Genomic DNA, 72,089 nt, shown 5'->3' with positions numbered 1-72,089 from the left:
GCCTACTTTGTGGTAATATTCATAACATACATTCTTATTATCTGTAGTAATTCAACCATCGTTTGTTTGATCTGTATTCATCCAAATCTCCATGAACCTATGTACATTTTTATTGCGGCTTTGTTGGTGAATTCTGTTCTTTACAGCACTGTGGTCTACCCAAAACTATTGATTGATGTTTTATCTGAAGAGCAGGTCATATCTTATTCAGCCTGTCTGTTTCAGATTTTCATGTTCTATGTTTTAGTGTCATCAGAATTGCTACTTTTAGCTGCTATGGCCTATGACAGATATGTGTCTATATGTAAACCTCTGCAATATCCAACTATTATGAGAAAAACTACTGTTACAGTCCTACTGGTTTTACCTTGGCTGATTCCTGTTTGTGAGTTTTTGTGTGCATGGATACTGATGGTTAAGCAAAGGTTGTGCAAATTTACTTTGCCATCCATTTTTTGTAATAACTCAATCTACAGACTTTACTGTGTAAAATCACGAGCAATAACAATATGTGGTGTTTTTCTTTTGATAAATCTGACATTATGCCCTGTGGTATTCATACTTTTTACATACACCAGAATATTTATAATAACCTATCGAAGCTCTCCAGAAGTCAGGAAAAAAGCTGCACAGACCTGTTTACCCCATCTGCTGGTTTTAGTCTGCTTCTCTTTGTTATTGACATACAATGTGGTGATGATGGAAGCTGATGTGCCAAAAACTGTATTTTTAATCATGACTTTACAGCTTGTTCTGTATCATCCTCTTTTCAACCCCATCATATACGGACTAAAAATGACAGAGATTTATAGACACTTGAAGAACTTGCTGTGTCCACCCAAACTGAATTAATGTCATTAATACCTGTAATGATGGGATGTTTTGTGTTAGGATTTAATTACATTTTTAGTGCAGCAAAAAATGATCAGTAGGATGCAAGTGTATGCTTATCCTACAGTCGTCACTAACATGAGCAACTAACAATATGCATATCCCATGATCATCATGGAAATGTTTCTCTGCAGTGACAGAAGCTTCAATGTCCTTTAAAATGTTTAATTACTAAAATATCTTCTGTCTATAATGTGTCTTTGACAGATTGTCAACAACAAAACATGTAATAAACATAAAAATTTCTTCTTAGTTTGATGTATTTATTGTTTTATTCTTTACAAATTGCAGTATGGTCAGACGACGTACAACAAACTGTTTAGTTCAAAAAGACAATATGAAACAAATATACAGTATAATGACTTATATCAGTGCAACATGTCAAACTGTGAAACTGTTCAACTTTTCTTCATCTTTAATCCTCTACAGGCCTCACTCCTCTGTCTCCACATGCACATACATTTTCTTTGTATTGCCCACATCTCCTCAGTCTCAGTTTAGCTGCTGATGACCTGTAGAGTTATTTATTTATGTATTTTTACTCACTCGTGTTAATGTATTGAGGGAGTGCAACTGTTTTTACTGACCTATTAAATTAGTGGTGTTTAACAGTATGAGTAAAGTACTCTGCAGGGTTGCCAATGATAATGATGTATATAATAATAGAGTAATTTTCTTCGATCTGTAGAAAAGGACAGCAGCTGGAGAAAATGAGACACACTGGTTGTTTAAGTTTTTATAGAGTGTTTCCAGCGTCTCCTCAATAACCCTGTAGAAGCCAATAACGTAATAATGACCCATAATGTAATAAATTTACCAGTTTTTAAAATGTAATAGGCCAAGAACGTAATAACTGCCCAATAATGTAATAAAAGTCCTGAACCAGTAACGTAATAACCTTTGGCCAATAACGTAATAACCTATTACGTTATTAGCTGGTTATTATGTTATTGGTCTGGTAAAAAAATAAATAAATAAATAAAAAAATCTGTAAATGTAATAACTGAGCCAATAACATAATAATATGTTAATATCACTGTACTTAAGTTTAATTTATTAGATATAACTGTGATAAAATCTGTCTCTCTCTCTCTGTCTCTCTTTCTCTCTCTCTCTCTCTCTCTCTCTCTCTCTCTCTCTCTCTCTGTGTGTATTTGTCTATTTAACTTGATGGTTAAAATGATCTCTAGTCCTTTCTGCTGCTCCTTAGCTTTTCAACCTATCTCCAAATGAAGTGGAAGCACACGTTTACAAACATAGGCAATGGTATGACATGAAATATTTATGACATTTATGACATGTAACTCACTCTTGAAGATGGTAACTTGAAGACAGTTCTTCAACACTACTTTTTTTGCCATCTAAAAACACACATGCACACACAAAAACAGGTTATTGTGTATTTTTTCTCTAAATTGGTTAGTTTTTAGTGAAAATCAGTAAGAAAAAGAAGTTACTAGCAATGGTACCATGGCAACACCCACCTTAGTCATCAATCATCATGATACAGCAAGTTGAATATGGGTTCTTCTATGGAACTGGTCCTAAAAACAGGACAGAGGGGCTAAAAATTCAAACCATTTGTAGAACAATGTTATTCGGCATGTTTTTGGTTATTTAATTGTTGTCTGGTTGTTATACCTCAAACCCACACAAAGGATGCAAGTCTAAATTAAACAAACACCCTACAAATTAAATGACAAATAAATCAATAAATAAATCACACATTTAAACCAACTAAAATTCAAAATCATGTATTGAAACAATTAATGCAAAAACACACAAACTCAAATGCACAGGTTCCCACCAAAAGTCCAACTGAAAAAATCCACTAACCAAGCAAAATCAAACTCAAAATTTCCACTTTAGGTTTTGTAGCAGTCTTTTAGAAGAAAATGGAAAAAAAAAAAAAAACAGTTCAATTCATTTCAAATAAAAATTCCACTCTGGGTTTTCCAGAGTTTCTCAGAACAAAAAAGGAAGAAAAGAAAAAAAAAAAAATCAGTAATCTCAGTTATTTAGCAAAATATAAAAAAACAAAAACAAAAACAAGCGCACAGTTCCAATGCAGGGCTTTGAGAGAAAAAAAAAAAAAATTAAGTAACTCATGCCCTGTCTCCACTGTCCTGTCATTTAGTCAGTCAGTCCAGTCCAGTCAGTTTAGAATCCGGTCCGGGTTATGGCTGTTGGAGTTCTGGTATGGGAAAATGACCGGTTTCTGCTGCAGTGGAGAGAATGGATGAGTTGAACCAGCGGGAGAATGGAACAGAGATGAATGCAGTATGGGCGAGTGAGCTAGCGAGCGAAATGGATGTAGTGACGGGGTTTACTGCCGTACTTTTGACGGGACTATGAGCGACGTTTCCTACACTCTCCGTGCTGAGCCGACCGTGGAATGCAAATATGGGGGTATTTAAAAACTGTTGCGAACTAGGAGTGAATGGGATGAGTGAATGACAATTTCCAGGGTGTATATGGAATGTACCAGGCATCTTACGGGGGAGGTGAAACTTAACTAAGTTGGCACAGTGCATTCCCAGAAGCTTGGAGCACTTGTACAGGAAACAGAGCCAGATCTTGGCTATATGAGCTATATTAGGATGGAAAGTTCACCAGCAACCTGTTTTGTCACAAACATAAATCACTAGGAAGTGTAACATTACCAGCTTGGGTCGAGCAAATTGATGCTGTGCAGCGCTCGGGAACCCTCGGGAACAAACATTGCATATTCCGGTACTCTGGAAGCGTGACTGCGGGGGGGATGTCTGAAGAAAGGACTTTGGAATTTTGAATTGTGTATTTTCAAAATGTAGCTTGCTCAAACTGTTTTTCCAAGATCTCCCACCCTACTTTTAAGGGTTGGTGTAGGTTTTATAATAACCTGTTTGATTATGAACTGGAAAGCACAATGCTAGACCAGAGTAACTGAGTTAATGAAACTATAAAGGTCTTGGAGTATTTACTCAGCAATGATGCAGAATGACTTTAAAAGATCAATGCAGATTGTTAGCTTCATTTTTTATCCATCCATCCTCTAAAACTTGTCAAGTTATTTTCTATTTATATACTCCCACTTGGCGAGATTTTTAAGCGTCACAACATTTCCTTTCATTGCTACGCAGATGACACACAGATATACCTGCCCCTGAGACCGGATGACCCGAGAAGCCTAGCTGCTGTGTCTGACTGCCTTAATGATGTAAACCGTTGGATGGCCCAGAACTTCCTGCAATTAAACAATTCTAAATCAGAAGTCATACTGTTCAGTCCACCAAACTCCACCACTGCCATACAAAACTGCCTCGGTCCTCTATCCTCAAATATTACACCAACTGCCAGAAATCTTGGAGTAATATTTGATTCAGACCTCACATTCCAACCTCACATCCATAAAGTTATCCAGTCCTGTTTCTTACATCTGCGAACCATTTCAAAAATCAAACCAATAGTCCCACACTCCGACCTGGAAACAGTTATACATTCATTCATATTCACAAGACTCAACTACTGTAACTCACCTCTGTCCGGCATCAATCAAAAATCACTATCCCACCTCCAACTGGTCCAGAACACAGCAGCTAGGCTTCTGTTTATGCGCTGACTCCTGCTGGTTTAGAAAGGCGACTAGCAAGCCAGCAACCTCCGCGGATGCACTCCCAAGCAAAAGCTTTAACCACATTCACCACAACTCTACCCCCCAATGCAACGACCCAAAGGGGAACGTTGCCAAGCCTAACCAGGTCAGCACCACACCATACGACATGTGGCACAAGATCCCCACAGGTGCCCAACCTGCCAAATGCAACCAGAGCTTTCTCTTATGACCGAACCACACCGTTTATTTTCAAACTTGTTTTTTTCCCTAATACTACCAAGACCACAGCACAAAACAACAAAATAGTGCCGTTAACATTATTTTGTAAATGAAAATGTTCTATATTAAGTAGGGATGTCCGATAATATCGGCCCACCGATATCATCAGCCCGATATTTGCATAAAAATGTAATATCGGTGAATGTCGGTATCGTTTTTTTGCCTATCATTAAAACTGATAAAATAATGCCTTGATTTCACCGGCATTTACGGATGCGTAAATGAAGCATTCTTTGTAGCTGAAAGAAATGTGCAGTTTTCAAAATTGTACAGTAGAGTTGCCACACTGTAATAGACTCATGGAGGGAGGGAGAGAAAATAACTAAATATGGCACGTCACTCCGTGTTTTCACTGTTATACTGTAGTTGAGGCTGTTGCGGATCGTGTGAATTACTTTCCTTAGTCCAAAAACATACAATTAAGCAGCTTTTTCAGAAAAATGAAAAACCGGGTTTAACGTTTTCGCACTGGAGTCTCCGTATCCCATGGCAACGCATCCAGCGTCAGTCACTGAATGAGGAAATGCAGACTGTGCAGGAACTGCGTGCAGTTTCAGAAGACTTTAAAATGATTATGGAGACTGAGTCTGACAATTCAATAAATGATGGAGGTACAGAAGAACCATTTAGAGACAGGAACGGAGAAACAGAAGGTGAGGGAGACGGACACAGAACACGGGAAACACGGAGCGGCTCAGGTCCGACACGAAGTGGGGGGGGGGCATGGAGCGACACGGAGAAAATGAATGGAGGAAGAGAAAAGAGACATTTCTAGTGGACATTCAAGGAGAAGACAGACACACAGACATGGGACAAGACAAAGGACAGCTAGTGTTCATCTGTTAGAGTGAGTTCAGATTCAGACTGAGGACATGGAACAGATTCAGCTGTAGAATGTCAGCGGGGACACAGGTAAGATACTGTTTGATTTGGCTTTAGTATGAAATAAATAAATAAATACATATATTCATACATAGATAAATAACTAGATGTCCATATAATTATTTACAGATCAAACACAGCAGGTGGTCCAACAGGAGGACCTTGTGCAGCCAAAGAAAGGCCAGAAATCTACAGTATTTAGTGAATTTGTTTCTTTTTTTCTTGAAAATGAGGAATATTGAAGTGTTTATATCAAAAAACTAAACTGCTATGTGGAAGACTTATAACTGATGTATGTAAATGTGATTAGTTTAGAAGGAACCTGGTGCTTTAGAAGATGTTTGGTCTAAAGTTTGGTGTAGATTCCTCTAATATTTTGTGGAATGATGGGATATCTTAGAGCTGTTTGTTATTAATATTGTTGTTATTATTATTTTATTTTGTGATTTGGAATACAGTGTTACTGTTGGTAAATGAGAAAGAGTCAAACATGTAAATAGGAAATCAATTTTATCTTGAAAATCAATATCTTTGGGAAAAAATGCAGTTTTCTCAGTTTTTTGCTCAAAATTCAGTTTTTTCCTGAAAATGACCAATATTCAAATGTTCATATCTCACGAACAAATGAAGATAGAATAAAATCGTTCCTTGTGTTTAAAAGTTGAAGTTCTGTTCTTTCTTTTGATGTATTCAGTGTTCACATACTCCTAACATAAAATTTTCAGTCAGCCTCCAAAGATTAGTGAAAATGACCAAAAAGGCTGGCGCTGTCTACCAACTCACTGGAAAATGCTCTGACGGGGAAAGAGTTAAGTTGAAGCATGTATTCTTTGCACAGACAGTGTTTACATTTTAAAAGCCTTGTTGCATTTGAGAATGCATCCAATGGGGCATCACAATAAAATTAGGCATGATGTGTTAATTCCATGACAGGAGATATGTGATGTTACCTAAAATTAGTTTAATATCCCACATATATCGGCAGCGATATCGGTAGATATCGGAATCGGAAATTAAGCGTTGGACAATATCGGCATATCGTTTTTTGGCAAAAAAGCCAATATCAGACATCCCTTATATTAAGTCAACCTCCCTGTTCAACCCTGCCACAAAAGTTTACCACCACAGTAAGTGAAACAAAGGAGCCACGGTGTGCCAAAAGCCGCTCCAAACATTACGCACATAGAGCGCATGACTGAAAGACACACAACAGAAGGTTACACATAAGAGGCAGACTTATCAAGAACATACAAAAGTGCTTTAATGGCAATTTAAAGTATATCAGTGAAATTACCTCCAAAGAAAGCCAGCTATAACCAAAACGCACCTTTTACGCACAAGTAAAAGAAGCAAACAAAGGCGTCCACCAAACAAAATTACCGACCCAAAAACCAGCCAAAGGCCAGCAACAAGCCTGGTTTACCCCAGATGAGCCCCCAGTTTGTCATGGCCCGGCTCTAGGCATGACACAAGGACGCCGACAACAAAGTATGCAATAAAGAATGAAGTGATTTATTTACAATAAAAAAAGAGAAATGTGTAAACAATAGAACGCGTATGTGATGTGGCATCTGTAGCATCAGTAATGGGGGGAGTGTTGAGGTGAGTGAATGTGATAAGTGTGACTGTTGTATGGTGTGAAACAAAAGACAAAGGTAACAAAAGATACGGTGGTCTGGCGCTGGTGTCGGCCTGAGCGGTGAAGGAGAGAGAGCCTGTCCAGCGCTTTATCGCCGGTGTAAATGGACGTGGCGCATCGGGCCCAGACGCATGTGTGCTGGTCCACCCCTAACTCCACCTGCAGACAAACGTTAGGAGAGACCAGCAGCCCACATGACCAGATGGGAGGGGTCATGACACAGTGGACCATCAGATTCTGCTGTCTCACCTGGAGAACTGGGTCAGCATTCAGGGTGTAGGTTTAGAGTGGTTCAGATCCTATTTAATAGAGAAGTTTTTGTGTCCATGTTGGACCTGTTGAGTCTGACGCTGCACCTCTCACATGTGGAGTGCCTCAAAGCTCCATACTTGGCCTTCTTGTCTTCTTCTCTTTTTCACTTCTAGGACCAGTTCTCCATAAACATGGCATCTCATTCCATCTTTACACTGACAATAGTCAAATTTATGTCCCACTGAAACAGGAAGATGCATACTTGGCGAAAAACTACTCCAGTACATTGCAGAAATTGAAACATGGATGTCACTAAATTTCTTACACCTGAATGATGAAAAGACTGAGGTCAGGTTGTTTGGGCCTGGTGATGGCTCCAAAGTTGATGCTGATCTGGGTCCTTTGCGTCAATATTTGACACATACAGAAACAAACCTGGGTCTAAGGCTGGACATTGATCTCAAACTTCATGCACGGATTACATCAGTGGATAAGTCAAGCTTTTTCAACTGAGACAGCTGGTCAAAGTTACATAATTACTTCCTCTTCATCATTTTCAGATTTTATTCCATGCTTTTGTCACAACTGTTCTTAGATTACAGTAATGCACTTTATGTTGGGTTTAGACACAACTCACTCGACTGCAGCTGGTTCAAGACGCAGCTGCTGGACTTTCAACTGGTGCCAAAAAAGTAGACCATATCACCCCTATTTTTACATATATTCACTGCCTTCCGTTTCACTTTCAAATTGATTTTAAAATTCTCTTCTTTGTTTTTAAATGCCTCAATGGCCTGGCCCCCCAGTATCTGTCTGACCTGCTCCAGCTGTACCCTCCTTCACACACTCTCAGATCAGTCATTGTTAGTCATCCTCAGGCAGGGGCGCCTCTACCAGTAATGGGCCCCATGAAAGCATGATTGTTGTGGACCCTACAGAAATTTACTATCTTCTCAATCTGTTTAACCAGGGGGGTGTATTCGTGGGGGTACTGTCCATAAACGTCACTTACGATACCGTGAATACGCAAACGAAACCTAACATTCTTTCAACGTTCTCTCAACCAACTTCTGTACCTCTCTTATACAGTGGATGTTACAAAAAATTTTCTCAACTTCTATGTGAACTGGGCCCCCTCCACTACTCTATGGGCCCCCCACAAATACTGGGCCCTATGTTTACCCCCTCTTATTGGCGCCCCAGTCCCTAGGACACCGAGGATGCTGAGATGAGACAAGGCTTTTCAAGTCGCTGCTTCCAAACTGTGGAATGAACTAGTTTTACACATCAGGCAGGCCGACTGTTTCTGTTTTTAAATCTTTTAAAACATATTTTTTCATCTTTAGCTTTTAACTGAGAGTTTGGCTTTTATTGTTTTAATATATAATTATGTTACTGCTTTTATTACTTCTTTTATGTGTTTGTTTTTATGTCTGTGGACAGCAGTTTGGCCAGTGTGTTGTTTTTGAAGTGCTTTATGAATAAAGTTGAGTAAATAGTTCCATGAGAAAAAAAAATCCATGAGAGGAAAAGTTAGGAAAACACAGAGAATAAACAACACATTTATGACAACATTAAAATGACAAAATATTACTTTATTTTCAAAAGGTAGAAAATAACCTGAGTTGTTACACAATAGCGTTCAGAAAAAAAAACAAAAAAAAAACAATACAAATAAAGTTCAATAAATGTATTTACAGACTGACAAACAACTCCTCTGACTCTTGAGGGAAACGTTAATGAGATCCATGGAGGCTGATGACCTTAATAAAAGCATTTCACTGACTCAAACATTAGTGTCATTTAGTGATGACACATACAATGTGAAATTCCAGGTCAGCTACTACTTTTAATGAATAAGTGGAGATCATATACAGTCTATTATAGCTTTAGCATTCTTCAAGTCTTTCTATATCATAAACCTGTTTTCTTTATTTTAATATTTAAATGGGTGAAAACTTTAATGTCACATATATAACTTTTGGTGGGTATGTGGAAGTAGAGAAATATAAATATGCCTATTTTGTGGTAATATTTATAACATACATTTTTATAATCTGTAGTAATTTGACCATCATTTGTTTGATCTGTATTCATCAAAACCTCCATGAGCCTTTGTACATTTTTATTGCGGCTTTGTTGGTGAATTCTGTTCTTTACAGCACTGTGGTCTACCCAAAACTATTGATTGATGTTTTATCTGAAAAGCAGGTCATATCTTATACGGCCTGTTTGTTTCAGATTTTCATGTTCTATGTTTTAGTCACATCAGAATTGCTACTTTTAGCTTCTATGGCTTATGACAGATATGTGTCTATATGTAAACCTCTGCAATATCCAACTATCATGAGAAAAACTACTGTTACAGTCCTACTGGTTTTACCTTGGCTGATTCCTGTTTGTACGTCTTTATGTGCATGGATACTGATGGTTAAGCAAAGGTTGTGCAAATTTACTTTGCCATCCATTTTTTGTAATAACTCAATCTACAGACTTTACTGTGTAAAATCACGAGCAATAACAATATGTGGTATTGTTGTTTTGATAAATCTGACAGTATGCCCTGTGGTATTCATACTTTTTACATACACCAGAATATTTATAATAGCCTATCGAAGCTCTCCAGAAGTCAGGAAAAAAGCTGCACAGACCTGTTTACCCCATCTGCTGGTTTTAGTCTGCTTCTTTTTTTTATTGACATACAATGTGGTGATGATGGAAGCTGATGTGCCAAAAACTGTATTTTTAATCATGACTTTACAGCTTGTTCTTTATCATCCTCTCTTCAACCCCATCATATACGGACTAAAAATGACAGAGATTTATAGACACTTGAAGAACTTGCTGTGTCCATCCAAACTGAATTAATGTCATTAATTCCTGTAATGATGGGATGTTATGTGTTTGGATTTAATTACATTTTTAGTGCAGCAAAAAATGATCAGTAGGATGCAAGTGTATGCTTATCCTACAGTCGTCACTAACATGAGCAACTAACAATATGCATATCCCATGATCATCATGGAAATGTTTCTCTGCAGTGACAGAAGCTTCAATATCCTTTAAAATGTTTAATTACTAAAATATCTTCTGTCTATAATGTGTCTTTGACAGATTGTCAACTACAAAACATGTAATAAACATAAAAATTTCTTCTTAGTTTGATGTATTTATTGTTTTATTCTTTACAAATTGCAGTATGGTCAGACGACGTACAACAGACTGTTTAGTTAAAAAAAACCAATGTGAAACAAATATACAGTATAATGACTTATATCAGTGCAACATGTCAAACTGTGAAACTGTTCAACTTATCTTCATCTTTAATCCTCTACAGGCCTCACTCCTCTGTCTCCACATGCACATACATTTTCTTTGTATTGCCCACATCTCCTCAGTCTCAGTTTAGCTGCTGATGACCTGTAGAGTTATTTATTTACTTATTTTTACTCACTCGTGTTAATGTATTGAGGGAGTGCACCTTTTTTTACTGACCTATTAAATTAGTGGTGTTTAACAGTATGAGTAAAGTACTCTGCAGGGTTGCCAATGATAATGATGTATATAATAATAGAGTAATGTTCTTCGATCTGTAGAAAAGGACAACAGCTGGAGAAAATGAGACACACTGGTTGTTTAAGTTTTTATAATGTTTCCCGTGTCTCCTCAATAACCCTGTGGAAGCCAATAACGTAATAATGACCCATAATGTGATAAATTTGCCAGTTTTTAAAATGTAATAGGCCAAGAACGTAATAACTGGCCAATAATGTAATAAAAGTCCTGAACCAGTAACATAATAACCTTTGGCCAGTAACGTAATAACCTATTACGCTATTAGCTCGGTATTATGTTATTGGTCTGGTAAAAAAAAAAAAAAAAATGTTTGTAAATGTAATAACTGAGCCAATAGCATAATATGTTAATATCACTGTATTTAAGTTTTTATTTATTAGATATAACTGTGATAAAATCTGTCTCTGTCTCTCTCTCTCTCTCTTTCTCTCTCTCTTTCTCTCTCTGTGTATTTGTCTATTTAACTTGATGGTTAAAATGATCTCTAGTCCTGTCTGCTGCTCCTTAGCCTTTCAAACTATCTCCAAATGAAGTGGAAGCACACGTTTACAAACATAGGCAATGGTATGACATGAAGTATTTATGACATTTATGACATGTAACTCACTCTTGAAGATGGTAACTTGAAGACAGTTCTTCAACACTATTTTTTTGCCATCTAAAAACACACATGCACACACAAAAACAGGTTATTGTGTATTTTTTCTCTAAATTGGTTAGTTTTTAGTGAAAAGCAGTAAGAAAAAGAAGTTGCTAGTAATGGTACCATGGCAACACCCACCTTAGTCATCAATCATCATGATACAGCAAGTTGAGTATTGGGTTCTTCTATGGAACTGGTCCTAAAAACAGGACAGAGGGGCTAAAAATTCAAACCAGATGTAGAACAATGTTATGAAGCATATTTTTGGTTATTTAATTGTTGTCAGGTTGTTATACCTCAAACCCAAACCAAGGATGAAAGTCTAAATTAAACAAACACCCTACAAATTAAATGACAAATAAATAAATAAATAAATCACACATTTAAACCAACTAAAATTCAAAATCATGTATTGAAACAATTAATGCAAAAACACACAAACTCAAATGCACAGATTCCCCCCCGAAAGTCCAACTCAAAAAATCCACCAACCAAGCAAAATCAAACTCAAAATTTCCACTTTAGATTTTGTAGCAGTCTTTTAGAAGACAGTGAAAAAAAAAAATAAAAAATTCAATTCGTTTCAAATAAAAATTCCACTCTGGGTTTTCCAGAGTTTCTCAGAACAAAAAAGGAAGAAAAGAAAAAAAAAAAATTCAGTAATCTCAGTTATTTAGCAAAATATAAAAAACAAAAACAAAAAAACAAGCGCACAGTTCCAATGCAGGGCTTTGAGAAAAAAAAAAAATCAAGTAACTCATGCCCTGTCTCCACTGTCCTGCCATTTAGTCAGTCAGTCCAGTCCAGTCAGTTTAGAATCCGGTCCCGGTTATGGCTGCTGGAGTTCTGGTATGGGGAAATGAGCGGTTTCTGCTGCAGTGGAGAGAATGGATGAGTTGAACCGGCGGGAGAACGGAACAGAGATGAATGCAGTATGGGCGAGTGAGCTAGCGAGCGAAATGGATGTAGTGACGGGGTTTACTGCCGTACTTTTGACGGGACTATGAGCGACGTTTCCTACACTCTCCGTGCTGAGCCGACCGTGGAATGTGGGGGTATTTAAAAACTGCTGCGAACTAGGAGTGAATGGGATGAGTGAATGACAATTTCCGGGGTGTATATGGAATGTACCAGGCATGTTACGGGGGTGTGTGGATGTTTGGTGAAACTTTACTAAGTTGGCACAGTGCATTTCCAGAAGCTTGGAGCACTTGTACAGGAAACAGAGCCAGATCTTGGCTATATGAGCTATATTAGGATGGAAAGTTCACCAGCAAACTGTTTTGTCACAAACATAAATCACTAGGAAGTGTAAAATTACCAGCTTGGATCGAGCGAATTGATGCTGTGCAGCGCTTGGGAACCCTCTGGAACAAACATTGCACGTTCCGGTACTCTGGAAGCGTGACTTCGGGGGGGATGTGTGAAGAAAGGAGTTTGGAATTTTGGATTGTGTATTTTCAAAACGTAGCTTGCTCGAACTGTTTTTCCAAGATCTCCCACCCTACTTTTAAGGGTTGGTGCAGGTTTTATAATAACCTGTTTGATTATGAACTGGAAAGTACAATGCTAGACCAGAGTAACTGAGTTAATGAAACTATAAAGGTCTTGGAGTATTTACTCAGCAATGATGTAGAATGACTTTAAAAGATCAATGCAGATTGTTAGCTTCATTTTTTATCCATCCATCCTCTAAAACTTGTCAAGTTATTTTCTATTTATATACTCCCACTTGGTGAGAATTTTAAGCATCACAACATTTCCTTTCATTGCTACGCGGACGACACACAGATATACCTGCCCCTGAGACCGGATGACCCGAGAAGCCTAGCTGCTGTGTCTGACTGCCTTAATGATGTAAACCGTTGGATGGCCCAGAACTTCCTGCAATTAAACAACTCTAAATCAGAAGTCATACTGTTCAGTCCACCAAACGCCACCGTTGCCATAAAAAACTGCCTCGGTCCTCTATCCTCAAATATTAAACCAACTGCCAGAAATCTTGGAGTAATATTTGATTCAGACCTCACATTCCAACCTCACATCAATAAAGTTATCCAGTCCTGTTTCTTACATCTGCGAACTATTTCAAAAATCAAACCAATAGTCCCACACTCCGACCTGGAAACAGTTATACATTCATTCATATTCACAAGACTGAATTACTGTAACTCCCTTCTGTCCGACATCAATCAAAAATCACTATCCCGCCTCCAACTGGTCCAGAACACAGCAGCTAGGCTTCTCACTGGTTTTAACAGGCGACATCACATAACCCCTATCCTGGCATCCCTCCATTGGCTCCCTGTGTGTTTTAGAATTGATTTTAAGATTTTGCTGATTACTTTTAAAGCCCGAATGGGTCTGACCCCAAGTTATATAGATGAGATGTTAGTTACCTACGAGCCAGCACGCAGCCTTAGATCCTCGGGCAGAGGGCTCCTGGCTGTTCCAAAGTCGAGGCTTAAATCTAACGGTGACCGGGCCTTTTCCATCAGGGCCCCTCGACTTTGGAACGGCCTGCCCGAGGAGATATGGCTTGCAGAATCAGTGTCATCTTTTAAATCACTGCTTAAAACATACTTTTATAGACTTGCTTTTATGTGATGTTTGCCCCTTTTAATTTTAATTTTAAATTTTTAAAAATTTTAATCTTATCCTGTTTGATTGCTGGTTTATATTCTCATACATGATGTTGTTTAATCTCATGCCTTTATTTTTGCATTGATTTGACAGCATCATGTTACGTTGTCCCTGCCCTCTTTATTCCAATTCATTTAATTTATTCGAAGTGTCATGTTTCTGCATTGTTGTACACATCTCTCCTATTGTGTTGCTTCTGTTTTAGTGTTTTTACGTACATCTTGTATCCTGCTGTTGTGCCCTTTACTTGTCTGTCAAAAGCACTTTGTAAACTTTGTTTTTAAAAGGTGCTACATAAATAAAGCTATTATTACTATAATGTAAGTTTGGCTTTATTGAGGGTTCTCAATGACAGTCTTTTAGCCACAGACTCTGGTCACTGTGTAGTTTTGGTTTTGTAGGACCACATTGCTGCCGTTGATACAGTTGTCATGGGCAGAGCTCATCAAATATTGTTACATTTAAAGCCATTAACCAGCATTTAAATTTAGTGGATAAATCTCTAGCAAATTCGACATACGTTTGGCCGTTCTTTTTATCCCAGGATCTAAGACGTTGTCGATAAGCTTCTGGAACCAGCTCGTAAGCTTTGAGCACTGCAGATTTAATTTTAATATAATTAAGACAATCTTGATCATTGAAAGAAGAATATGCCTGTTGCGCGCTTCCCGTCAAAACTGACTGAAGCATTAACGCACATTCCACATCCAACCAATCGTTTGCCTCTGACACACGCTCAAATAAAATGAAAAAAAGTGTCTGGGTCTTTTTCATTAAATGGAGGTAGCCACCGCAGGTTACTCACATCCACCTGGCGTGTACCAGAGCTGCTTCCACTCCTCCCCGACTGCTCGCGTATTCTCTCAATTTCTATTTTGCTCCTCAACTCGGACTCATACTTTAATCTATCAAACTCTAACCGCATTTGCAGCAACTCTTTCTGCTGCTAAAAGATAAACTTTGAGTTTGCAACGAAAATCCATGATGGCCAGGTTGCTCTTCCACAGAAGATAAAAGCCCCAAATCAGCCAATTTAGCCTCCAAAGCATCCTGAATGACTTCCTTATTAGGATTATCTTCTTCCAGATTAACCTCATACAGAGTAACCAATTCCAACAAAAATTCTTTTTTCAGTCTCAACATTTTTTTCCAACTAGGTGTAGCAATAAAGGCATCCACCTCTGATTGTGGCTGTTCAGACATTTTAATTTACACACAACCCAAATAACAAAATAACCAGTTGCACCCAGGCTGAGCCAGACACTGCAAAGAATCCGGTGCACATAGAGGACAGAACCTCAGTGATAGAGCTTCCCTGCTAAACTAACGCAGAAAACACTAAACTAAGCCCCCCCCCCCCCAGTCTTCATGTGGTCACATATGGAGGGTTTTTATGCACTGACTTCCGCTGGTTTAGAAATGCGACTAGCAAGCCAGCAACCTACACAGATGCGCTCCCAAGCAAAAGCTTTAACCACATTCACCACAACTCTACCCCCTAATGCAACGACCCAAAGGGAAATGTTGCCAAGCCTAACCAGGTCAGCACCACACCATACGACATGTGGCACAAGATCCCCGCAGGTGCCCAACCTGCCAAATGCAACCAGAGCTTTCTCTTACGACCAAAACACACTGTTTACAAACTTTTTTTTTTTTCCCCTAATACTACCAAGACCACAGCACAAAACAACAAAATAGTGCCGTTAACATTATTTTGTAAATTAAAATGTTCTATATTAAGTCAACCTCCCTGTTCAAACCTTCCACAAAAGTTTACCACCACAGTAAGTGAAACAAAGGAGCCACGGTGTGCCAAAACCCGCTCCAAACATTACGCACATAGAGCGCATGACTGAAAGACACACAAGAGAAGGTTACACATAAGAGGCAGACTTATCAAGAACATACAAAAGTGGCTTAATGGCAATTTAAAGCACATCAGTGAAATTACCTCCAAAGAAAGCCAACTATAACCAAAACGCACCTTTTACGCACGAGTAAAAGAAGCAAACAAAGGCGTCCACCAAACAAAACTACCGACCCAAAAACCAGCCAAAGACCGGCAACGAGCCCAGTTTATCCCAGATGAGCCCCCAGTTTGTCATGGCCCGGCTCTAGGCATGACAAAAGGACGCCGACAACAAAGTATGCAATAAAGAATGAAGTGGTTTATTTAAAACAAAGAGAAATGTGTAAACAATAGAACTCGTATGTGATGTGGCATCTGTAGCATCAGTAATGGGGGGAGTGTTGAGGTGAGTGAATGTGATAAGTGTGACTGTTGTATGGTGTGAAACAAAAGACAAAGGTAACAAAAGATACGGTGGTCTGGTGCTGGTGTCGGCCTGAGCGGTGAAGGAGGGAGAGCCTGTCCAGCACTTTACCGCCGGTATAAATAGGCGTGGCGCATCGGGCCCATGCATGTGCGCTGGTCCACCCCTAACTCCACCTGCAGACAAACATTAGGAGAGACCAGCAGCCCACATGACCAGATGGGAGGGGTCATGACACAGTGGACCATCAGATTCTGCTGTCTCACCTGGAGAACTGGGTCAGCATTCAGGGTGTAGGTTTAGAGTGGTTCAGATCCTATTTAATACAGAAGTTTTTGTGTCCATGTTGGACCTGTTGAGTCTGACGCTGCACCTCTCACATGTGGAGTGCCTCAAAGCTCCATACTTGGCCTTCTTGTCTTCTCCCCTTATTTACTTTTTCTCGGATCAGTTCTCCACAAACATGACATCTCATTCCATCTTTACACTGACAATAGTCAAATTTATGTCCCACTGAAACAGGAAGATGCATACTTGGCGAAAAACTAGTTCAGTACATTGCAGAAATTGAAACATGGATGTCACTAAACTTCTTACACCTGAATGATGAAAAGACTGAGGTCATGTTGTTTGGGCCAGGTGATGGCTCCAAAGTTGATGTTGATCTGGGTCCTTTGCATCAATATTTGACACACACAGCAACAAACCTGGGTCTAAGGCTGGACAGTGATCTCAAACTTAATGCACAGATTAAATCAGTGGTAAAGTCCAGTATTTTTCAACTGAGACAGCTGGTCAAAGTTACATAATTACTTCCTGTGCATCATTTTCAGATTTTAATCCATGCTTTTGTCACAACTGTCTTAGATTACGGTAATGCACTTTATGTTGGGCTTAGACACAACTCACTTACTCGACTGCAACTGGTTCAAGGCAAGGCAGATTCATTTGTATAGCACAATTCATACACAGGACAATTCAGAGTGCTTTACAAACATGGAAAAGAGACAGGTTTAAAACACAATTACAATTAAAACGTAATCCATAAAACATAAATCATAATCAATTAAAACAAAGTAAAAGAGAAGAGTGCAGATAGAACCCTTTCAGTTGTTCTATGCACAGCTGAAAAGAGCCGTTTTCATCCTGGACTTAAACATTGTCAGAGTAGAGGCCTGTCTGAAAACGCAGCTGCTCAACTTTCAACTGGTGCCTTAAAAGTAGACCGTATCACCCCAATTTTAACATCAATTCACTTGCTTCCAGTTTGCTTCTGGATTGGTTTTAAATGTTTTTTAGTGGTGACAGGGCTTTATCAGTCACTGCCCCTAAACTGTGGAATGAAGTACCTTTCCACATCAGGCAGGCTGGCATGTTTTTTCTCTTTGGCTTTTAACTCAGTGAGAGTTTGGCTGTTACTGTTTTAATATATAATTACTTTTACTGCTTTTATTACTTTTTTATGTGTTTCTTTTTGTCTGTGGACAGCTTTTTGGCCAAATGTGTTGTTTTTGAAGTGCTTTATGAATAAAGTTAAGAGTAAATACTTGCATGAGAAAAAAAAAATCCATGAGAGGAATAGTTAGGAAAACACAGAGAATAAACCACACATTTATGACAAAAATGTAATGACAAAGTATTACTTTATTTTCAAATGGTAAAAAATAACCTGAGTTGTTACACTATAGCGTTAAGGAAAAAAAAAAACAAAAAAAACCCCCAATACAAACAAAGTTTGATAAATGTATTTACAGACTGACAAACAACTCCTCTGACTCTTGAGGGAAACTTTAATGAGATCCATGGAGGCTGATGACCTTAATAAAAGCATTTCACTGACTCAAACATTAGTGTCATTTAGTGATGACACATACAATGTGAAATTCCAGGTCAGCTATTACTTTCAATGAATAAGTGAAGATAATATACAGTCTATTATAGCTTTAGCATTCTTCAAGTCTTTCTATATCATAAACCTGTTTTCTTTATTTTAATATTTAAATTTCTAAATGGGTGAAAACTTTAATGTCACATATATAACTTTTGGTGGGTATGTGGAAGTAGAGAAATATAAATATGCCTATTTTGTGGTAATATTTGTAACATACATTCTTATAATGTGTAGTAATTCAACCATCATTTGTCTGATCTGTATTCATCAAAACCTCCATGAACCTATGTACATTTTTATTGCAGCTTTGTTGGTGAATTCTGTTCTTTACAGCACTGTGGTCTACCCAAAACTATTGATTGATGTTTTATCTGAAAAGCAGGTCATATCTTATTCAGCCTGTCTGTTTCAGTATTTCATGTTCTATGTTTTCGTGACATCGGAATTTCTACTTTTAGCTGCTATGGCCTATGACAGATATGTGTCTATATGTAAACCTCTGCAATATCCAACTATCATGAGAAAAACTACTGTTACAGTCCTACTGGTTTTACCTTGGCTGATTCCTGTTTGTGAGTTTTTGTTTGCATGGATACTGATTGTTAGGCAAAGGGTGTGCAAATTTACTTTGCCGTCAATTTTTTGTAATAACTCAATCCACAGGCTTTACTGTGTTAAATCACGAGCAATAACAATATGTGGCATTGTTCTTTTCACAAATCTGACAGTATGCCCTGTGGTATTCATACTTTTTACATACATTAGAATATTTATAATAACCTATCGAAGCTCTCCAGAAGTCAGGAAAAAAGCTGCACAGACCTGTTTACCCCATCTGCTGGTTTTAGTCTGCTTCTCTTTGTTATTGACATATAATGTGGTGATTGTTCGACTGGAAGCTGATATGCCAAAAACTGTATTTTTAATCATGACTTTACAGCTTGTTTTTTATCATCCTCTCTTCAACCCCATCATATACGGACTAAAAATGACAGAAATTTATAGACACTTGAAGAACTTGCTGTGTCCACCCAAATTGAATTAATGTCATTAATATCTGTAATTATGGGATGTTTTGTGTTAGGATTTAATTACGTTTTTAGTGCAGCAAAAAATGATCAGTAAGATGCAAATGTATGCTTATCCTACAGTCGTCACTAACATGAGCATCTAACAATATGCATATCCCATGATCATCATGGAAATGTTTCTCTGCAGTGGTAGAAGCTTCAATGTCCTTTAAAATGTTGAGCTACTAAAACGTCTTCTGTCTATAATGTGTCTTTGACAGATTGTCAACAACAAAACATGTAATAAACACAAAAGTTTATTCTCAGCTTGATGTATTTATTGTTTTATTCTTGAGAAACAGAAGTATGGTCAGAGGACGTACAACAGACTGTTTAGTTCGAAAAGACAATATGAAACAAATATACAGTATAATGACTTATATCAGTGCAACATGTCAAACTGTGAAACTGTTCAACTTTTCTTCATCTTTAATCCTCTACAGGCCTCACTCCTCTGTCTCCACATGCACATACATTTTCTTTGTATTGCCCACATCTCCTCAGTCTCAGTTTAGCTGCTGATGACCTGTCGCCTCCACTAATTTGTCCCGAGGGTTATTTTTTTAATTTATTTTCCTCACTAGTTTTAATGTATTGAGAGAGTGCAATTGTTTTTACTGACCTATTAAAATAGTGGTGTTTAACACCACAATGAGTAAAGTACTCTGCAGGATTGCCAATGGTACTGATGTATATAATAGAGTAATGTTCTTCGATCTGTAGAAAAGCACAGCAGCTGGAGAAAATGAGACACACTGGTTGTTTAAGTTTTTACAGAGTGTTTCCCGTGTCTCCTCAATAACCCTGTAAATCCTGAACCATTAAATCATTGACAGAAAATTCTAATTCTTTGAAACTGGAGCCTTTATTTGTCCTTCTGAACAACCCAAAAAATTTTTCTCCAATATCACTTTCCATGTATGAGTTTTCATTTTGTGTCATATTTGATACACTGGGTCTCAATGCTCAAATATTATTATTTTTGAACAAACAAAAACATAACACAAACATGTCTAACAAATGGATTATTCCTTTTCAAAATTGCCAAAGTTCTGCCTCCTTCCTCATTATTGACAATCTTGTAGTGAAAAAAGGTGAACGACACGCACATCCAAAATTAGAGGTGTGCTGGATCCCAAAAAAGTAGAACGTGAGAAAAAATAAAGGAAGGTCCGCACAACCAGTGAGTTCCCAAACCATTTAATTGTGACGTCACAATTAAATGGTTTGGGAGCTCACTGGTTGTGCGGACCTTCCTTTATTTTTTCTGACAATCTTGTAGTGTCACAGGAAAGGCCTCTGGTGAATGAATTTCTTCCCCCTGGAGGATTATCTGTGTATTGCATGTATCTAATTGTACACATAAGGTTTTTCAAGAAAAAAATATCACACTGATCATGTAGAGGGCTTCAAAACTCATGTATCAAATATGATACATTTGGCGTTATAGGGATAACTAAGCTCAGCCTTCACGTAGACCAAGGTATCGGAGCTCTCTGTTGGTACAGGACTAGAAAGCTCGGTGAGCAAACTCACTTTATGGATGTAGGATAATGTTCCAAAATGGAAAGAAAACACTACTGCAGTCCTGAATGCTGTTGTTGGGGCACCCACAGTCAAGAAATAAAAGCAGGTTATGACAAAGCATGTGGCAGGAGATGAGTGTAAGCTTTAGGTCAACAGACCAAACAGGACATCTCTGTACAGTTCTATCCCCATCCTATCTCTGCTGACACAGTGATCGTCACTCACAGTGTCATGGCTTTGCTTCTTGGCCACGCCCACTCAGGACCCAGACTTACCACATGGTCAGACATCTGAACTTGTTTTACATCAAACATCATGATTTTACACAAAGTCATGCAGGTTAGAGTGAACTAAACTCTACAATCTCCAGTGACTTAAGGGTTGGAACAGGTTTTATAATAACTTGTTTGGTTATGAACTGGAAAGTACAATAGTAGACCAAAGTAACTAAGTTAATGAAACTTTAAAGTTCTTGGAGTATTTACTCAGCAATGATGCAGAATGACTTTAAAAGATCGATGCAAATTGTTAGCTTAATTTTTTTACCCACCCATCCTTTGGAACTCGTCAAGTTTGGCTTTATTGAGGGTTCTCAATGACAGTCTTTTAGCCAGAGACTCTGGTCACTGTGTAGTTTTGGTTTTGTAGGACCAGATTGCTGCCGTTGATACAGTGGACCATCATATCTGTATTTTTGCACTTCAACATGCCCAGTAAGAGTAATATATGACAAATTATATTTTTGATCCATTAATGCAAAAGTTAATCAGTTAAGCAGGTGAAAAACATAAAACATCATCAGTCACAAACAATTTACTTTTAAAGAAAGTCTAGTTTGGACAAACGCTGTAGCATCTACTGTGTAGTGTGACCTTTACCGATACGTGACTCAAAGGTGTTCGTCGTGTATTCTCATCTCACCTTCGATCTGGAAATGGAACTGTATGAAGAAAGTTTTATTTATTACTGTTGTAAGAACATCATTGGAAGCCTGAAAACATATGCCCTGACTAGTGATGCAAATTATCGATTAATCCATTAATCATTAGTTGTTTGACCTTATTGATCGATTAACGATTAATTGATAAGCAGCAATTTTCCTGAGAACCTGAATTTCTCTTTCAATACGGTCTATAAGAATAAAAGCTAAATATTGTTTATATACTTCATGAAAAAACCATGTTATATTCCTTACTGATTGATTTATTGAACCATTGGATACAGTCAGTGTTTCCTGTGGAATTCATCTTTTGGTGTGACAGTGTGTAATTTGGGGGGGGCACGTGAGTGTGTTTCAGCGGTGGTAGCCACGCGTGTGCGTGCGTGCGTCACTTTCCGTCCTACTTATAATACTATAAGGGGAAGTGCAGTCCGTACCCCCTTCAGAAGTGTGTTATGAATGACCTGGCTAAAAAGGTCACAACAAAAAGGGGAGACAACGCCATGTTAAACTTTACAAATTATCTTTATTGAAAATACTTAATCAAATTGAATAATCAAACAAATCTTAAATAACTCAATTGAACCGAATTAAAGATATAATTATATGACGTGTGGAAGTCAGTTAAGTCAGTGGTGTAGGATATGCATGAGTGAAAATAGTGTGTGTGAAAGTGTTGTAAGTTGCAAGTAGTGATGGGTCCAGCAACACCGATGCGTCGGTGTGTGTGTCGAGCTCATAGAGTGAAACCCCATGTCGGTGCGCGTATCGCTTTAAGGAAGTCATGTGACCAATACAGTTCCTGTGTCGCTGTGTCACTGTGGCACCAAACTGTGTTTAAAAGGGAAGCGCATCTGTCACCGGGATGTATCCCAAACGACCGCCAACATTTTGTAGTGCTTTTTTCCCTATCTTGTCGCTATGGAGCCCAGCAGGAAAAGAAAGGTTTCGGCCGTGTGGGATCATTTTGGTCTTATTTCGCCAACGAAGGTATTTGTTTCTATTTCCTTGTTGTTTCTTCCTGATCTTCAGTTTCCACTGGATCTGTCAGAATTAAAATCCATTTCAAAGTCACCATTAATTCAGTGAGTTAAAGTAAGTTTTATTTATTCATTTCATTTTTCTGCAGGTTAAATGTCGCATCTGTCAAACAGAACTGTCATATACAAACAAAAGCACATCTTCAGTGCTCAGGCACCACAGAGCACTTCATGAAAATGAGGACACAAACCGGCCTGCACCGGGAATGAACACAGGTAGGCCTATACAGGCATTTTACAACTTCCCTGTGGTTGCTGTATTGGTAATTTATGCATATTATGTTTGTATTACTTCTTTTTACCACCAAGCCTCCAGGAAACAGATCTTGGACGAGGCAGTACTGAATTTTACCTTAAAGGACTGCCAACCTCTCAGCACTGTTGAAAGCGAGGGGTTCAGGGAACTCCTTCAGGTCCTTGAGCCTTCATATGTTTTGCCAACCAGAAAGGTTTGTACAGAAAAGGTCTAGAGAATAATTTCAATATATTGATTTTCTTTTAAAACTTGGTTTTATTTTCAGACTGTCAAAGAAATGGTTGCTCAAAAATATGGAGAGGAACAGGACCGAGTGAGAAGGGAAGTACAGCAAGCTGTGGCAGTGAGTATTACAGCTGACGTGGACATCTGTGAACATAGAGGCTTACTTGGCTCTTACCTGTCACTACATTAATGAAAATATGCAGTTGTGTACATCTGTGTTGGGAGTGCAGCACTTTCCACAAAGTCACACTGCTGACAATTTGACCCAAGTCAAAATGGGCATGATGGATGACTGGGCCATAACTGATAAAGTAAAGTGTCTAGTGACCGATGCAGCACCAAACATGATAGCATCATCAAGAAGTCTAAACATCCGCCATTCAATCTGCATCACACATACTCTTAATTTATTAGTAAAAAAGTCATGCGATCAAATACCGACACTCACAGCAATAAGAAACAAATCTAGGCAAATTGTTTCTTACTTTAGATCAAGCACTACAGCAAAAGAGAAGCTTGCTCAAGTGCAGCAACAGATGGGACGGCCAACCCTAAAACTCATCAATGAGGTACCAACACGCTGGAACAGCACATATCAGATGCTATCAAGGCTATATGATGAGAAGGAACCAGTGTGGGTATCTCTTGCTTCGCTCAAAACTAACATTACTCCACTGACGACAGACAAGTGCACAATCATAGCAGAGACACTGCTTGTGCTTGCTCCTTTCTATCAGGCCCACAGTGGAGTTGTCAGAAGAGAAGAGAGTTTCTGGATCAAAAGTCATCCCGATGATGAAAATACTTTATCATGCACTTGAGCATAATGCTTCAAATTTGCACACACCTGACGCAATACAACTTCATGAACACTTTAGGTGTCATGTCACTGACACTGCTTCCAATCTGGAGTCACTGACTGTGTTGACACTATCAACACTTCTTGACCCAAGATTTAAATCACTCGGTTTCCAAAGTTCCAACAAATGTGGCGAAGCAGTAAGTAGACTTAGAACTGAATGTTCCGCTTTAATGGGCCACACATCAACCGAGCCACAGCCTGGATCTTCATCGGCAACAACTTCAGGCATGTTATTCAGCCTTATGTGTTTATTTGTGCATTTAATTGTTTGCAAATCATGTACTAAAATGCCAATCTGTTGTTTCTAAGATAACCTGTGGCAATATCTGGACAATGAAGTCGACAGGCAAACCACCAACACCAGAGCAGATGCAATAATTGAGGTCCAGAAACACATGTCCGAAGGCAACATCCCCCGTTCCAGTGATCCACTGAAGTACTGGGACAGTCAAAGAAGAAATTACCCTCACCTGTTTCAGCTGTCTTTACAGTTTCTTTGCACACCAGCTTTCTCGGTGCCATGTGTACGATTGTTTTCTAAAGCCAGAGAAATCGCATCAAAAAAGCAAAATTGGCTGAAGGCCAAAACATTGGAAAGGCTTATTTTTTTGAATAAAAATTTGTAAAAAAAAAAAAATAATAAATCCCAGTCCTCAAGCATCCTCATTCACAAGCCGTTCAGTTAGATTTTCACGTTATGATACATGTTCACATTATTTATTGACTGTATCTAAAAATATCAAAGATATTTTAAATTTAAATGAAGATATGAAATAATACAATATAAAATACAATGACTTAAATTATATTATTGTATATACTAGGTCATCAAAGCAGTGTCAGTTGAGTCTGTCGACAAGGTTGCCTGTAGGGATTTTTAAGGTCCAGCAGGTGTCAGTATTCAGTGACACAGTATCGACTAGTGATGGGTCTGACGACACTGAAGCCTCGGCGCATGTGCCGAGCAAACGAGGCGAAACCCTGTGTCGGTGTGCGTATCGCTTTAACGAAAATCACGTGACCGATACAGTTCCTGTATCGTTTGGTTGTGAAGCGCCAAATTGTATTTATAAGGGAGAAAATGTATCGACACGTTTGTGGGTTTTGTTGGATGGAGATAGTTTGTGTTGTTTGCTTTGCGTTGGTTTTTGGCTTGTCATTGGATACCATGGATCAACCAAGGAAGAGGAAGTTTTCTCCCATGTGGGATCATTTTGATCTTATCATGGAGAATAAGGTAAATGATTTTTTGTTCTCATTTCCACTATTGATCATTTTTCTTTTGGGTTATTCCAATCTCTTTCTGAAGGATAGTTCAATTAGTTTACATTGATTAACTTTTATTTCTATTGTAGGTGAAATGTAGGATTTGCTCCCAGGAGCTGTGTTACAACCAGAGCACTTCTACAATGCTTAGGCATTATCGTGTCCGGCATGAGAAGGAAGAACCGGTTAACGCTCCTGTGATGAACCCTGGTGCTTCCAGAAAGCAGGCGATTGATGAGGCTATAGTGAATATGATCATTAAAGACTGTCAGCCACTTAGCCTTGTGGAAGATGAGGGGTTCCGAGAGCTGCTCCAGCTCCTTGTGCCATTATATGTTCCGCCATCCAGAAAGGTACGTGAAACATCTGATGAATGGGTGTTATACATGTTAGCAAAGTATATGTAAAGTGTCATGAGATAACTTCTGTTATTATTTGGTGCTATATAAATAAAATTTGATTTGATATGCATGTTATGTGCTGTCATTCACTAATCTACTCTACTTGTGTTTTTAATTTTAGGCTATCAAGACCATGATTAACCAGAGGTATGAGGAGAAAAAGGAGCAAAAAAACTGCAGAGTGCATCTGCAGTTAGCCTGACAGCTGACATGTGGACATCCATCAACACTGAGGCTTATCTGGCTGTGACCTGTCACCACGTCGACAGTGAGAGCCATACACTGTGTACATCAATGTTGGGAGTGGAACACTTCCCTCAGCAGTACACTGCTGAAAATATGGCCCAAGCAAAAAAAAACTTAATGGATGAGTGGGCCATAGCAGAGAAAGTGACATGTCTGGTCACAGATGTGGCTGCAAACATGATTGCATGTGTCAGAAAGCTCCAAATCAGACACACAATTTGCATAGCGCATTCATTAAAACAAGGCAGATCGTCACATACTTTAGAACCAGTACTACAGCCAAAGAGAAGCTGGCACAAGTCCAGCTACAGATGGGAGGACCAGTGAAGAAACTAATGAAGGAAGTGTCAACTAGATGGAACAGCACGTATTTAATGCTGGAACGCATGGTGGAACAGAAGGAGTCGGTGTTCGTAGCCCTGGCCTCTTTAAAAAGTGATATACCTCAACTAACTACAGAAGATTACAAAATCATAGAGGAGACACTGTGTGTGCTTGCTCCATTTAATCAAGCAACAGTCGAACTGTCTGAGGAAAAAAGAGTCTGCATCAAAAGTAATCCCAATGCTTAAAATATTGCACCACTCTCTGCAACGCAATGCGTTAAATGTAACCACAGAAACTGCAATTCATCTTGTGGAAAATCTTAAAAGAAGACTGCTGGAAACTCTGTGCAGCCTGGAGTCATTAAGTGTAATGACAATATCAACACTGCTGGACCCTCGGTTCAAGACCATGGCATTCTTAAGCTCGTCAAAAGCAAACGAGACAGTGAGAAGATTAAAATCGGAGTGTGTGGCAGAAATGAGAAAAACTGTACCCACACAAATGGAAGATGCCCAAGCTGGGTCTTCAACTCAACCATCTGCTCCCAGTTCAGGTATGTCATATGATTGTTAATTGTGTTTATTTGTATTTTAATGTTCTTGCAAATCATTCCATGTGATTACAACAAATTAGTAATGCAGATGCATTTTATTTTTTCCTCAGATGACAACCTGTGGCGGCTGATGGACATGGAAGTTGAGGAGAGGAGACCCAATTCAAACGTCACCACCGATGCCATTATTGAGGTGCAAAGATACATCTCCGAGGTGAACACACCAAGATCACAGGATCCACTACAGTACTGGAAAACGCAAAGACCTAATTACCCTACCTTATACAAACTAGCAATGAAATTTCTGTGTACACCATCATCATCAGTGCCTTGTGAAAGAGTTTTCTCAAAAGCAGGAGAAATGGTTTCCAAACGCCGCAATTGCCTTGGCCCAAGGATGTTAAAGCAACTATTGTTTCTCAATAAAAACTTGTGAATGAACCTTGTTCAGTCTGTTTCCAGTCGTTATTAGAGGTACCTGCAATGGCTTTTTAACTCCAGCAGATGTCGCCACTAAGTGATACAGCAACACAGTTTCAACACAGTGTCGACACAGTTTGGGAAATGTGCCATACACCCAGTGAGGCCTCATCTGCCCATCACTAGTATTGACACAGTATCAATACAGTTTGGTAATGAGTCGAAACGCTTCATGACGCCTCATCTACCATTCACTAGTTGCAAGGAAAAAAATGAATTAACCTAACCAAACATAACCCAACAAAAGCTGTGGATACCTGGGAGGAGGTCAGGTCAGGGAGAGAGTGAGTGTGACTGGAGGAGCTTAAATATTCTCTGCACACCAGGCCCAGGTGTGCAGCATTACCAACGAGCTGCAACTCACAGTCACCAGCTGGAGACACCTCCAAGCTGATGTCACAACCCGACAGTCATCACACACACCCCAAGATGGGGGCCCCAAAGGGATCACCGACACCAAAAATTAGAAAAACACCAATAGATGCACATGACTGTCAGATAAACAATAAACTTCAAATTGCTGATGGGACCAAAACATCCTGAGTCCTGTGGTCTGGATGCAGGAGATCAATCTCCCAATAGAAGTGGGCGGAGAACTCGACTAATTAAATGAAAGTCCATGTTTGACTGTCTATCAGTGATCAATAATAACTATCTTGATATCTATAATTATTTGTATGGTATAAGCCATAAAAATATGGTCCATTATAAGTAAAGGCATGGACACAACCTCATTAGTGTAATGTAATGTTGTGTTGGACTACTTTCCTTTTTTAGCTCATTGGCCGACAGACTATGAGCTCTTGTGAAGCCGCTGTGTCTCACTGGTTTCAAAAAATTCCAAAATCTAAATCTCTCAAAACTATGAACAAACTTTGTAGACATTGTCCCAAGGAAGACACATATAATATTTGATATTTGAATGGACTCTATGCACAGCCTCACTACTTCCTGAACTTCAGGCAGGTCCTCTATTTCCTGTCTTTCATTATTGGATAAACTGATTAATCCAGGTGTGCCTAATTAATCAGTTGTCACAGTCAGAAGTAGCAGACACACCTGGATTAATCAGTTTGTCCAAAAATAAAAGAGGAAATAAAGGACCCACCTGAAGTTCAGGAACTAGTGAGGCTGTGCATAGAGCTCATTGAGTCTCAGCAGTAGTTTTTTCAGAGAAGATGTTTGAAGAAATTGCTAACAAAGACAAGGACAACAAAGCCGATGCCGGACACAACGCCTTCACACTAGCTCATAGTCTGTCGGCCAGTGAGCTAAAAAGGCCAATGGTTCAGCACAACAACATTACACTAATGACATTGTGTCCATGCCTTTACTTATAATAGTCCCTATTTACATGGTTTATGACATGGAAATAGTTACAGATATCAATATAGTTATTATTGATCACTGATAGGAAGTCATATATGGACTTTCATTTAATTATTTGAGTTCTTCAGTCAAAGTACCAGCCACTTCTAGATTCTAGATTGATCTCCTGCATCCAGACCCCAGGACTCTAACATAGCAGCAGAACCTGACAACCTCACAAATTCAGCTTGTTCTTGATTCTTGATAGAACATGCTGGTGAGACAAAGGGACACTGATCCTATTTTTTATTAGCTTACCGGCCAACAGGCCGTAAGCTATTGTCGTCATGCGACATCCGGCGGCGTCTGTCGTCGTCTGTCGTCCGTTACAAAAATTTCAATCGTCTTCTTCTCCGAAACTACAATTCCGATTGACTTCAAACTTGGTATACAGCTTCTTTATGATGATATCAACAAAAGTTAGTGAAATTATTTGAATCTGGATCTGATTCTGGATTTGGTGTGACTTTGAAAAATTTCCCCATTATAAGAGATAGGAAGTGGATTGATGCAATAACTCAGTAAATATAAATGATATCAACTTGAAATTTCTACAGTCCAGCCCTGATGGGGAGATGACCAAAACATAATGGCCACATGCTGATCAGGATCTTCTTCTGGATCTGGGAACTTACGGAAAATGTAATATGGGCTCTTATGGGGAAAAAAATTCAATCATCTTTTTCTCCCAAACTCCAGTTCTGATTGACTTCAAACTTGTTATACAGCTTCTGTATGATGATGTCAACACAAGGTATTGAAATTATTTGGATCCGGAGCTGATTCTGGATTTGGTGCCACTTTGAAAAATTTTCCCATTATAAGAGATAGGAAGTGGATTGATCCAATAAATCAGTATCAATGATATCAAGTTGGAATTTGAATTTTTTACAGATCTGATTGGAATATGACCAAAACATGGGCTATTTCTGTAATATAATAAATACACAGAACTGGGTGATAATAAATGGAATCTGGATACATTTCCCAAAGCTTTTAATTTGGCCGGAAAGCTACAGGGCCATCGGTCCTATATTTTGATAATGTAATCATGCAACTGTTGCGGCTTAGAAATATTTGTAATAATTTCCAATTCATTAATATGTGGATAGGTAAGCTTTTATTAAGGAGTATATTCTTATTTCATTGTATATTTATTTTGGGACAGTTTTTGTAAATTTTTCTTGTTTTTGCTATTGTCAAAAGGTTAGAGTTCATACGAGTTTGTGATGTCATCAGTGAGTGCGAGTGAGAAGAAAAAAAAAGAGCTGCATAGAAAAAAATGTGTCTTACTGGTTGAAGTGAGATATCTAATGTAAACTCCAACACCAAACTGTGAGCAATAAAGTTGCCAGAAGGAGGATGAAATTGTGTCTCTTTGAAGGTGCAACACAACAATAACAAGTTATTTACAGATTAGTAAACAATTCTTTACACTTGACGGAATGGTAATGAGATCCATGGAGGCTGACGACATCAGATAAGAAAACAAAAAAAACAGACGCACATTCAAACCAAACCAGTTTTCCATGTTGATGTGTGCTTGTAAATTTTATTCAAGGCTCAGATCATTTTCACTGAACAAGGGAGTCTAGTATACACTCTCGCAATTTTGTGTCATCATAATATTATATTAATATTTGACTTTGATAATGGATGAAGATTTAAATGTCACATATATAACTTTGGGTGGGTATGTGAATGTGCAGCAGTACAGATATGTTTATTTTCTGATCATATTCATTGCATATATTTTAATAATCTGTTGTAATTCAACTATCATTTGTCTGATCTGTATTCACCGAAACCTGCATGAACCTATGTACATTTTTATTGCAGCTCTGTTAGTGAATTCTGTTCTTTACAGCACTGTGGTCTACCCAAAGCTATTGATTGATGTTTTATCTGAAAATCAGGTCATATCTTATTCAGCCTGTCTGTTTCAGCTTTTTACATTTTATACCTTAGGATGTTCAGAAATCCTCCTGTTGTCAGCCATGGCCTATGACAGGTATGTGTCTATATGTAAACCTCTGCAATATCCAACTATCATGAGAAAAACTACGGTAACACTTCTACTGCTTTTAGCTTGGCTGATTCCTGCTTGTCACATTATAGTGTCAGTAATATTGATTGATAATCAAAAGTTCTGTAAATTTACTTTGCAATCTCTTTTTTGCAATAACTCAGTTTTCAAACTCCATTGTGTAAATTCACAAGCATCAACAATATATGGTTTAATTGGTTTGTTAAATGTTTTCCTTTTCCCAATGATATTCATACTTTTTACCTACACCAGAATATTCTTAATAACCCATCGACGTTGTAAAGAAGTCAGGAAAAAAGCTGCACAGACCTGTTTACCCCATCTGCTGGTTTTAATCAGCTTTTCTTTGTTAGGTACATATGATGTTCTAATAGTTCGACTGGAAGCTGATATTCCAAAAACGGCACGTTTAATTTTGACTTTACAGCTTGTTCTGTATCATCCTCTCTTCAATCCAGTCATATACGGACTAAAAATTCAAGAAATTTCTAAACACCTGAAGAATTTGTTCTTTTCACCCACAGTGAAATAATCGAATTTTGTAACCTCATAATTTTGCAGAGATTTAACATAATAACGTTGTACGGAGTAGAAGCTTGATATTTATGAACTGTCACAAATTTTGAGACTGTTAAGAAGCAGTTGTTTTTGTTTTTTTTTGGGGTTTTTTTTCAGGATTTTAATTGTCAAGTTTAAAAATAATACCACAAATTATTTTGTGATCAGGTGGTCACAAACTTCTTGAATTGATACTTTTGTTGTTTTTGCATTGTTGTGTCTTGTGTCTGCCTGTATTTTATTTTATTTTATTTTATTTAACCTTTATTTAACCAGGAAATGTCCCATTGAGATTAAGAACCTCTTTTACAAGGGTGTCCAGGCCAAGATAGGCAGCAGCAACGCAACACATAGTTACAAGAATACATACAACATACACACACACTCGACAAAAACAGATGATAAAAATTGCATGTACAGGCAGATTAAGAAAAGCAAGTGCAAGATATGGAATTGGCCTCAAGAACTCTCAATTTGGACTTAAAAGTGCTCAAAGAAATCAACTCAGTTTCCAGTCTTTTTGTAACTGATTCCAAAATGAGGTGCAGAACAACTAAAAACCTTTTGACCCATTTCTGTACGGGCAAATGGAACAGACAGCAGAATGCACTCATTTGTTTGAAGAGAATAATTTTCAGAATTTCTCTTGTCAATTAAGGAACAGATGTAGCCAGGCAAGAGGCCAAGTATGGCCTTGTATATAAACAAGTACCAGCGGTTGGTCCTTCTGGTGGTCAGAGCAGGCCATCCTACCTGTGAATACAGCTCACAGTGGTGAGTCAATGCTTTACAGTTGGTGATAAACCTCAAGGAAGCATGGTAGACACTATCAACCTTCTGTAGGCACTGAGCAGAAGCATTCATGTATAAAAGATCTCCATAGTCCAATACTGATAAAAAAAAAAGTCGCAGCAACAAGATGCTTTTTTACTTTAAAAGAAAAACACAATTTGTATCAGCTCTACCTTGGAGGTTTATCCTGTGCTACCATAATGAACAGTCATTTGTCGCAGTTTTCTGGGTCAAATTTGGACATATTCATGAGTTTTGGGGTATGCAGCTCACTACATGTATGACAGTGGTTCTCAAACTTTTTACAGTGGAGTACCCCCTGAAATATACTTTTTTTAGCCAAGTACCCCTGACTCTCACTTCAGCATTTTTGATTGAAAAAAAATGTGTTCCTGTGTCAAAGGTGTCTGTTTTTATTTTTAAAACTTTGTTAACAAACATCATGTATTGAACTGTAATATATAAAAAAAAACAAAATTTTTTAAAGTAAATTGTGTGTGCAAAATATAAACTGAAAAGTGCCCTCTTTCATTGATAAGAAAAATAAATAAATTGCTCATTAATCCATAAATGAACCTTTCATCAACAAAAAATAATTACTTGGCTATTCAAACTCATTTTAAATAATATAAAATAAAAATGATCTTAAAATGTTACCAAAGCTTAAACAAGATGATTGACAATAAAACTATTATATTAATGCATTTATTGTTTTATATTTCAGCATTAATTCTCATTTATTTTGTATGTTATACATGATGACTTATTTAATGTATTTTTCCCAAAAAATTTCAAGCACTCATTTTGACCTCACAAACACAATTTGTGAACCAGTCATAAGATTTGCATGGGCAGATTATGAGTACAGATAGTGGATGGATCTTATTCAACTCATTTGTGTTTGTTTGGGGAATTCGCCTTTGTACTGCACTACTTACACCATCTGGAGTCAAATTTCCCCATAGGGTTTGTTGTTATAATTAAAAAAAAAGAATAATTATCAACATTATCAATCAGCATGTTTCCTGACTTTCTTATGAAGTCTTACAATGAACTACCGTCTACACCCTCCAACTCATTCAGCTGGCCATATAATGGCGACATCTCATTGTTTACATCCCAGAATGCACTGCAAGAGTGAGAGACCCGTAAAGTGAGGGATACCCCCCCACCCACCCCCTACCACCCACCCCATTTCTTGCACCAATGGCATGGACTGAAGGCGGAGGGTTATCAGGTGCAGGCATGTTATGTTTTTAATAATGCATTGTGCAGTTCTTAAGTCAGTTTTAATAGTTTTAGCAATCTCATTAGATGTTTTCTTTGCTTGAATAATTTGACTCTTATGAAACAGATTAACATCTTTTCCATAACCACACGATGTGTCGTCTGTCATGGTTGTTTAAGAAATGAGAAGCTACTCATTGCATCAGTTGGGGTTAAATAACTTGTTGCCAGCTGAAACATAATCACCCAAGCAGTAATTATCCAATGGAAGGCATTTATGTATTTGTTTAGATAACTCCAGGTACTGACATTTTTTGTGTGCATGAATTCAAAAACAAGTGAGAAATATATCACCACAAATGGCCTCGTATGGCGTATTTGCTTTGTATGAAGTCACTTTTATGGTAATAAAATGCTGGATGTTGGGATTCAGCAGGCTGCTGTCTGTGAACTGAGGCCTCATTCATTTATCTGATACCTTGTACACCACTCTTCTCATCTTTCTACAAAATCTTCTCCTCTACTTCCCCAGCCTCTAACACTTTATATGCATTTATATTAGGGATGCACCGATCCGATACCAGTATTGGGCATCAGCTCTGATACTCAGTGTGTGTACTCGTAATCGTACTCATAAAAGTAACCTGATACAAATGCACCGATACCACTTACGGCCGTGTGACATTCACAGTTCAGTGCAGCAGGTACGTGGCAGTGGAATAATGTGTGGGGAGTGTGAAGAGTGTGGAGATTTTTCAAAATAAATGACCGTGATAAAAGTAACGCTGACTGCAAGTAACGTTAAAGACACAGACGGATACTGACGGAGTGTTCTATCCGTCCTCTGCATACATTCCATCCGTTTTCCAGGTGCTCGCGGATGTGTACCCAGACGGAGAATACCAGCGGTCACCATGGAGGTAGAGGATCTGTTCAAAGAGCGACTGTGAGTTAGAGAAAAACTACTGACAGATTTATGACAACTACCCAGGGCTGGGCCAGGAGTACGAAGTGGTGCGGACTGCTGCCAGCGGAAGTGAAAATGAAACTTATCGCTCATTTCAATTTTCTCTACCTGCAGAAGCTTCGCTTTTAAACCTTGCCAGCGAAAATGCTGCAATATTAGTGTCACATTACTATTGCCTCTGTCGTCTCCATGTTTGTTATTACTGACTTTCTTCTCAAAAAACTTCACTTTTCTTCGTGGTATCTGTCCAGTATGGTTAATTAAGAGCGGTGCCCCCTGGTGGATTAATTGAGAAACGCTCATTCCAACACATTAAATGTCAGTAGCAGCACCTTTTGCCAGTCAGACTAATGACAACGACAATAAAGCATATTTACAAAAACTAAGAACTGGAATGGGATTATTAAGTTTTCGTATTGGTACTCAGTATCGGCAAGTACTCAAATATAAGTACTTGTACTCGGTCTGGAAAAAAGTGGTATTGGTGCATCCCCAATTTATATGTATATTATTGTTTATTTTATTATATTATGTCTAGTGGTTAACATGAATTATGCATGGTATGGAGGGTGAAGGGGTAAAACTGTGATTGCATTCCTCAAGAGTCAAGTTTGTTGTTTGTCATTTACTCTCTTGATGGAGTAATGAGGTCCATGTGGAGAGCAGAAGTTGAACAGTACTTTATCCCAAACTGACAAATCGTAGTGCAGCAGCATGACAAACAGAATATAACAATAAAAATACAATAGAAGAGCAAACACACTATACATAACAAATTACATGAATAAAACAGAACTGAGAATCTGGACAATCTTACAATAAGCTTCTGTGATGTGCAAAGTAAAAGGGAATTTCTTCAGTAAGACGGAGGTGCATACGTATCAATAAAATGCATGGTGGAAATATGTTTTATGACCAGGTTTAAACATCAGGCATGTGGCAGGAAAGATTTCCTGTATGTGTCTTTTCAACAGCAGAGCTGCAGTGGTCTATTTGAGAAGGTGCTCTGCTGTCTGTCCAGTGAGTATTGGAGAGGGTGCTCATCATTGTCTATGATGGATATCAGTTTTTTTAGCATCTACATGTCTATTGATTTGTCTAGTGTGATGTCAGGTTCTCAAAGTAGTCGTCCTCTAAGTCAGTCATTCGTGATTCCACACACAATTGGATCCTGTATCAGTGAGTTGGTACGGTTTCCAAACTCAAAGTCTTTTGCTTTCTTCTTTCAAATTAGTCAAATATGTATCTATGGTCTCTGATTTTCCTTGCACTCAAGTGAGGAATAGGTGTCTAATATGCCGATTCATTCATTCATTCATTCATCATCTGGACCTGCTTTATCCTCACCAGGGTCATGGGGGTCGTTGGACCCTTTCCCAGATACCTTTGGGTGAAGGCGGGGTACACCCTGGACATGTCACCAGTTCATCACAGGGCTGACACATAGAGACAAACAACCAATCTGTGCTTGCGCTAGGAAAATGAAAGATGCAGCCACTGTGGCTACATTAGTAGAAATGAGTGTAGCCACAAAAAGCCACAGCCAGTCTGGGTCCCTGCAGTAGGGCGTGTAGCGGACTGCGGCGACGAGCATAGCTCCCCCAGGAAATTTTGGGAAAAATGAAGTCTTTTTCCTGCATTCTGGTGCATTTTGAGCTTAAAAATAAATTCAATCTGGCTTCGGTTTTGTACAAAAAAAATCATAAAAAATGTACTTAAAGCTCTACCTACAGATGTGGCATTTCTCACAGCACTTAGTAAAAGTTTGAACATGAACAACCCGCCTCCCTCCAAAGCCCCGCCCCCTTCCCTCTGCCTGAGCTCTGAGGCTCCTCCTCCTCTCATCTGATGCGCGATGAAAACGGAGGAGGAAGCAGAGGTGGAGGTCCGGTCCATTTTGGCGTGTCCGCGGACCCCTCCCTCAGTAATCAGATGCATCATCCACCTGCCGCGGGCCCGCGGCTCCTGTTCCATCAGTAGACCTGGTCTGTGCAGTACTGGGTCAGTGTCTTCACTGCAGTGCCCAGGGGATGGGCGCGCGCACTGTGAACGTGCGGCCTCCGCGAATTTTCCGTGGACATTTGAGGTTTCATAGTCCATACAATTATCATCCTACATCATCTTACATGTGTGACACCATGTACATGTACCTGTATGAGTCCCACCGTCATAAAAGCTGAGCTTTATGCAGACCTGTTCAGTCCAGTACAGCTGACTTCCGGACTTTTATCTCCATCCTTCATTCATCAGACTCCCGTTTGTGCCCCTCAGTTGTTGTTTCTGTTAATAAATCAGTTTTTTCCCTTCCACATGTGCATGTCAGTTCTATCCAAACACATCCAAGACAGTAGACTGTGGTCAGTGACAGGAGAAGCAGCACCAGTGAAGCGTCAGAATCAGTGGTACACATATGGGATGTGAGACAGCGATAATGGATCGGATGCTGGACGGCCGTAATGGATGATTGACAGGAGGCTCAGCCAGGTTCGGCCAATTATTTTATTCGGACCGACTAAAATGATTGGTCAGACTTTTATCAGAAATATATGAGAATTAAACATTTTTGAGTTTCAATACCTGGCAGATTTCTTTTACATTTTAGTTTGACACACACTTATTAGGAGCATTTTAAGATGACAAAAGAAAAGTGTAAAAATGCCACATCATACGGTATAGCTTTAAGTCCACATTTTCATCTAAACTATTTTTATTTCTAATCTAATGTATAACAAAACAATAAACGATAGACTTATAAATACAATTATTCTGACCACTGATGTTCATGAGATTTAATATGAGATTCATTATAAAATAAATTTACCAGTGGAATGAGCGATTCTCAATTAATCCACCAGGGGCGCCACTCTTGATTAACCATACTGGACAAATACCACGAAGAAGAGGAAAGTTTTTTGAGAAGAAGAAGAAGAAAGTCAGTAATAACAAACATGGAGATGACAGAGACAACACCAATATGATACTAATATTGCAGCGTTTTCGCTGGTGAGGTTTAAAAGTGAAGCTTCAGCAGGTAGAGAAAAGAGAAATGCGCCATAAGTTTCGTTTTCACTTCAGCTGGCGGCGGTCCGCACTGCTCCGTACCCCCGGTGGTATTCTCTGTCTGCGTACGCATCCCCCAGCACCTGGAAAACAGATAGAATGTACGCAGAGGACGGAAAGATCTGTCTGTGTCTTTAACGTTACTTGCAGTCAGCGTTACTTTTATCACCGTCATTTATTCTGAAAAATCTCCACACTGCTGACATTACTCCTCCACAGCGTACCTGCTGCACTTAATTGTGAATGTCACGCTGCCATAAGTGGTAAAATACCTTTGCCACTGTGGCTACATGGGTTGAAAACAACTTCGCCAACCAGGAAAATGCATCGCCAATGGCGATGTGGTGATAGGCTAGCACAAGTTTAGCCAATCACTCTCACATTCACACCTATGGGCAATTTAGATTAGTGATTAACCTGTCAGTGCATGTCTTTGGATGGTGGGAGGAAGCTGGACTGCCCAAAAAGAACCCATGCAAACACAGGGAGAACATGCACACTCACCGGAAAAAAAACAAAACAACTCTGCCTGTTACGTCTAATAGGTGCCAAATATGTCACATTTTTTCTTGGCTCACAATGTCGGCAGAACAACTCTACCAATGCATCAGTGTCTTCATCAAAATCAAACATATATGCATTAATTTCTTCACCCATGGCCATTATCACAGCATCAGACTTTTGGTTGATTCCTCTGGCGATAAGGAACAGTTTAAATCTCTGGATCTAGTTTTCCCCTAAATTCCCTTCTAGACTGAATGAGGTTGGAGTTTTCATCTCCATTTTCTTTTCTTTTTTTTCGGCAAGTAAAGTTTTACTCTGACACCATGTAATATACAACATGGAGGAAGCCATGTCTAGTCAGTCAACAAAAGTTTATTGTTCTGTGGACTCAACACCAACACAGTAATACAACCATAAAGCTGCAGGGCCACTTAGCGATAGTTGTTCAGGAAATGGCCAACTCAGCAGTTAAGATAAGCTAAGATAAGGTTAAGACTTTTTTGATCCCACCATGGGGAAATTGAACAGTTTACAACAGCAATATGCAACACACCAGTGCAAAAGAAAGGCAGGTAGAAATAAACATTCTTCAAAGTATAAAAATTTAAATATAGAGTTTGACAATATTTACATTTGTACATAGTGATTGCACATATATATGATGTGATATGTGGGTGGTGGAGGGTCACTGTGTACTGTTATACAGTCTGATGGCTGTGGGAGGAATGACCTGTGGAAGCGCTCCTTCTTGCACAGGGGATGTAAAAGTCTGGTGCTGAAGGAGTTATTTAAAATATAATAATAGACAGACTACTATAACTGATATGGCATTCACCCAGTGTCTGTATGTATGATTGATAACTGTTTTTCTTTTACTCAGTGAAAGAAAAGCGGTTGTCTGATGTATTTCCTGACTAATTAGAACTGAGGAAAAGTTGATGCCTGTCATGAGTGAGTGATATATTAGTATTATCCACAGAGAGAACGTATGATGTGACGTTACTTGTAACTTTCACTTATTCAGATATCAGGTCACAAAAAATCCTAAAAGTGATCTGAGGTCTTGTTCTGCTGACTCTGAGTGTCTGTTCCTCTGAGAATGCAATGGAATGTCAGTTACAATTAGCATCATGTAACTAACGTGGATACTACCATCACAACTGGTCACAGAAGCCCAGAGCTGATGTAAGGATACTGTAATGAGTCATTAACTGTCCTCTCCTGCGATGTCCCCTTTGTGTCAACTGTGCTGTGGTGAACAACAAGACCAGGCCTCAGGGAAGTGGTCGGATTACAGCCAAGCTTTACACAGATAATTATGACCCAGTGGTCAAAGTGCTGGTCTCAAGAGATTCTCAGCCCAAACAAATACTCTGTATTATGCAATCAGAGCCACCTGATGAAAACTCCCAAAATATTACACAAGTGCATGGAGTCTCAAAAACAAGAAAAAGTTTAAGCTTCTATAATGTGTATCTAATATAGCTACATTATTATCCCACCTTAAATCTACTCCAACACATCCTGTGTAAAAAGAAACATTAATTATTCATATGTAAACTAAAAGAATTGCCAGAAATAACTTGACTCGTAAAGTAAAATTAAGAATTTTATTTCTATGTGAGGAACTGGTGACATGTCCAGGGTGTACCCCGCTATCGCCCATAAGTAGCTGGGATAGGCTCCAGTGACCCTAGTGAGAATAAAGTGGGTTCAGAAAATGAATGAATGAATGAATTTCTTTGTGAGACCACTGGCCATGCAAACTCAGCAGCAGAAGTGAATGAAGTTCACTAAAGATAAAAGGTGACATCATGTAAAAGCACAGAGAAATACATTTGTATTTATATAAGATACTTAAAAGAGTGTTTTGCACAGATGGATCAGCTGTGTGTGCTTTGAAGACACTCAGAAGTTAAACTTTTTTCCCCCAATGACTTAAATCTGGCCATTTATCATTTTCAACTTTGCTGATCACCCATGGAACTGAGTGAAGAACATGATTAAAAAATCATCTTTAATTGTCTCATCGATTCATTATGAACAGGATGCTGTTAGATATTTTATATTTTCCACTCATAAATATATAACAGTGAGTATTGATGGGATTTTCTCATGGAGCGTTGGCACCTTTCACTAAATTCTAAATGCAGATACAAACCTTTGTCTTCCTTCATCCACCAGCTTGGGCAAATATTCACCTGCAACCGTCATGTCATTTTCAGTCCATGCCCCATAGACCTGTTAGTTGTGCCCTGATGTGATCAACCAATTACCATGGACACTTGGACGTGACCTTTAACCCTCCGAGCTTCAGTGGGTATTTTCTCAATTTTTACATACTTTCTTAGATTCACCTTTGTCAGGTACTTGCAAATGAAGCACCTGAAACACAAAACCCAAGTGTTTTATATCAAAATGTTCAGGAAAATCTCAGCTTTATGTCCCCTGAGGCCTATCTTTGTTCAAGAGCACTGTAGAAAGTCATCATTTGGCCCAAATGCTGAAAGTCTGAAGTCAGATTTGTGGAAATACTCAAATTCTCTTGTGAACAAACACCTTCACTCATGAGGACAAAGAGTTTTGGTTCTTGAAATAGGTTTACCAAAGTCTTAGCTCTCCAAAAGTAATGGAATATATGAATAAAATATCATGGTTCATTAGATGTGTGTGAATGACAAAGGAGCATTATGTTATATATATTTAGAAAGAAAGAAAGTGGCACAAGAATAAAATCACAGTCAATTATGAAATTTACAGGGAGCAACTTAAAAACTACAATAACTGTCTGAAGGAAGAAAGACACTCATCTTTTTCCAAACTTATAAATGACAACAGCCATAATCCAAAGGTCCTGTTTTCCACATTTAGCTCGGTAATTAACCCCATCTTCAACAACAGTGCTCCGTCAAACATGCCTAACTGCGATATGTTCATAAGTCACTTCACTAGTAAAATACAGTCTATTAGGTCAGACCTGCAGCAAATACAGCCAGGCAATGCTTTTGATCTCAGATCCACTGGTTTTATCTGCTACTTTGGAGAATTTGCCCTGGTTGATGCTGAGAGTCTTAACAAAGTCGTTTTACAGCTAAAAACAACCACATGCTTTTTAGATTCTATTCCCACATCTCTTTTTAAATCGTTTTTTTACATTTTTAGATCAAGATGTTCTTAATATTGTAAATTATTCATTGCAGACAGGCGTCTTTCCAACAGCTCTTAAAACTGCCATAGTCAGATCCCTTCTCAAGAATCACAAACTGGACCCCTCCCTTGCTAGCAACTACAGACCTGTGTCCAACCGGCCGTTTTAAGTAAAATTTTAGAGAAAATTGTTTTTAACCAGATTAACGATTTTATTAATTCTAACAACATTTTAGAATTTTATCAGTCTGGTTTTAGAGCACACCATAGTACAGAGACGGCACTGGTTAAAATTTTAAGTGACATTAGATCCAATATGGACAACAAAAAGCTTGCCATCTTAGTCCTATTGGATCTTATGGCAGCGGTTGACACTGTGGACCACCACATTCTTTTAGACAGATTACAAACCACAGTTGGTCTGTCTGGGTCTGTTTTCAACTGGTTTGAATCATTTTTAACAAAGAGGAATTTTTATGTTAGTATTGAAGAACACTCGTCACAAAGGTGCAAAATGGATTGTGGTGTTCCCCAAGGGTCAATTTTAGGTCCAACCCTTTTTAACCTTTATATGCTGCCCCTGGAACGGGTCATCAGGAGACACGGCATTAACTTTCATAGTTATGCTGATGACACTCAACTTTATATTGCCATTGTCTCCTGATGACCTCAGCGCCATCGAAACCCTTTTTAATTGCATTTTAGATATTAAGTCCTGGATGGCAGCAAACTTCCTCCAGCTCAACCAGGGCAAAACCGAGCCAGTGCAGAGACTTTGATACATGCATTTGTCACAAGTCGAATTGATTATTGTAACGCTCTCCTTTCTGGTCTTCCTAAGCAGACCATTGCACCGCTGCAGCTGCTCCAGAACTCTGAAGCCTGACTGTTGACGAGGACCAGAAAGAGAGAGCATATTACACCAGTGCTCAGGTCTCTGCACTGGCTCCCTGTTAACTTCAGGATAGATTTTAAAGTGCTTTTATTGTTTTTTAGAACTCTTAATGGTCTTAGCCCAATTTATTTATCTGATTTGCTTTTGACATATGAGCCGTCTCAGACCCTCAGGTCCTCAGGTAGTAATCTTGAAGGTCTTAGAGTATTTACTCAGCAATGATGAAGAATGACTTTAAAAGATTGATGTAAATTGTTAGCTTACATTTTTATCATTCCATCCTTTAAAACTTGTCAGGTTTGGTTTTGTTGAGGGTTCTCAATGACAGCCTTAGCCACAGACTCTGGTCACTGTGGAGTTTTGGTTTTGTCGGACCGGATTGCTGCTGTTGATACAGTGAGCCATCAGATTCTTCTGTCTCACCTGGAGAACTGGGTCAGCATTCAGGGTGTAGGTTTAGAGTGGTTCAGATCCTATTTAATTGAGAAGTTTTTGTGTTTTTATGTGAAACAGGAAAATGAGTATTCTGCAAAAAACTACTCCAGTACATTGCAGAAATTAAAACATGGATGTCACTAAACTTCTTACACTTGAATGATGAAAAGACTGAGGTCATTTTGTTTGGGCCTGGTGATGCCTCCAAAGTTGATTTTGATCTGGGTCCTTTGGATCAATATTTGACACATACAGCAACAAACCTGGGTCTAAGGCTGGACAGTGGTCTCAAACTTAATGCACAGATTAAATCAGTCCATCTTTTTTCAACTGAGACAGCTGGTCAAAGTTACATCATTTCTTCCTCTGCATCATTTTCAGATTTTATTCCATGCTTTTGTCACAACTGACTTAGATCATGGTAATGCACTTTATGTTGGGCTTAGACACAACTCACTTACTCGACTGCAGCTGGTTCAAGACGCAGCTGCTGGACTTTCAACTGGTGCCAAAAAAGTAGACCATATCACCCCAATTTTAACAACAGTTCACTGGCTTCCGTTTCACTACCAAATTGATTTTAAAATTCTCTTATTTGTTTTTAAATGCCTCAATGGCCTGGCCCCCCAGTATCTGTCTGACCTGCTCCAGCTGTACCCTCCTTCACACACTCTCAGATCAGTCATTGTTAGTCATCCTCAGGCAGGGGCGCCTCTACCAGTTATGGGCCCCATGAAAGCATAATTGTTGTGGTCCCTACAGAAATTTACTATCTTCTCAATCTGTCGAACCAGGGGGGTATATATGTATGTGGAAGTGCGGTCCATAAACAGCGTAACTTACAATACAGTGAAAACAAAAATGGAACTTAACATTCTTTCAACGTTCTCTCAACCGACTTCCACACCTCTCTTATACAGTGGATGTTACACGAAATTTTCACAACTTCTATGTGAACTTGGCCCCCTCCACTACTCTATGGGCCCCCCACAAATACTGGGCCCCATGTTTACCCCCCCCCCCCCCCCCCCCCGTTATCGGCGCCCCAGTCTCTAGGACACAGAGGAAGCTGAGATGTGACAAGGCTCTTCCAGTCGCTGCCTCCAAACTGTGGAATGAACTAGTTTTACACATCAGGCAGGCCGACTGTTTCTGTTTTTAAATCTTTTAAAACTTTTTTTTTTTTCTGTTTGGCTTTTAACTCAGTGAGAGTTTGGCTTTTATTGTTTTAATATATAATTACTTTTACTGCTTTTATTACTTCTTTTATGTGTTTGTTTTTATGTCTGTGGACAACACTTTGGCCAATGTGTTATTTTTGAAGTGCTTCATAAATAAAGTTGAGGAAGTACTTCCATGAAAATTAAAATCCATGAGAAGAAAAGTTAGGAAAACAGAGAGAATAAACAACACATTGACAAAATTATAATGATAAAATATTACTTTATTTTCAAAAGGTAGAAAATAACCTGAGTTGTTACACAATAGCGTTCAGAGAAAAAAAAAACCAAAAAAAAAACCAATACAAACAAAGTTTGATAAATGTATTTACAGACTGACAAACAACTCCTCTGACTCTTGAGGGAAACTTTAATGAGATCCATGGAGGCTGATGACCTTAATAAAAGCATTTCACTGACTCAAACATTAGTGTCATTTAGTGATGACACATACAATGTGAAATTCCAGGTCAGCTATTACTTTTAATGAATAAGTGGAGATCATATACAGTCTATTATAGCTTTAGCATTCTTCAAGTCCTTCTATATCATAAACCTGTTTTCTTTATTTTAATATTTAACTTTCTAAATGGGTGAAAACTTTAATGTCACATATATAACTTTTGGTGGGTATGTGGAAATAGAGAAATACAGATATGCCTATTTTGTGGTAATATTTATAACATACATTCTTATAATCTGCAGTAATTCAACCATCATTTGTTTGATCTGTATTCATCCAAACCTCCATGAACCTATGTACATTTTTATTGCAGCTTTGTTGGTGAATTCTGTTCTTTACAGCACTGTGGTCTACCCAAAACTATTGATTGATGTTTTATCTGAAAAGCAGGTCATATCTTATTCAGCCTGTCTGTTTCAGTATTTCATGTTCTATATTTTAGTGTCATCAGAATTTCTATTTCTAGCTGCTATGGCCTATGACAGATATGTGTCTATATGTAAACCTCTGCAATATCCAACTATCATGAGAAAAACTACTGTTACAGTCCTACTGGTTTTACCTTGGCTGATTCCTGTTTGTGCGTTTTTGTTTACACGGATACTGATTGTTAGGCAAAGGGTGTGCAAATTTACTTTGCCGTCCATTTTTTGTAATAACTCACTTCACAGTCTTTACTGTGTAAAATCACGAGCAATAACAATATGTGGTATTGTTCTTTTGATAAATCTGACATTATGCCCTGTGGTATTCATACTTTTTACATACACTAGAATATTAATAATAACCTATCGAAGCTCTCCAGAAGTCAGGAAAAAAGCTGCACAGACCTGTTTACCCCATCTGCTGGTTTTAATCTGCTTCTCTTTGTTAATGACATATAATGTGGTGATGATGGAAGCTGATATGCCAAAAACTGTATTTTTAATCATGACTTTACAGCTTGTTCTGTATCATCCTCTCTTCAACCCCATCATATACGGACTAAAAATGACAGAGATTTATAGACACTTGAAGAACTTGCTGTGTCCACTAAAACTGAATTAATGTCATTAATATCTGTAATTATGGGATGCTATGAGTCAGGGTTTAATTAGATTTTTAGTACAGCAAAAATGATCAGTAGGATGCAAGTGTATGCTTATCCTACAGTCGTCACTAACATGAGCATCTAACAATATGCATATCCCATGATCATCATGGAAATGTTTCTCTGCAGTGACAGAAGCTTCAATGTCCTTTAAAATGTTTAATTACTAAAATGTCTTCTGTCTATAATGTGTCTTTGACAGATTGTCAACAACAAAACATGTAATAAACACAAAGGTTTCTTACCTTTGTGTACGGTACCAGGGTTTGGTGCCGGGTGCTGTGGCACCAAAGTGCCACAGCTCGGTGCCACCGGTGCCGTGGCACCTCCGGCACCTCGAGCCGAGGTGCCGCGGCACCGAGCCGTGGTACCAGAAGTGAGCCACCGGCGGTGTCAGTGCCTCAATATGCACACGCTGCCTCTCATGACGTGCGCATTAATTCTGAAATGCTTTAAATTTATGACGGTTTCTGGAGAGCTTTGTTGGGTGTTTTCATTCAGAGTTTTGTTTTGTATATTTATGAAACAATATTAACATTTGAAGGCTTACTATTTTTCCTTAAAAGTTCCCCTTTTGTGTGTGTTAATATTAACTTTATAAAGGTTAAGTTGTTCATGTGTATCCATTCCTGCATACCTGGTAACAATAGACAGATTCTTCCCTGGGGTGTGGCAGGCAATAAGGTAAAATCGTCGTATAAGCCGCGTCGGAGTATAAGCCGCAGGGTTTAAAGCGTGGGAAAAAAGTAGCGGCTTATAGTCTGGAATTTACGGTATTACTTTATTTTCAAAAGGTAGAAAATAACCTGAGTTGTTACACAATAGCGGTCAGTACAAAAAAAGTTTGGTACATGTATTTACAGACTGACAAACAACTCTTGACTCTTTGAGGGAAACTTTAATGAGATCCATGGAGGTTGATGACCTTAATAAAAGCATTTCACTGACTCAAACATTACTGTCATTTAGTGATGACACATACAATGTGAAATTCCAGGTCAGCTACTACTTTTAATGAATAGGTGAAGATAATGTACAGTAAATTATAGCTTCAGCATTCTTCTAAGTGACACTCCTCAAGTCTTTCTATATCATAAAGCTGTTTTCCTTCTTTTGATATTTAACTTTCTAAATGGATGAAAACTTTAATGTCACATATCTAACTTTTGGTGGGTATGTGGAAGTAGAGAAATATAAATATGCCTATTTTGTGGTAATATTTATAACATACATTCTTATAATCTGCAGTAATTCAACCATCATTTGTCTGATCTGTATTCATCCAAACCTCCATGAACCTATGTACATTTTTATTGCAGCTTTGTTGGTGAATTCTGTTCTTTACAGCACTGTGGTCTACCCAAAACTATTGATTGATGTTTTATCTGAAAAGCAGGTCATATCTTATTCAGCCTGTCTGTTTCAGTATTTCATGTTCTATGTTTTAGTGGCGTCTGAATTTCTATTTCTAGCTGCTATGGCCTATGACAGATATGTGTCTATATGTAAACCTCTGCAATATCCAACTATCATGAGAAAAACTACTGTTACAGTCCTACTGGTTTTACCTTGGCTGATTCCTGTTTGTGAGTTTTTGTTAACAGGGATCCTCATTGTTAAGGAAAGATTGTGCAAATTTACTTTACCGTCCATTTTTTGTAATAACTCGGTTCACAGACTTTACTGTGTTAAATCACGAGCAATAACAATATATGGCATTGTTCTTTTGATAAATCTGACATTATGCCCTGTGGTATTCATACTTTTTACATACAGTAGAATATTTATAATAACCTATCGAAGCTCTCCAGAAGTCAGGAAAAAAGCTGCACAGACCTGTTTACCCCATCTGCTGGTTTTAATCAACTTTTCCTTGTTAATTACATATAATGTGGTGATTGTTTGAGTGGAAGCTGATATACCAAAAACTGTATTTTTAATCATGGCTTTACAGCTTGTTCTGTATCATCCTCTCTTCAACTCCATCATATACGGACTAAAAATGACAGAGATTTATAGACACTTGAAGAACTTGCTGTGTCCACCCAAATTGAATTAATGTCATTAATACCTGTAATGATTTGATGTTATGTGTTAGGATTTAATTAGATTTTTAGTGCAGCAAAAAATGATTAGTAAGATGATAATAAATACAAACATTTCTTCTCAGTTTGATGTATTTATTGTTTTATTCTTTAGAAATGGAAGTATGGTCAGAGGACATACAACAGACTGTTTACTTCGAAAAGACAATATGAAACAAATATACAGTATAATGACTTATATCAGCGCAACATGTCTATTCAACTTTTCTTCATCTTTAATCCTCTACAGGCCTCACTCCTCTGTCTCCACATGCACATACATTTTCTTTGTAATGCCCACATCTCCTCAGTCTCGGTTTAGCTGCTGATGACCTGTTGCCTCCATTAATTTTTCCTGAGAGTTATTTTTTTTTATTTATTTTTACTCACTAGTGTTGATGTTTTGAGAGAGTGCAACTGTTTTTACAGACCTAATAAATTAGTGGTGTTGCAACACTATAAGTAAAGTACTCTGCAAGGTTGCCACTTATACCAATGTAGATAATAATAGAGTAATGTTCTTCGATCGGTAGAAAAGGACAGCAGCTGGAGAAAATGAGACACACTAGTTGTTTAAGTTTTTATAGAGTGTTTCCCGTGTCTCCTCAGTAACCCTATAAATCCTGAACCATGAAATCATTGAAAGAAAATTCTTGGTCTTTGACACTGGAGCCTGTATTGGTCCTTCTGAACAACCCAAAATTTTTTTCTCCAATATCAATTTCCACATGAGTTTTTATTTTGTGTCATATTTGATACATCGAGTCTCAATGCTCAAATATTATTTTTGAACAAACAAAAACATAACACAAACATGTCTAACAAATTGATCATTCCTTTTCAAAACTGCCAAAGTTCTGCCTCCTTCCCCATTATTGACAATCTTGTAGTGTCACAGGAAAGGCCTCTGCTGAATGAATTCCTCCCCCTGAAGGATTACCTGTGTATTGCATGTATCTAATTGTATACATCAGGTTTTTTAAGAAAAAAAAATCACACTGATCATGTAGAGCACAGGTGTCAAACATGCGGCCCTGGGGCCAAATCCGGCCCGCCAAAGGGTCGAGTCCGGCCCTTGGGAAGAATTTGTGAAATGCAAAAATTACACTAAGATATGAACAATCTTTTTATTTCAGGTTCCACATTTAAAACTAATCAAATCTCCAGTGGGCAGGACCAGTAAAATACTATCATAATAACATATAAATACTCACAACTCCACATTTTTCTCTTTGTAAATGTAACTATTTTCATGTATATACACTAAAACAAAGTATAAGTTTGCAAAAAATTTGAAAAACCTGAACAAATATGAACAACCTGAAACTTCTTAAGAGAAGTAAGTTCAATTTTAACAATATTCTGGCTGATATTAAATGTTTTGTGTATTTGTTGATCCACTGTCTCTACAAGTTATAATGTACATGTGTAAATGATAAACTGAGGCAGAATATTGTTAAAATTACACTTATTTTTTCAGTTTGTTCATGTTATTCACATTGTTTGAAAGGATAGTTTGTAGATGTAAACCTTTTCCTAATGTAAATTTACTTTTTTTGCTCTAAAACATAGAGAAAAGTTTGGAGTTGACATTATTTTTTATACTATTATGTTATTATTTTACTGGTTCGGCCCACTTCAGATCAAATATAGTTGAATGTGGCCCCTGAACTAAAATGAGTTTGACACCCCTGATGTAGAGGGCTTCAAAACTCATGTATCAAATATGTTACATTTTGTGTTATCGGGATAACTAAGCTCAGCCTTCATGTAGACCTAGGTATCAGAGCTCTCTGTTGGTACAGGACTAGACAGCTCCGTGAGCAAACTCACTTTATGGATGTAGGATAATGTTCCAAAATACAAAGAAAACACTACTGCAGTCCTGAATGCTGTTGTTAGGGCACCCACAGTCAAGAAATAAAAGCAGGTTATTACAAAGCATGTAGCAGGAGATGAGTTGAAGCTTTAGGTCAAAAGACCAAACAGGACATCTCTGTACAGTTCTATCCCCATCCTATCTCTGCTGACACAGTGATCGTCACTCACAGTGTCATGGCTTTGCTTCTTGGCCACGCCCACTCAGGACCCAGACTTACCACACGGTCAGACATCTGAACTTGTTTTACATCGAACATCATGATTTTACACAAACTCTTGCAGGTTAAAGTGAACTAAACTGTAAAATCTCCAGTGATTTAAGGGTTGGAACAGGTTTTATAATAACTTGTTTGATTATGAACTGGAAAGTACAATATTCAACCCAAGTAACTGAGTTAATGAAACTATAAAGGTCTAGGAGTATTTACTCAGTAGTGATGCAGAATGACTTTAAAAAGTCAATGCAAATTGTTAGCTTAATTTTTTTTATCCATCCATCCTTTAGAACTCATCAAGTTTGGCTTTATTGAGGATTCTCAATGACAGTCTTAGCCACAGACTCTGGTCACTGTGTAGTTTTGGTTTTGTTGGACCACATTGCTGTCATTGACACAGTGGACCATCAGATTCTGCTGTCTCATCTGGAGAACTGGGTCAGCATTCAGGGTGTAGGTTTAGAGTGGTTCAGATCCTATTTAATAGAGAAGTTTTTATGTCCATGTTGGACCTGTTGAGTCTGACACTGCACCTCTCACATGTGGAGTGCCTCAAAGCTCCATACTTGGCCTTCTTGTCTTCTCCCCTTATGTACTTCTTCTAGGATCAGTTCTCCATAAACATGACATCTCATTCCATCTTTACACTTGACAGTAGTCAAATGTATGTACCACTGACAGAGCATAAAGCGTACTTGGCGAAAAACTACTCCAGTACATAACAGAAATTAAAGCAGGGATGTCACAAAATTTCTTACACCTGAATGATGAAAAGACTGAGGTCATGTTGTTTGGGCCTGGTGATGCCTCCAAAGTTGATGTTGATCTGGGTCCTTTGCATCAATATTTGACACATACAGCAACAAACCTGGGTCTAAGGCTGGACAGTGATCTCAAACTTAATGTACAGATTAAATCAGTGGTAAAGTCCAGCTTTTTTCAACTGAGACAGCTGGTCAAAGTTGCATAATTACTTCCTGTGCATCATTTTCAGATTTTATTCCATGCTTTTGTCACAACTGCCTTAGATTACGGTAATGCACTTTATGTTGGGTTTAGACACAACTCACTTATTCGACTGCAGCTTGTTCAAGACGCAGCTGCTCGACTTTCAACTGGTGCCAAAAAAGTAGACCATATCACCCCAATTTTAACAACAATTCACTGGCTTCCATTTCAGTCCCGAATTAACTTTAAAATTCTTTTAGTGGTGACAGGGCTTTATCAGTCACTGCCCCTAAACTGTGGAATGAATGACCTTTCCACATCAGGCAGGCTGACATATTTTTTCTCTTTGGCTTTTAACTCAGTGAGAGTTTGGCTTTTACTATTTTAATATGTAATTACTTTTACTGCTTTTATTACTTCTTTTATGTGTTTCTTTTTATGTCTGTGGACAGCACTTTGGCCAAATGTGTTGTTTTTGGAGTGCTTTATGAAAAAAGTTGAGTAAATACTTCCATGAGAAAAAAAATCCATGAGAGGAAAAGTTAGAAAAACACAGAGAACAAACCACACATTTATGACAAAAATTTAATGACAAAGTATTCCTTTTTTTTCAAAATAGAGAAAATAACCTGAGTTTTTACAAACTAATGTTCAGAATAAAAAACCAATGCAAAGTTTGATAAATGTATTTACAGACTGACAAACAACTCCTCTGACTCTTGAGGTAAAGTTTAATGAGATCCATGGAGGCTGATGACCTTAATAAAAGCATGACACTGACTCAGACATTACTTTCATTCGGTGATGACACATGTAATGTGAAATTCCAGGGCAGCTATTACTTTTAATGAATAAGTGAAGATCCTATACAGTATATTATAAGCTTCAGCAATATTAAAGTTTTTCTATATCACAAACCTGTTTTCTTTATTTTAATATTTAACTTTCTAAATGGATGAAAACTTTAATGTCACATATATAACTTTTGGTGGGTATGTGGAAGTAGAGAAATATAAATATGCCTATTTTGTGGTAATATTTATAACATACATTCTTATAATCTGCAGTAATTCAACCATCATTTGTCTGATCTGTATTCATCAAAACCTCCATGAACCTATGTACATTTTTATTGCAGCTTTGTTGGTGAATTCTGTTCTTTACAGCACTGTGGTCTACCCAAAACTATTGATTGATGTTTTATCTGAAAAGCAGGTCATATCTTATTCGGCCTGTCTGTTTCAGTATTTCATGTTCTATGTTTTAGTGTCATCTGAATTTCTATTTTTAGCTGCTATGGCCTATGACAGATATGTGTCTATATGTAAACCTCTGCAATATCCAACTATCATGAGAAAAACTACTGTTACAGTCCTACTGGTTTTACCTTGGCTGATTCCTGTTTGTGAACTTACATTAGCAGTGATACTGATTGATAATGAAAGGTTCTGTGAATTTTCATTGCCGTCCATTTTTTGTAATAACTCAATTCACAGACTTTACTGTGTAAAATCACAAGCATTAACAATATATGGTTATGTTCTTTTGATAAATCTTGTGTTTTTCCCTGTGGTATTCATACTTTTTACATACATTAGAATATTTATAATAACCTATCGAAGCTCTCCAGAAGTCAGGAAAAAAGCTGCACAGACCTGTTTACCCCATCTGCTGGTTTTAATCAGCTTTTTGTTGTTAATTACATATAATGTGGTGATTGTTCGACTGGAAGCTGATATGCCAAAAACTGTATTTTTAATCATGACTTTACAGCTTGTTCTGTATCATCCTCTCTTCAACCCCATCATATACGGACTAAAACTGACAGAAATTTATACACACTTGAAAAACTTGCTGTGTCCATCCAAATTGAATTAATGTCATTAATATCTGTAATTATGAGATGTTATGTGTTAGGATTTAATTAGATTTTCAGTGCAGCAAAAAAAGATCAATAAGATGCAAATGTATGCTTATCCTACAGTAGTCACTAACATGACCATCTAACAATATGAATATCCCATGATCGTCATGGAAACATATCTCTGCAGTGGTAGAAGCTTCAATGTCCTTTAAAATGTTGAACTACTAAACTGTCTTCTGTCTATAATGTGTCTTTGATAGATTATCAACAACAAAACATGTAATAAACACAAAGGTTTCTTCTCAGTTTGATGTATTTATTGTTTTATTCTTTAGAAACAGAAGTATGGTCAGAGGACATAGAACAGACTGTTCAGCTCGAAAAGACAATATGAAACAAATATACAGTATAATGACTTATATCAGTGCAACATGTCAAACTGTGAAACTGTTCAACTTTTGTTCATCTTTAATCCTCTACAGGCCTCACTCCTCTGTCTCCACATGCACATACATTTTCTTTGTATTGCCCACATCTCCTCAGTCTCAGTTTAGCTGCTGATGACCTGTCGCCTCCATTAATTTTGCCTGAGAGTTATTTATTTATTTATTTATTTATTTATTTTCACTCACTAGTGTTAAAGCCATACCGTATGATGTGGCATTTTTACACTTTTCTCTTGTCATCTTAAAATGCTCCCAATAAGCGTGTGTCAAACTAAAATGTGAAAGAAATCCACAAGGTATTGAAACTCAAAAATGTATACTTCTGATAAAAGTATGACCAATCATTTTATTCGGTCTGAATAAATTAATTGGCTGAGCCTCCTGTCAGTCATCCATTACCGCCGTCCTGCATCCGATATCAGTACCTCTGAATCTGACGTTTCACTGGCGCTGCTCCTCCTGTCACTGACCAAAATTTCCTGTCTATGGATGTGAATGGATAGGACTCAAATGCACATGAAGGGAAAAAACGGATTTATTCACAGAAATAACAACCAAGGGGAACAAACAGGAAAAACCTGATTGCAGCAGTCACAGTCCGATGAGTGAAGGATGGAGATAATGTCCGGGAGTCAGGTGTCGATGACTCTGCAGACATGTCCACAAAAACGTCAGCTTTTATGACCACGGGACTCATACAGGTACATGTACTTGGTGTCACACAATGCAGGATGATGTAGGATGATAAATGTATGGACTATGAAACCTCAAATGTCCACGGAAAATTTGCGGAGTCTGCGTGCTCACAGTGTGCGCATCCATTGCCTGGGCACTTCATTGCCCAGCTGATGAGGTGCAGTGAAGACAATGACCCAGCGCTGCACAGACCAGACCCTTAAATACAGGTTCTACTGATGAAACAGGACCGCGGCAGGTGGATAATTTATCTGATTGCTGAGGGAGGGGTCTGTGGCCACGCCGAAGCGGACCGGACCTCCGCTTCCACTGTGTGCATCAGGTGAGAGTAGGGGAGCGTCAGAGCTCAGGCAGGGGGAAGCGGGCGAGGCTTTGAAAGGAGACGGGTTGTTCATGTTCAAACTGTTACTAAGTGCTGTGAGAAATGCCAGATCGGTAGGTATTAGGGATGTAAACAATTAATCAACTAACGATAAGAATTTGCTCGATTAAATTATTTATTGTCGGTTAATTGCCCTTGTCCACCTGTCCACACCTGTCCGAAGGCTGCTGGTTCTTCCACGCTGCGACGCCATGGCTGGGATAGCCGGCCATCGAATCGGATCATGGTGTTGATGAGTTCAAATGTCTTTATGGACATGGTGGAGCCAAACACAAACCAGCCCATCTGTTTGTGCACCCCTGAATAAATACACGCACAAATGCGGGGACGGTATCGGAGCATTTTCCCTGGAGATTTGTCTAGTCCACAGTCAGTGAGACAGAAGTTGAAAACATCCTCCAGCCTCCTGATTCAGGCCACAGTTATGTAATGCATTTGTGAAGCTTCAGGAGGTGGGGAAAAGATAAATGAGAAAATGAAAAGTTTCACTTTCACTTCTGCGGGGTACAGACCCCCATAGTATTAAAAGTAGGATGAAAAGTGACGCATGCACCCCCCCGCCCCCAACACACACACACACACAAAACGCACATGCGTGCACCCATCCACCCACCGGCGAAACGCACATGCGTGCACCCCCCTATTACACACCACCACATCAACAGCTGAATTCCACAGGAAACACTGACTGTATCCAGTGGTTCAATAAATCAGTCATTAAGAAATATGACATGGTTTTTCATGAAGTGTATAAACAATATTTAGCTTTTTTTCATAGAGGCTGTACTGATAAAGAAATTCAGGTTCTCAGGAAAATCGCTGCTTATCAATTATCGTTAATTGATCGATAAGGGTAACAAACTAACGATTAATGAATTAATCCATAATTTGCATCCCTAGTAGGTATAGCTTTAATGTATTGAGGGAGTGCAATTGTTTTTACTGGCCTATTAAATTAGTGGTGTTGTAACACTATGAGTAAAGTACTCTGCAGGATTGCCAATGATACTGATGTATATAATAATAGAGTAATGTTCTTCGATCTGTAGAAAAGGACAGCAGCTGGAGAAAATGAGACGCACTGGTTGTTTAAGTTTTTATAGAGTGTTTCCCGTGTGTCCTCAATAACCCTATAAATCCTAAACCATTAAATTATTGACAGAAAATTCCAGTTGTTTGACACTGGAGCCTTTATTGTTCCTTCTGAACAACCCAAAATTTTTTCTCCAATATCAATTTCCATGTATGAGTTTTCATTTTGTGTCATATTTGATACATTGGGTCTCAGTGCTCAAATATTATTATTTTTGGATAAACAAAAACATAACACAAACATGTCTAACAAATTGATAACTCCTTTTCAAAATTGCCAAAGTTCTGCCTCCCTCCTCATTATTGACAATCTTGTAGTGTCACAGGAAAGGCCTCTGGTGAACAAATTCCTCCCCCCTGGAGGATTATCTGTGTATTGCATGTATCTAATTGTATACATCAGGTTTTTCAAGAAAAAAATATCATACTGATCATGTAGAGGGCTTCAAAACTTATGTATCAAATATGATACATTTGGCATTATCGGCATAACTAAGCTCGGCCTTCACATAGACCAAGGTATCGGAGCTCTCTGTTGGTACAGGACTAGAAAGCTCGGTGAGCAAACTCACTTTAGGGATGTAGGATAATGTTCCAAAATAGAAAGAAAACACTACTGCAGTCCTGAATGCTGTTGTTGGGGCACCCACAGTCAGTAAATAAAAGCAGGTTATTACAACTCATGTAGCAGGAGATGAGTTGAAGCTTTAGGTCAAAAGACCAAACAGGACATCTCTGTACAGTTCTATCCCCATCCTATCTCTGCTGACACAGTGATCGTCACTCACAGTGTCATGGCTTTGCTTCTTGGCCACGCCTACTCAGGACCCAGACTTACCACATGGTCAGACATCTGAACTTGTTTTACATCAAACATCATGATTTCACATGAACTCATGCAGGTTAGAGTGAACTAAACTCTACAATTTCCACTGACTTAAATGTGGGGTAGAAGATGTTTTCCTGGAGCATTTTTTACAATATTACTTAAAATCCCCTTCACACATGCAATTGGGTACCCCAATTGCAACCAACTAATTAAATGCTTTAACACAGAAATTTAAAAAATGTAGTCACCTGTGGAATGGACAGGACTGAAAAAACACCATCCAATCATTTTAACCGGCCCATCGAAATGATTGAATGGTGATAAGTCTATCAAACTCAACTGCCATTTGTCCCTCCCCCTGCTGCACATACCCCTTTTCGGGCATGAATCATGCGTTCCCAGAAGCTTGGAGCACTTGTACAGGAAACACAGCCTGATCTTGGCTATATGAGCTATATTAGGAAGGAAAGTTCACTGGCAAACTGTTTTGTCACTAACATAAATCACTAGGAAATGTAACGTTACCAGCCGGGTGAATTGATGCTGTGCTGTGCTTGTAAATCCTCGGGAACAAGCTGTAATGGTTTTGGGTCCGGGCAGCTCGTTTGAGACCGTGGAGAGTGGAGGAAAACGGCAGGCAGAAACTCACGTCCACACTAATGCTGGGATTTCAAAATGCTCGTCGTTTATTAAACACTCCAACCTTACCAAGCCCGGTTGTATGGCTACTATATTTCATACATGAACAAAATAGTGCCACTACTTAACCATCACTGTTGTTCTCAGAAGCAAAAAAAAATAGGAGCGAGGTAGATGTCCAACCAGCATGGTGTCCATATCGTTACTCTAGCAAAAACATACAGGCGCTGCCCTATGACGTCACTGCTAGGCGACACAGTATACACCGTGTTACAGGCACGTTCCATAAATTCGACTGTTACAAAGCATTGTGCATTCCAATACTCTGGAAGCGTGGCTTCAGGGGGGATGTCTGAAGAAAGGAGTTTGGACTTTTGAATTGTGTATTTTCAAAATGTAGCTTGCTCGAACTGTTTTTCCAAGATCTCCCACCCTACCTTTTAGGATTGGAGCAGGTTTTATAATACCTTCTTTGATTATGAACTGGAAAGTACAATATTAGACCAAAGTAACTGAGTTAATGAAACTACAAAGGTCTTGGAGTATTTACTCAGCAATGATGCAGAATGACTCCAGTAGATCAATGCAAATTGTCAGCTTAATTTTTTTTATCCATCCATCCTTTAAAATTTGTCAAGTTTGGCTTTGTTGAGGGTTCTCAATGACAGTCTTTTAGCCACAGACTCTGGTCACTGTGTAGTTTTGGTTTTGTAGGACCAGATTGCTGCTGTTGATACAGTGGACCATCAGATTCTGCTGTCTCACCTGGAGAACTGGGTCAGCATTCAGGGTGTAGGTTTAGAGTGGTTCAGATCCTATTTAATAGAGAAGTTTTTGTGTCCACGTTGGACCTGTTGAGTCTGATGCTGCACCTCTCACATGTGGAATGCCTCAAAGCTCCATACTTGGCCTTCTTGTCTTCTCCCCTTATTTACTTCTAGGATCAGTTCTTCACAAACATGGCATCTCATTCCACCTTTACACTGACAATAGTCAAATTTATGCACCACTGAAACAGGAAAATGCATACTCGGCAAAAAACTACTCCAGTACATTGCAGAAATTGAAACATGGATGTCACTAAACTTCTTACACCTGAATGATGAAAAGACTGAGGTCATGTTGTTTGGGCCTGGTGATGCCTCCAAAGTTGATGCTGATCTGGGTCCTTTGCATCAATATTTGACACATACAGCAACAAACCTGGGTCTAAGGCTGGACAGTGGTCTCAAACTTAATGCACAGATTAAATCACTGCATCATTTTCAGATTTTATTCCATGCTGTTTTCACAACTGACTTAGATTACAGTAATGCACTTTATGTTGGGCTTAGACACAACTCACTTACTGGACTGCAGCTGGTTCAAGACACAGCTGCTCGACTTTCAACTGGTGCAAAAAAGTAGACCATATCACCCCAATTTGAACATATGTTCACTGGCTTCCATTTCCTTTCTGAATTGACTTTAAAATTATCTTCTTTGTTTTTAAATGCCTCAATGGCCTAGCCCCCCAGTATCTGTCTGACCTGCTCCAGCTGTACCCTCCTTCACACACTCTCAGATCAGCAGATCAGTCATTGTTAGTCATCCTTAGGCAGAGGCGCTTCTACTGGGGGGGGGCTTGTTTCAGGAAAATTTTCAGATTCAACTTTAGCCCAGATTTTCTAATGCTCCCATGTCTTGGGAATACAAAAATGTGAAAAAATTTCAAATCAAGCCCAACGCCCCCCCTACCCTGAACATTACTTTTTCAGCCCTGAAAACGTGTTTTTTTTTGGGAACTTTCAAACCTTCTTCACTTTTGATAAAGTACAATGTAGCAATATGCTCATGCTGGGCCCTTAAATGTTTTTTTGTGAGACATGTCATGTCTTCAGAGTGCTTTGCATTACAAAAGGTGTAGTGTCAAGGTCAAATTATAGGTCAAAGGTCACCCAAATGGTCAAAAATGCATATTTCATGGAATTAAGCTGTTAATGTGGGTTCTTCCAAATGTTGGGCTCAGGTTCTCTCCTCATAACACATCTACTGACCACAAACAGCTTCCATTCAATAAGACACATTAAACAGAACTATTTACTCAATGTATTATCCATACAGACATGTCAAAAATAACAAACGGTAGTTTCACATGACTTTGACATTTACAAGTATTTGTCCCGTTGCGGGCGACACAGTGGTGGATAGCACTTGTGCCTCACAGACAGAAGGTCCTGGGTTCGATTCCAACACCAGTCGACGGGGGTGGGACCTTTCTGTGTGGAGTTTGCATGTTCTCCCCATGTCTGCATGGGTTTTCTCCGGGTATTCCGGCTCCTCCCACCATCCAAACACATGCACTGATAGGTTAATGGGTTAATCCAAATCACCCATAGGTGTGAATGTGAGAGTGATTGTTTGTCTCTATATGTTCAGTCTGTGATGAACTGGTGAAATGTCCAGGGTGAACCCCGCCTTCGCCCATAAGTAGCTGGGATAGGCTCCAAGCGACCCCCGTGACCCTAGTGAGGATAAAGCGGGTTCAGAAAATGAATAATTGAATGTCCCGTTGCAATCCTTGTAGCTCCATGACAGTGGGTTGTAGTGTTAGTGATGGGCGACACAGTGGTGCAGTGGATAGCACTCGCACATCACAGACAGAAGGTCCTGGGTTCGATTCCAACTCCAGTCGGTGGGGGTTGGACCTTTCTGTGTGGAGTTTGCATGTTCTCCCCATGTCTGCATGGGTTCTCTCTAGGTACTCTGGCTCCTCCCACCATCCAAAGACATGCACTGATAGGTTAATTGGTTAATCAAAATTGCTCATAAGTGTGAATGTGGGAGTGATTGTTTGCCTCTATACGTTCAGCCCTCAGATGAACTGGTGAAATGTCCAGGGTGAACCCCGCCTTCGCCCTAAAGTAGCTGGGATAGGCTCCAGCGACCCCCATGACCCTAGTGAGGATAAAGTGGGTTCAGATAATGAATGAATGAATGAAGTGTTAGTGATTCCCGCCAAAATGTGTGCTAGTGTTTCCCTCCACACTAATGGCGGCAAATTCAAATGGAATGTACATGTTGCAATATTTAGTCTCTAATGTGGCTTTGAAAGGGCCAAAGGCCTTGGGGGATCCCACCAGGAAACCAGAGGGAAGAGAACTTAGGACATTTGGTTGGTTGGACATATGGTTTTTCCTCACCACTGTCATCAGTCGTAAGTGTTTGCTCCTGGAGGATTCTGTTGGGTTTCTGTAAATTGGCTTAAAATTTGATTTGATTTGATCTATCTCCCCTTTATGTGAAGCACTTTGTAACATGTTGTTTTAAAAAGTGCTATATAAATAAAGCTTTACTTACTTACTTACTTACTTACTTACTTACTCACTTACATATTTGATAAAATGTCAGAATGGTATGAATTATAGAAAAAACTAGGCATTTTGGTGACCTTTAACCTATAACATGACCTTGACATTAGACTTTTCATAGTACAAAGTACTCTGACGATACAATATGGCACTGACAAGATCATTAAATGGCCCATCATGAACATATTTATACATTGCACTGGACAAAAGAGTGGAGAAGCTGTGAAAGTTGCGATTTTCAGAATTAAAAAAAGTAATTTTTGGGGTGGGGGGGGTTTGGATGAAATTTTTTTTTTAAATTACACAGGAGTGCTTAGAACATCTTGTTGCATCAGAAAATCAGGGCTAATGTGGTATTTGATATTAAGCCCCCCCTCTACCTCTACCAATTATGGGCACCATGAAAGCATAATTGTGGTGGACCCGACAGAAATGTACTCTTTTCAATCTGTCGAACCAGGGGGGTATATTGACCCTTTGCACGTTACGTCACGCTTTGTTCGTGCCGCAAACGAGGACTGCACACTGGACGGCAAACCGGCTAATATCGAATTTGATCTTAACGTTCTCGTTTTGGTTCGTTCTTAACCCTGCTTTACACGTACAGTGGTCGCACACAACAGTTCCATCCTTCTTCACAGACACCCATGGTTTCAGCTGGTTCCAGACAGAACCTGGCTATGATGGACCTGATATTACAGATAGAGCAGGCTCTGTTTGTGTCGATCGCACATTAGCTCCACCAAACGCTAGCTAGATGGCTAGACTGGGTTAACTACTATGAGCCACTATGTTCCAGTGGCTGTCATAAGTAGCCTACAATATTAGCTCTGTTATGGTAGCTGCCTTTTTTACCAGCTACACTATGTTCTATGAAATACTGTTATTGTCATTATGCTGTTCCATATGTTATAGTAGTCAAACTGTACATATTACTGTGTGTAGATAGTACAAAGGCAGCCACTTCAACAACAGAGCTAATACTGTAGGCTACTTATGACAGCCACTGACATTATTACACAATGTTAGTTCATTACAGCTGCTTTTGGTTACAGTCTATTTGAGTTTGGATGGCATGCTGGGGGAAACATGTTAAAAACATACACAGCTAGCTAGTTAACGTTAGCTGTGTCTTTCCTTTACCATTATGAAACACATTCATCTGCCGTGAGCGCAGTACAGCGACTCGGTAATCTAACCTGAGACTAAGAACTGGTATCATCCAGACTTTAGTCTGCGTTTAGATCAGCACCTGTGTATGGGGACACTCCATTTAGAACAGAATGGTACAGATCGTGTGCTTTAAACTCCGATAGACTGGAGGATTTTGTTAGATCCATAAACACATCCGGAGGGAGACAATATGGGTCGGTAGCTAGCCCTGCTATTGCTAGCTTCTCCAAATAGCGTTCTTTCTGCCATCCAGTAAGGTGAGTCACTTTGCAGGACAACTCCAAAACTTTATTTTCAGAGCTGGTAGCCATAATCCATTGCTCATTCGTTTGTTTGTTGTGTTGCTTTTGCCATCCACCATGGCACTGAACCCCTAGTCACATGATAACTGTGACGTCGGTGCAAAGGGTCAATATGTGGGGGTGCTGTCCATAAACAACGTCACTCACGATACCGTGAAAATGCAAACGAAACTTAACATTCTATCAACGTTCTTTCAACCGACTTCTATACCTCTCTTATACAGTGGATCTTACATGAAATTTTCACAACTTCTATATGCACTGGGCCCCCTCCACTACTCTATGGGCTTCCCACAAATACTGAGCCCCATAAATTTGTCATGTTTACCACCCCCCCCCACCCCCTTATTGGCGCCCCAGTCCCTAGGACACAGAGGAAGCTGAGATGTGACGAAGCTTTTCCAGTCGCTGCCTCCAAACTGTGGAATGAACTAGCTTTACACATCAGGCAGGCCGACTGTTTCTGTTTTTAAATATTTAAAACATATTTTTTTCTCTTTGGCTTTTAACTCAGTGAGAGTTTGGCTTTTATTGTTTTAATATATAATTACTTTTACTGCTTTTATTGCTTCTTCTATGTGTTTGTTTTAATTTGTTTTTATGTCTTTGTACAGCACTTTGGCCAAATGTGTTGGTAGAAAATAACCTGAGTTGTTACACAATTGCGTTCAGAAAAAAAAAAAAAAAAACAATAAACAAAGTTTGATAAATGTATTTACAGACTGACAAACAACTCCTCTGACTCTTGAGGGAAACTTTAATGAGATCCATGGAGGCTGATGACCTTAATAAAAGCATTTCACTGACTCAAACATTAGTGTCATTTAGTGATGACACATATAATGTGAAATTCCAGGTCAGCTACTACTTTTAATGAATAGGTGAAGATCATATACAGTAAATTATAGCTTTAGCATTCTTCAGGTCTTTCTATATCATAAAGCTGTTTTACTTATTTTAATATTTAACTTTCTAAATGGATGAAAACTTTAATGTCACATATATAACTTTTGGTGGGTATGTGGAAGTAGAGAAATATAAATATGCCTATTTTGTGGTAATATTTATAACATACATTCTTATAATCTGTAGTAATTCAACCATCATTTGTCTGATCTGTATTCATCCAAACCTCCATGAACCTATGTACATTTTTATTGCGGCTTTGTTGGTGAATTCTGTTCTTTACAGCACTGTGGTCTACCCAAAACTATTGATTGATGTTTTATCTGAAAAGCAGGTCATATCTTATTCGGCCTGTCTGTTTCAGTATTTCATGTTCTATGTTTTAGTGGCGTCTGAATTTCTATTTCTAGCTGCTATGGCCTATGACAGATATGTGTCTATATGTAAACCTCTGCAATATCCAACTATCATGAGAAAAACTACTGTTACAGTCCTACTGGTTTTACCTTGGCTGATTCCTGTTTGTGAACTTACATTAGCAGTGATACTGATTGATAATGAAAGGTTCTGTGAATTTACTTTGCCGTTCATTTTTTGTAATAACTCAATTCACAGACTTTACTGTGTAAAATCACAAGCATTAACAATATATGGTTATGTTCTTTTCACAAATCTGACATTATGCCCTGTGGTATTCATACTTTTTACATACAGTAGAATATTAATAATAACCTATCAAAGCTCTCCAGAAGTCAGGAAAAAAGCTGCACAGACCTGTTTACCCCATCTGCTGGTTTTAATCAACTTTTTCTTATTAATGACATATAATGTGGTGATAGTTCGACTGGAAGCTGATATGCCAAAAACTGTATTTTTAATCATGTCTTTACAGCTTGTTCTGTATCATCCTCTTTTCAACCCCATCATATACGGACTAAAAATGACAGAGATTTATAGACACTTGAAGAACTTGCTGTGTCCACCCAAATTGAATTAATGTCATTAATACCTATAATGATGGGATGTTATGTGTTAGGATTTAATTAGATTTTTAGTGCAGCAAAAAAAGATCAATAAGATGCAAATGTATGCTTATCCTACAGTAGTCACTAACATGACCATCTAACAATATGCATATCACATGATCGTCATGGAAATGTTTCTCTGCAGTGGTAGAAGCTTCAATGTCCTTTAAAATGTTGAACTCCTAAAATGTCTTCTGTCTATAATGTGTCTTTGATAGATTGTCAAAAACAAAACATGTAATAAACACAAAGGTTTCTTCTCAGTTTGATGTATTTATTGTTTTATTCTTCAGAGGACATACAACAGACTGTTGAGCTTGAAAAGACAATATGAAACAAACATACTGTTTAATGACTTATATCAGTGCAACATGTCAAACTGTGAAACTGTTCAACTTTTCTTCATCTTTAATCCTCTACAGGCCTCACTCCTCTGTCTCCACATGCACATACATTTTCTTTGTATTGCCCACATCTCCTCAGTCTCAGTTTAGCTGCTGATGACCTGTCGCCTCCATTAATTTGGCCTGAGACTTATCATACACGTAGTATAACGAGCAAGTGAACAGTGAGGGCCAATCCATACCCTGTATGCTTACGAGGCGTGTATGATAAGCCTACACATGAAAATGATGTCTAAGTTTTGTTTTTCGCAATCACACACTCCGTATTCAGAGGTGTCAAGTAACAAAGTACAAATACTTGGTTACCTTACTTAAGTAGAAATTTTGTTTATCTGTACTTTACTAGAATAACTATTTTTAGCTGACTTTTTACTTCTACTCCTTACATTTTAAAAATAGCCTCGTTACTCCTATTTCATTCCAGCTCGTCATCATTCAAATAAAAAAAACTATCCAGATAAATCGCGCCATCCAGATAGAGTGAATTTGTGAAGGTCTTTTTCACCTTCTTTTTCTTTTCTCCCGCCTTCACTCTCTCCCCTTCTCTCTTCTCTCTTTCTTCTCCTTCCCCCAGTTCTTTCCTGTCAGGTTCGGCATCAAAATGTGGTTCAGCAAACCCTAAAATAAAAACAGTGGAATATCAAGGGGAGCCTCATATACTTTATGTTCCCCTTGGCAAAGCAAATTTATTCACCGCAGCAAGGCAGCCAGGCCACTGTTCTGCTGTTATGATGCCGGACAAGACAAGTAGAAGAGAGAAAAAAAAAAAAAAAGTGAATTTGATTGTGATTGGATGAGAAGTATAAACATATACCATTCTGACCCCTATTGGTTTGTAATCAATCCATCACACCAGACTTTTTGCATCATTCCAATACTTATATTCAACTAGTCGTCATATCTTTCGCTCCATAAACATGTTAGTGCTCAGTAGGACACATATATGGTTCTTGAATACATTTGTATTGGACTCAAATGCCTTCATTTTCAGTGGTCATATATGCGGCTGAAACAGGTAGACTAGTGCATCCCAAATGTTTCAACATTAACATTTTGATATAACATTATAGTCATTATGTCCTTTTTTAGAAACATGTTTTTTAGGAGTTGGGGTAGTGCACTATAGGCCCATGTGGCACTGCCTAAACTTTTGTCCTAATGGCATTTTTTCTCCTTACATTTATTTTATACTTTAATTAGTTTTGAATCCAGTACTTTTACACTTTTACTTGAGCAAAAAGTTTGAGTCGATAGTTCAACTTCTACAGAAGTCTGTTTAAACCCTAGTATCTAGACTTCTACCTGAGGAATGAATGGGAATACTTTTGTCACCTCTGGTCTAGTATTATAAGATGTAGGGGTGGAATGGTACAGGTAGCCCATGGTTCAGTCTGTACCTCCATTTTTGGGCCACAGTTTCGGTTCGGTTTCAGTACTTGTTTTGTGCGTAAAGAGAATAGTTTTTTATCTCCCTGAACTATATTTTTATTTGGCTTGTCAGCAAAAACTGAATTTTACAGTAGGAACAAATTATGTCAGTCTGCTGAATAAAATAACACTTTCTATACTGAACAGTAGAACCCTTTCTTATTCCTTGACTACTTGTATACAGTCGTATAAAACAGGCATGTGCACACGTAGGGCCCAAAGGGGGCTTTTTCAAATAAATAACTTCCTTTTCTGCATAGGCATGTGAAAGAAAATAGTGGTATAAAAACGCCACGGTTATCTACAGTGCGCATTTCCTTGTAATAGCATGTCACGATACATTATGTGTGTCAGAGTCCTGCACCAGGTCGGGTACCCACAGGTACTTAAATGTGAGTTACTGTGTAGATAATGTGTTTAATCACAGGTGAGGTCGGGTTGTGGGTCTAATGTACGTGGGTACAGGTGGGTGTCAGTTTTGGAACAGTGGAGGAGACGTGCAGGACTCTGCTGTCTCTTACAAAGGGGCGGGGCTGCCCCGCGCCACATGTTCACTTGTATGTCAAGCAAGCGAGACATTAATCAATTGCAAAACCAAAAACCCACAGTCCATAAGGGTGGATTGTCCCATGTGGGGCAGACCGAACGGTACATGGTTTTCCCGAGTAACGCTGCATCCCTAATAATATGACAATTGACTTACAGTGATTCCTTCCATTTCTTCTGACCCAGTAGCGGACACTGTTTCATTGCTTGTTGACTCCATGTTTGTTGCCACTCCAGCTGTGTGGAATTCCCATTCCTATAATGCACTTCCCGAAAAAAATTCCGAAAAGGCCAGAGTGACGTTGCGGTTTGGTATGTAAACAAATGGACTGCTTGAGATGGAGTCATCTTGTGATGAAAGTCATACGCTGCTTCAACATCACCATTTCCACTATTATTGTCAATGCCATCATCATCCTTCTCAATAAAAATACCTTGAAGGGATATAGTTAAAACAACCACAAACTTTCTCAAAATGATGACATGATTACATTCTATTGAATCAAAGGTCAAAGGTCAGTGCAACCTCACAAACCACGTTTTTGGCCATTTCGTATAAATTATAACATTTCACACACAGATAATAGGATACAATAACTGTTTTACCCAGAAAGTCACACAAAAATTGGTGACGTTATTTATGTATTAGTTAATCATTATTGACTCTTGAGAGAAAGTTTAATGAGATCCATAGAGGTTGACGAAACCTTAATAAAAGCATTTCACTCACTCAAACATTAATTTCTTATGGAGATGACACATGTGGTATGTATTTCGGGACCAGGTGATGCTTTAAATGAAAAGGAGAATCCAATAAACAGAATATTATAAGCTTCAGCACTCTTCTAAGTGACACTCCTCAAGTCTTTCTATATCATATATCTATTTCCTTGAGTTTATTACTTAACTTTCTAAATGGATGAAGACTTTAACATCACATATCTAATTTTTGGTGGGTATGTGGAAGTAGAGAAATATAAATATGCCTATTTTGTGACTGTATTTTTTACATACATGCTTATAATCTGTAGTAATTCAACCATCATTTGTCTGATCTGTATTCACCGAAACCTCCATGAACCTATGTACATTTTTATTGCAGCTTTGTTGGTGAATTCTGTTCTTTACAGCACTGTGGTCTACCCAAAACTATTGATTGACTTTTTATCTGAAAAGCAGGTCATATCTTATTCAGCCTGTCTGTTTCAGTATTTCATGTTCTATGTTTTAGTGGCATCTGAATTTCTACTTTTAGCTGCTATGGCCTATGACAGATATGTGTCTATATGTAAACCTCTGCAATATCCAACTATCATGAGAAAAACTACTGTTACAGTCCTACTGGTTTTAGCTTGGCTTGTTCCTCTTTGTGAGCTTACGTTAGCAGTGATACTGATTGATAATGAAAGGTTCTGTAGATTTACTTTGCCCTCCATTTTTTGTAATAACTCAATTCTCAAACTTCACTGTGTACCTTCACGAGCAACAACAATATATGGCATTGTTCTTTTGATAAATCTTGGATTTTTCCCTGTGGTATTCATACTTTTTACATACACCAGAATATTGATAATAACCTATCGAAGCTCTCCAGAAGTCAGGAAAAAAGCTGCACAGACCTGTTTACCCCATCTGCTGGTTTTAATCAATATTTTCTTGTTAATTACATATAACGTGGTGATTGTTCGACTGGAAGCTGATATGCCAAAAACTGCATTTTTAATCATGACTTTACAGCTTGTTTTGTATCATCCTCTCTTCAACCCCATCATATACGGACTAAAAATGACAGAGATTTATGTACATTTGAAGAACTTGCTGTGTCCACCCAAATTGAATTAATGTCCTATAATGGGATACTATTCCTCTGACATGATATTCAATGTTAGCCTCCACCACTCAGTACAGGGTATCATTATGTTCAACACATGATCGTTTGGTTTGAAAATTGTGATTATCCTACAGTAGTGTCTAGGACAGTGGTTCCCAAACTTTTTTGGCTTGTGAGCCCATTTTAACATCACAAATTTCTGGCGAGCCAGACGTTCAAAACAGAGACTTTTGGGAAGTTTTTCCTTGCTACTGTCACCAGTCACAAGTGTTTGCTCCTGAAGGATTCTGTTGGGTCTCTGTAAACTTGATTTGATTCTGATTTGAATTGATAAAGCACTTTTTGACTCTGTCTGTGAAAAGTGCTCTATAAATAAAATTTACTTGCTTACTTACTTTTATTTTTTGCTAAAATTAATTTGTTTTGATCATGTAATAGGTTGCTATACTATGTTGCAAATAAACGCTAATTTTAGAGGAAATTTAGTCTATATAATGTATATTATTATGGACGGAGGCAGAAAAGCCAGGTGTAGATTACTGTGCAAGTTATGAATAATCATGACTTTACAGCTTATTTTGTATCAACCTCTCTTCAACTCAATCATATACGGACTAAAAATGACAGAAATTTATAGACATTTGAAGAACTTGCTGTGTCTGTCCAAATTTAATTAATGTCATTAATATCTGTAATTATGGGATGTTATGTGTTAGGATTTAATTAGATTTTCAGTGCAGCAAAAAAAAAATGATCAACTAGAAGCACTCGGAGAGCGCAGACCTCCGCCAAGGCTGATCAGTGCCCCCCCCCCGTGCCCCCCACCCCCCCCGATCACCACCAAAATTTAATCATTTCTTCCTTATCCCATTTCCAACAAACCCTGAAAATTTCATCAAAATCTGTCCATAACTTTTTGAGTTATGTTGCACACTAACGGACAGACAAACAGACAAACAAACCCTGGCAAAAACATAACCTCCTTGGCGGAGGTAATAAGATGCAAATGTATGCTTATCCTACAGTAGTCACTAACATGAGCATCTAACAATATGCATATCCCATGATCGTCATGGAAATATTTCTCTGCAGTGATAGAAGCTTCAATGTTCTTTAAAATGTTGAACTACTAAAATGTCTTCTGTCTATAATGTGTCTTTGACAGATTGTCAACAACAAAACATGTAGTAAACACAAACATTTCTTCTCAATTTGATGTATTTATTGTTTTATTCTTTAGAAATAGAAGTATGGTCAGAGGACATACAACAGACTGTTTAGTTCGAAAAGACAATATGAAACAAACATACTGTATAATTTGATTGATTGATTGATTGATTGATGTATTTATTTCGAACATGAATGTCAAACAGAAGAAAATAAATAAGACATATAAGACATATAATACATATTCGAAAAGGAGTGAGAAGAAGTACAACTTATAGACTCCCACCCCTTCTCCTTATATAATTAATAACAATAATAACCTTCCTTGTCTAATCATATCTATACACTATGCCATAATTTGACTGATACTTACTAGTAAATAATTAGGTTTCTGGCTTTATATTATTATGAACAAATATAATATGATTTACATAAACACATAATACAATAACACTTGTATGTAAATACATAGTCATACACAGATCTATACACACATATAAACCTACATATATACACACACACATACACACTTATACATACGTTTACACACACTTACCACATACTTGTACATCTTTAGAACACCCAGTGATCCCCAAGCCCTCCCTCATCCCTGTACCTCTGAAAAATTGTATCTTTGTACCTCATTTTAAATTCTTACATGCTTGGACATTGCTTTAACTCTATATTAAATCTGTTCCACAGTCTCACCCCGCTGACAGAAACACAAAAACCCTTCCTAGTCGTGTGTATTAAGGGAATTTTAAAGTTAATTTTTCCCCTTAAATCACCCCCCCCCCCCCCCATGAATACTGAATAATTTCTGTATATTTGTAGGTAAAAGATTATTTTTAGCTTTGTACATTATTTGAGCTGTTTGATAGTCCACAATGTCTGTGAACTTGAGTAATTTTGACTGTCAGAATAATGAGTTTGTGTGTTCCTGGTAGCCAACGTTACGAATGATCCGTATTGCTCTTTTTTGAATAATAGTTAGTGGCTGTAGTGAGGTCTTGTAGTTGTTACCCCAGCTCTCAGCACAGTACTGTAAATATGGTGAAACTAGGGAACAGTATAGGTAGATATAATGACTTGTATCAGTGCAACATGTCAAACTGTGAAACTATTCAACTTTTCTTCATCTTTAATCCTCTACAGGGTGGGGAAGCAAAATTTACAATGAACATTTAGTTGTTTTTTCTCAGCAGGCACTACGTCAATTGTTTTGAAACCAAACATATATTGATGTCATAATCATACCTAACACTATTATCCATACCTTTTCAGAAACTTTTGCCCATATGAGTAATCAGGAAAGTAAACATCAAAGAGTGTGTGATTTGCTGAATGCACTCGTCACACCAAAGGAGATTTAAAAAATAGTTGGAGTGTCCATAAAGACTGTTTATAATGTAAAGAAGAGAATGACTATGAGCAAAACTATTATGAGAAAGTCTGGAAGATACTATTAAAGGAGAATGAGAGAAGTTGTCACCCGAATATTTGAGGAACACTTGCGCAAGTTTCAGGAAGCGTGTGAAGGCAGTTATTGAGAAAGAAGGAGGACACATAGAATAAAAACATTTTCTATTATGTACATTTTCTTGTGGCAAATTAATTCTCATGACTTTCAATAAACTAATTGGTCATACACTGTCTTTCAATCCCTGCCTCAAAATATTGTAAATTTTGCTTCCCCACTCTGTACAGGCCTCACTCCTTTGTCCCCACACATGTACATACAGGGGTTGGACAAAATAATGGAAACACCTTAAAAAATCAACAAAATATAATTTAATATGGTGTAGGTCTGCCTTTTGCGGCAATTACAGCCTTAATTCTCCGAGGTATTGATTCATACAACTTGTGAATTGTTTCCAAAGGAATTTTAAGCCATTCTTCAGTTAGAATACCCTCCAACTCTTTTAGAGACGATGGCGGTGGAAATCGACGTCTTACTTGAATCTCTAAAACTGACCATAAATGCTCAATAATGTTGAGGTCTGGGGACTGTGCCGGCCATACGAGATGCTCAAGTTCATTAGAATGTTCCTCATGCCATTCTTTAACAATTCTAGCTGTATGGATTGGGGCATTATCATCTTGAGGTGAAGGTGTTTCCATTATTTTGTCCAACCCCTGTACATATCCTTTGTATTGCCCTGTTGCCTCCATTAATTTGGCCTGAGACTCATCATACACGTACTATAAGGAGCGAGTGAGCAGTGAGGGCCCAACCATACCATGTATGCTTGCGAGACGTGTATGATAAGCCTACACAGTGACATATTCTGAAAATGCCATGAAACTGATGTCTAAGTAATGTTTTTCACAATCACACACCCCTGTTTCATTGCTTGTTGACTCCATGTTTGCTGCCACTGTGGCTGCGTGGAATTCCCATTCCCACAATGCACTTCACAAACAAAATTTCTGAAAAGGCCAGAGTCACGTTGCGGTTTGGTATGTAAACAAACGGACTGCTTGTGATGGAGTCATCTTGTGATGGGAGTCATACGCTGCTTCGACATCAACATTGCCACTATTATTGTCAATGCCATCATCATCCTTCTCAATAAAAATACCTTGAAAGGATATAGTTAAAACAACCACATACTTTCTCAAAATGATGACATGATTACATTCTATTGAATCAAAGGTCAAAGGTCAGTGTCAGTGCAACCTCACAAAACACATTTTTGGCCAATTCACACAAATTATAGCAACATTTCACACACAGATAATAGGATATAATAAATGTTTTACCCAGAAAGTCAGACAAAAATTGGTGACGTTATGTATGTATTAGTTAATCATTACTGACTCTTGAGAGAAAGTTTAATGAGATCCATAGAGGTTGACGAAACCTTAATAAAAGCATTTCACTCACTCAGACATTAATTTCTTAAGGAGATGACACATGTGGTATGTATTTCGGGACCAGGTGATGCTTTAAATGAAAAGGAGAATCCAATAAACAGAATATTATAAGCTTCAGCATTCTTCTAAGTGACACTCCTCAAGTCTTTCTGTATCATATATCTATTTCCCTGAGTTTATTATTTAACTTTCAAAATGGATGAAGACTTTAATGTCACATATCTAACTTTTGGTGGGCATGTGGAAGTAGAGAAATATAAATATGTTTATTTTATGGTAGTATTTTTTACATACATTCTTATAATCTGCAGTAATTCAACCATCATTTGTCTGATCTGTATTCATCAAAACCTCCATGAACCTATGTACATTTTTATTGCAGCTTTGTTGGTGAATTCTGTTCTTTACAGCACTGTGGTCTACCCAAAACTATTGATTGACTTTTTATCTGAAAAGCAGGTCATATCTTAT

General features: G+C 38.3%; 9 protein-coding genes and 1 pseudogene across 9 annotated transcripts in view; all 10 read left to right on the top strand.

The window, feature by feature from the left end:
* The window catches only part of LOC115412722 (olfactory receptor 11A1-like), a 921-nt gene extending 69 nt beyond the window's left edge, over positions 1–852 (top strand). Inside the window, exon 1 of the mRNA XM_030125344.1 lies at positions 1–852. This exon is cut by the window's left edge and continues 69 nt beyond it. Within this exon, the coding sequence (XP_029981204.1) occupies positions 1–852 (852 nt within the window).
* An 8,633-nt stretch (positions 853–9,485) lies between these two features.
* Positions 9,486–10,406, top strand: LOC115411847 (olfactory receptor 11A1-like). The gene has a single exon (XM_030124059.1). It carries the CDS (start codon positions 9,486–9,488, stop codon positions 10,404–10,406), a length of 921 nt encoding a protein of 306 aa, XP_029979919.1.
* An 8,279-nt stretch (positions 10,407–18,685) lies between these two features.
* On the top strand, positions 18,686–19,612 carry LOC115412711 (putative gustatory receptor clone PTE03). The gene has a single exon (XM_030125336.1). The coding sequence runs from the start codon at positions 18,686–18,688 to the stop codon at positions 19,610–19,612; it is 927 nt and encodes a 308-aa protein (XP_029981196.1).
* Positions 19,613–30,762: 11,150 nt separating this feature from the next.
* Positions 30,763–31,707, top strand: LOC115412628 (olfactory receptor 6N2-like). The gene has a single exon (XM_030125229.1). It carries the CDS (start codon positions 30,781–30,783, stop codon positions 31,705–31,707), a length of 927 nt encoding a protein of 308 aa, XP_029981089.1. The 5' UTR covers positions 30,763–30,780.
* Positions 31,708–44,569: 12,862 nt separating this feature from the next.
* LOC115412751 (olfactory receptor 11A1-like) lies at positions 44,570–45,490 on the top strand. The gene has a single exon (XM_030125391.1). The coding sequence runs from the start codon at positions 44,570–44,572 to the stop codon at positions 45,488–45,490; it is 921 nt and encodes a 306-aa protein (XP_029981251.1).
* A 1,175-nt stretch (positions 45,491–46,665) lies between these two features.
* On the top strand, positions 46,666–47,592 carry LOC115412669 (putative gustatory receptor clone PTE03; annotated as a pseudogene).
* A 4,020-nt stretch (positions 47,593–51,612) lies between these two features.
* On the top strand, positions 51,613–52,539 carry LOC115412029 (olfactory receptor 11A1-like). Its single transcript, XM_030124327.1, has one exon. The coding sequence runs from the start codon at positions 51,613–51,615 to the stop codon at positions 52,537–52,539; it is 927 nt and encodes a 308-aa protein (XP_029980187.1).
* A 9,871-nt stretch (positions 52,540–62,410) lies between these two features.
* LOC115412641 (olfactory receptor 6N2-like) lies at positions 62,411–63,337 on the top strand. The gene has a single exon (XM_030125243.1). It carries the CDS (start codon positions 62,411–62,413, stop codon positions 63,335–63,337), a length of 927 nt encoding a protein of 308 aa, XP_029981103.1.
* Positions 63,338–66,658: 3,321 nt separating this feature from the next.
* LOC115412028 (putative gustatory receptor clone PTE03) lies at positions 66,659–67,585 on the top strand. Its single transcript, XM_030124326.1, has one exon. The coding sequence runs from the start codon at positions 66,659–66,661 to the stop codon at positions 67,583–67,585; it is 927 nt and encodes a 308-aa protein (XP_029980186.1).
* Positions 67,586–71,813: 4,228 nt separating this feature from the next.
* LOC115412630 (olfactory receptor 11A1-like) overlaps positions 71,814–72,089 on the top strand; it is a 927-nt gene continuing 651 nt past the window's right edge. The window contains exon 1 of the mRNA XM_030125233.1: positions 71,814–72,089. This exon is cut by the window's right edge and continues 651 nt beyond it. Coding sequence (XP_029981093.1) covers positions 71,814–72,089 — 276 coding nt within the window.

Source organism: Sphaeramia orbicularis, chromosome 21, assembly GCF_902148855.1.
Source record: "Sphaeramia orbicularis chromosome 21, fSphaOr1.1, whole genome shotgun sequence".
NCBI classification, from domain to species: Eukaryota; Metazoa; Chordata; class Actinopteri; order Kurtiformes; family Apogonidae; genus Sphaeramia; species Sphaeramia orbicularis.
The sequence above is the reverse complement of the archived record's forward strand: the minus strand, read 5'-3'. Positions and strand labels throughout refer to the sequence as shown.

What these genes read in the sequence shown, in the direction of transcription:
- LOC115411847 (XM_030124059.1), top strand. Translation starts at nt 9,486, where the DNA reads ATGGGTGAAAACTTTAATGTCACATATATAACTTTTGGTGGGTATGTG.
- LOC115412711 (XM_030125336.1), top strand. Translation starts at nt 18,686, where the DNA reads ATGGGTGAAAACTTTAATGTCACATATATAACTTTTGGTGGGTATGTG.
- LOC115412628 (XM_030125229.1), top strand. Translation starts at nt 30,781, where the DNA reads ATGGATGAAGATTTAAATGTCACATATATAACTTTGGGTGGGTATGTG.
- LOC115412751 (XM_030125391.1), top strand. Translation starts at nt 44,570, where the DNA reads ATGGGTGAAAACTTTAATGTCACATATATAACTTTTGGTGGGTATGTG.
- LOC115412029 (XM_030124327.1), top strand. Translation starts at nt 51,613, where the DNA reads ATGGATGAAAACTTTAATGTCACATATATAACTTTTGGTGGGTATGTG.
- LOC115412641 (XM_030125243.1), top strand. Translation starts at nt 62,411, where the DNA reads ATGGATGAAAACTTTAATGTCACATATATAACTTTTGGTGGGTATGTG.
- LOC115412028 (XM_030124326.1), top strand. Translation starts at nt 66,659, where the DNA reads ATGGATGAAGACTTTAACATCACATATCTAATTTTTGGTGGGTATGTG.